The sequence below is a fragment of the Lampetra fluviatilis genome, chromosome 44, assembly GCF_964198595.1.
Source record: "Lampetra fluviatilis chromosome 44, kcLamFluv1.1, whole genome shotgun sequence".
Taxonomy (NCBI): Eukaryota; Metazoa; Chordata; class Hyperoartia; order Petromyzontiformes; family Petromyzontidae; genus Lampetra; species Lampetra fluviatilis.
Genome location: NC_136318.1, coordinates 6,304,369 through 6,376,457, shown reverse-complemented (window position 1 = coordinate 6,376,457; position 72,089 = coordinate 6,304,369). Strand labels below are relative to the sequence as shown.

Below are 72,089 nucleotides of genomic sequence, written 5' to 3'. Positions count from 1 at the left end.
GCTGACAGTGACGGCTAGCGTGACTCTGTGGTTGAATGACATTCGTGGTGCGTCGCCCAATCGCCCTAATGAAGAAACCGCCCCTGCTCCAATGGCTTCCTGATATCGAAAGGAAGAGCGTTCCATACGGCTGCAGACGTGCATCTGAATGTGCGCCATGCGGTGACCGTCTTTGTTCGATGGCCAGCCAAAAGCTGCTGTTGCTGCTGCGAGGATGACCGGAATTCGCGTGATGGTTTACGCTCCAAAGAGGATCCTTACAAAGATAATTATCCTTGCTTGCTTAAAAAGTCCTGACAGTTCACCATCATTGGTTCAAGCAAACCTGATTAGACACTGAATGTCGATACCAGTCCAGAAACGCCTGACATTGAACCGCTTTCTGCTTAATAGCTGCACTCCCAGAAGGCCGTGCATTCGACAGGTTGTGTAAATGATACCTTTATATTGTTAACGCGAAGAGACAAATATGAGAAAGAGTGCCGTTCTTTACGTCGTCGTGACATCACGGCTGTCGCTCACCTGCCCAGGCATGGAGTCGCTGGGCTGTTACCGTGGCAACTACGACTCGGCGGCTGACCTGGCGACGATGGGGGGAGGGGGGCGGCACTTCGTGCCGTTCTTCTCGCCCGTCACCACGCTCGCCATGACACAGCGGTCTCTTTCGCCGGCGCCCGGCTCTCCGTACCAGCTGCACCCCCAGCATCCACATCATCATCATCAGCAGCAGCATCAGCAGCAGCCACTGCAGCAGCATCAGCAGCGACGACACATGCTGCAGCATCAGCAGTACTCGTTGCCAATGGACCGCCGCGAACCGCACCGCCAGTACGTCTCCTCGGAGCTGCACAGGTGGTACGTGGCGTGCCCGTCCCTCTTGCTCCTCTGCCACCACCGGCGGCGGTGGTAATTTTCTTGCGTTTTAATCATCGCTTATATTCCCCCATCGCCGCCGGTCCCGATTTCATCACGATTGTGCGATGACAGTGCGCTATGCAACGTGCGATCGGTGCCGTGAGGTCGAAGGCATCCATCGGCATCTCTCACCGCGGGCGCCGCAAAGCCCCCCTTGCGTGTTGGGAGTACGAATGGCCCGCGGGAACGAATGTCGCGGAGCTAGCTCTGAAAATCCCTTGGAGCGAGCCGGCGCACGCACGGAGTAGAGGGCAGCACTTTCCCCCCACCCACTCTGCCGTGCAAGTGCAATGCTCGTCGCGTGGCGATCAAACCGATATGTTTACATCTCGGAAGGCTGGAATTTCGATGCCGTGTTTTTGATTGGCCGGGCTGAAAATCGCCAAACCACTTGGAGAACTCGGCTTAATCGCGGGCGTCCGACTGGCTTTAATCGAACCCGCCGATCCCAGCGGTGCCAACCATCTTAGTGGCTCCAAACCCGCTGTAGACTCGCCCACCCCGCTGCGTCGTTTGACTCTGCACCCCCCCCCCCTCCTCTAGGTACGTCAAGAAGCGTGGCGTCGACTTCCCCGCGTTCAGCGACGGCGCTGAGCGCATGTTCGCGACGTCGAGCAACGATCAGCTGTACGTGGAACGCGTCGCCTGCTGCTCCTCCTCCTGCTCCTCGTCGTCGTCGCCCGCCCCCCCCGGTGCCGCCGCCCCCCCCCGGCTGCCCCTCCCCGCAGCCGCGGCAGCCCCGCATCACGTCGGCCCCGCCGTACGGCTCTCCCGGCCACTACGGCGCCACCTACGACACCGCGCCGCGGCACGGACGAACATCGGGCGGCTGGGCCGGACGCGCGCCGTGCCCCGTCTCTGCCGGTAAGTTCTGCGCCGTCGCGCCCACGCGCGCGCCAGCATCGCGCTGATGATTACAACAGTAATAAAAATGGTATTATCTGCAGGAACTGCGAATGATTTTCCCGCTATTTTTCGAAAAAAAATGCAGTGTTCACGAATGACACCGGGTTCAGCCAACAACGGCGAATTCTGAAAGAGCGTTTCTCCGTGTGGTCCGCCGCAGCAACCTTGCCGCTCATCCCCAAGCGAGGCCCCGCGCCCGGCTCCTCCATGGGGCCCTCCCACCACTCCCCGCCGGGCCACCACCCCGCGATGTACACGCACCGGCACTCCATCCCCAATACGCCGCGACGGTGAGCCCCGCGCCCCGCCCCCATCCCCCACCCCGACCCCATCCCCCACCCCCCACCCCACCCCCCACCCCGACCCCCACCCCCCACCCCGCCCCCATTCCCCACCCCCCACCCCGCCCCCATCCCCCACCCCCCACCCCGACCCCCACCCCGACCCCCACCAGCGACCTGTCAACTGTTTTTTTTTTAATGGACCTAGATATTGAATGCGTCTCCAAAGCAAGCGATGGCATCTGCCCCACCAAACTTGATGCCACGGTGGCGAGCTGTTACCTCCCTCGCCTGGTATGCAGGAGGTCGTGGGTTCGATCCTGACCCTGATGCCTGCATTATATTTGGAGTCTGTGTGTCTCACTCCCCTCCAGTTTTTCCCTCCACGTTTAGAATCAACGGGCATTTAGAGTATTTCGCTGCTATAAATTTACACATGAAGATAAGCCGCTTTGTTGAGCTGTCATTTGTGGCCAGGTCACTTCTGCAAAAAGAGCTACATAGCTCAGTGGGCCTTACCTGGTAAAAATAAAAAAAATTGTTTTAGTTTTACCTCCCTCCCCATCCCCCGCCCCACTCCCAAAGTTACTGGGGAGGGCGTCCAGACCACCCATCACGACGACTCAAACTGCACGGAAGTTGTCGGCCAGTGAATTGGGCCAGGGTGGTGTAGCGATTGGCACACTGATCTCCGAACCCTATTGGGGCTATACTGGGGGGAACGTTGCCTTGGTAAAGTTACAACAAAAAATCCCCAGCATGTTAACTTGAGTGCGAACGCCAAGCTCTGCCCGACAGACTGCGATACAATTTCGTATTTATTGCGGCGACGCAAGGCGCCGGTTTTGCTCGTTCGCCGCAAGTTGCCGTCGAGGTTGCTTTGTAGCAACCCGCTCGCGCTCCTTGCGTTTTGCCCCGCCGCGTCAGCAGCTTCTACACGGAGCCGGCGCAGCACCGACAGCGGAGGAACAGCGACGCGACCACCCTCGACGACGACGACGACCACCACCGTCACCACGGCGGCGGCGGCGACGGCGACGACGACAGGGACCTGCAGTGGATGGGCGACAGCGACCCGAAACCCGGCACCCTCGTTTGACAAGCCTGCACCCGGTGCTGGGCTGATGACGAGGTCCCACCACCTCGACCCCCAGCCGTACCCCTTCCGTATGACCTCCTCCCTCGCCCAGCGCCCAGCCAATAGAAACCCCCACCCGTCCCCCCCGAGTGTTTGGTGGCCAATTTGCAACGCGCGCGGTCAGAAGGAGAGGAATTATTTTCTTCTGCTTCTGGAGCGAGGAGGCCAAATTGGAGGTTTGAAGCGGTCGCACGAAGGGTCACGCCAAGGGGGTTCGTGGCCTCAAAAAACCAAACAACAAAGAACAACGCGCAGATGCGTAGAACTGATTCTTTTGGTGCCTTCCGCTTTGCCGGAGCGGCATTGGTGGGCGGGGCGGAGGGCGCGATGGCGGTGGATCGGTGGACTCGCGGGAGGAGCGGGGGGGTCGGGAGAGGGGTTCGCGATTTCCGTTCAGAGCAGTGCGGCTGGACAAGCTGCCAGGAGTTTGCGCGCCGTGGGACTACTTTGTCAACTCATCCGGTCCGATCGTCGCGATCAATTCCTCGACGCACATCGCTCGGATCGTTTGATGTGAATGTTGGCTCCGTGTATTTATTTATTTATTTGATCAACTGCTGGCTCACGCATTCCTTGTTTATCAAACGCTGCTCGTCCGTACACCGCCGACGTGTATCCGCGTGTAATTGGGGAATTAAAGCAACTGGCGTAATATCTGTGACACTAAAGAATAAAAAATAACCAACAACCACACGAGCTGAACACTGTCTCTAGACTTACGAACCTTGTCGCAGACCGTCAGCCAGAAGAAATTACTCTTGAGAGACCTGATGAGATTGTGCAGATCCCTGTGCCTATGAACGTCACTCTAAGAATGGTGAAATATCTCAATTGTGTAGCCTCTTGGTGTAAAAGGCAGCTATAAACATGGCCAAAGTGGCCGGGCGTCACGGCCAGTGCACGTAGATACAGACCTGGCCAACTTTTGTAGGTGCAGATGAGTATCCCTTGTAAAAAATTAATCCGTTGGGAGTGACGGAAAATCTATTAATACGACAGAAGAAAGCAATGTGTGATTCGATGCAAATGTTTCGTCGGATGATCACATTTCGCATTCTGCTGAGCGGCTGGGTTCAATACGCTCGGCTCCGGACTGGAAGATCGCAAAGTTCAAATCCCAAGTAAAACGGAATCGGAATATGTATTTATACTGGAGGAATCTGATCAGCTATAAAGCTCTTTTTCACAGATGTCCAATAGGGGCACGGGGTCAGAACGTTATTTCAACGCAATCTTTAATCCTCGTGGGACTAACACAATAAGTATACGTATTTTGGCACGTGAGCAGTAGTTTTCACGTGTCGGGAATAGCACCTGCCATGGGAACGTGGAATGTACACCACTGGCTGAGGGTCACCAATAAAAGTGATTGTGACCCTCATTCAAGCAGAAACACCTTTGACTTGTGTACGACAAACCTCCGCCAAGATCTGTCTTAATAATAGGGGTGTTTCCCCTTTTTTCTGGCAACAAAACTGAAACCTTTTTACAAGGATTCATGTCTGCATTAACCACAATACTTGCAGTCAAAATGCAAACAAAAACACACTATGATAATATATTGGTATTGTCCTTGAAACTGATTGGTCCACACCAAGTCGAGGCTCAAAAGAAAGCCGTCCCTTGGTGTGGACCAATCAGTTTCAAGGACAATGCATAAATTATCATAGTGTGTTTTTGTTTGCATTTTCACTGCAAGTATTGTGGATAATGCACACATGATTCCTTGTAAAAAGGTTTCAGTTTTGTTGCCAGAAAAAAGGGGAAAACCCCTATTATATTTTGGTACTGGCAAAGGAGGTCTAATGATGTAAGATCTTTTTCGATTTAAAGCTTTCGTGACTGCAGGGATTCATCTTCTTGGTTCTTTCGGTAAAGTCACGTGACTTTACCGAAATAACCAACAAGATGTAAGATCTGTTTTCCTCCACTCAGAATGTCACCAACGTCTGTTGTAGTTTTGACCTGTGACTGAGAGAGTAGCTGGGCTCTCCAGATTTGGTCGGGTGAAAAAAATCACATTACATTACTACGGCCCTGACCACTGTGTAGCATCAGGGCTCCGAGTGAAATGCAATGAGGGTGAGCATTTTTAAAGATAATTAAATTGAGTCCAACTGCTTGAATTCCACATCTAGACACGACCAAGTGCATGTAATGAGCCAAGCGGATGTAAGTCCATCACTGGTTTAATTGAATAGGCAAATTGCGCAATCGCAGGGCCATAGGTTGCGTTTAAGAATGAGTCTCCGAGTTGTATTAATTTGCCCCTTGATATGAACCAAGATGCTTGGAGAGTTGCATCAGCTTCGTATTTGTTTATGTAACTTTAATTTGCACTGTGCATTTATTTAGTATGATATGGAGTATTGGGAAAACAAAAAAGCCACTATAAACCTGTAACGTAAACATGTAGGAAATAACGATGGCGATCCCGCTATTTGGATTAATCTGAGGGTAAACGATCGAAAATCAGGCCAAGATACGAGATTTCAGATGATGCGAACGGATAAAAAAAAAAAATTCGCGGAAGTCGATGTCACTGCAGTGGCATCACGTCTGCTCTCTTGCCGTCAGATGTGGCTGGCTTCACGTGATGTCGCTCTAGTTCACACAAACATGCTCCATTGCGTCATGTAAAGTATTTTTAAAAAAAGATCAAATGCAAATCAGACATTGTCGTTTAAAAAAAAAAAAATCTGAAATCCTAATAATATATACAGATATTTTATCCAAAACTCATTCTGAATGAGCGATTTTTTTTTTTTATTCTAAATCCACGTGACAATCTGCCTTAGTACTCTTAGTTCTTTCGGTAAAGTCACGTAGGTAAAAAATGAAATTAAAATGAATAAAAATTTAAAATTTAAACAATAAAATCACGACGTTTGATACAGATATTTTGCTGTGACAGTTTCACCTGAAGACGGAAGCTTGTGTTGCCTCCGAAACGTCGTGATTTTTTTTTATTTAAATTTCATTTTTTACCTACGTGACTTTACCGAAAGAACTAAGAGTATGAATCCTTGCAGTCACGAAAGCTTCAAATCTAGAATTAATCTGCCTTAGTATTCGGTTACATTCATGTCACTGCCATGTATTGTTAAAATTTACAATAATCGCGCGTTTCATATAGGTCAACACTAAAGATCCATTGCTCTCTTTAGTTGATGCTTTTTAATTTTCGTTTATTTTAATGATTCCTTTTTATATAAAAAAAAACAAGTGCGTTGTATATTTTGTAAAATAGCAATGAGAACACATCTCCAGAGGACGTGTATTGATGAGACCATGATCCTGAAACACTGACCATTGTGATTTTGTTCACTTGCTCGACCGTTTTTGTTATTTATCTCACTTTGGTTGTACACAATGTGGGATTGTTAAACAAAAAAATTGATGTTATGTACAATATAATTGTAAAATCGGGTGCTAAGCCGACTAAACAAATTTACTAACATGTGAGCACACGACGAAAACATTAACACGTAGGCTTTCGCGACCAATATCCAAAATAAAGGGTTTTTTTGTTGGTGGCGGTTTTAACAACACATTTATAGTAACACGATCTTACTCAAACAACTGTTGTCATGAACGAGAACTTTGTCCAAGCAGGCTCAACTCGTGAACACCGTTCGCCTGCGGTAGACTTTACAACAGTGGGGCACTGGTGACTTTGCTGTGCCGATGAGTCCTACTAAGAATGAAACCGGTCCACAGCAGAGGTCGCAACCGGGTACCCGATACCCGTACCCTACCCGATATCCGGCTACCCGTACCCGGCCGGGTACGGGTACCCGTTTGCGAACCTGGTGCGGCCGGGTACGGGTAAGGAATCAAAACCCGTTTGCGACCTCTGGTCCACAGTTGTCAATCGATGCATCACCGCTGCTGCTGTCATTCGGCCCCATTTACTCAAATTGACTTTAACGGTGACCTAGGACCACACTGCACTTCAGGAAATGCTGATGCGGTTGGGATTTATTTATTTTTGGTCATATGCACCAATGGCTGCGTGCTTTTGTGGTTTTTTTTGACACCTGTTTGCGTCTCGTTTGAAGCGGATGTGAACGCAGCGATGCACACCGCTGTACCGCGGGGCACGGAAGAGCGACGGCGACTTGGCGGCTCTGTTCCCCGACCGTAACGTGCCGACGATGTAATGGAACCACTTGATGGGTAAAAAAAAAATCAACGCTTGCTGCCTGATAGGCGGCAATAGCCACGTTCTGTCACCCGGCCAAAGGAGAGCTCCGTCACATTTCCAAAGCACTCGCGTGACCTTTTGTGCGAAAGCTCTGCAGAGCTTGCCATTCGGAGCCCGTTTGTTTTGTGCATTGTTCGCAAATTTGAAATGGAAATAACTGCAACGTTCGTGAACGTTGCACAGGCTCGTGAGTGACCTGCTGGTGATGTGGTTCGAGTTGTGAAACTCCGGTTTAGAATTGTTGCAAGTTCAAATCCGGGTTGAGGGTAAACTGAGACTATGGTCTGTTCTTCTTCGTATGGCCGATGTTGATGTCAGCGCAAGAACTATAATTTTACATTGAGGTGGTTAGTTGAAGACGTAGTCGGTTTCCGCGAACAATATTATCCATAATACAGGCTTTTATTTTGGGATTAGATCGCGTACATATAAATGTCGTTACACCCATCACCACCCGACAGGCAATGAGTAAGACTTGTCATGGAAACACAACGTACTGATTCGTTACAAGTTCAGCACACCGGTGTGTTGGAGAGTAAACCCACAACATTTACAATTCGAGTACTACGACGTTTCGCCAGCAATTGAGGTGGTGCCCTCGAGATAAATAATGTTGGACAGGCTGTAGACATGTAAACAGTGCCCGCTGCTCCACTGTAGCTTGTAATAATAATGGCAGTTGTTTAGCGAAGTCTCACCGAGTCTCACAGCTGTTTTACATGAGGGTCCTGCTGCATTTGGATGTTCGGAGGATCACATCGATAAGCGTTCATCGTGTGGGAGGAAATGGGAAAACTTTGAGGAAACCCAACATATGTCTACAAGGGCATGGCACTCGGCACTGCCATCTCCTGGGCCGACAACACCTGGCAATTACCAACCAGTCGTAGAACCGCCTTGCTTCTAAGAGCCGAGAGCTGATGAGATCGGACACATTTGAGGCAGTTTGGTTACGTAAAAATAATTCACGTAGCACTTGACTAATAGAAAGCCCGCGCTGTGATGGGAACGTTGATTTGAAATAAGAGGTCACGTTTACCGAAGTTCCGTTCTCGCGGACGGTGGCAATGCGTTCAGGAACTCGATGCCAATGTCGAGGTCTGCGAGCCACTAGAGTGCTCCAGGAGAGAGAGAGTTTGTGTCATTTTTCTGTTGCCTCTCCGTTGAAGGAGTCCAGACCACAGTGGTTTACTACAAGGATTCATCCTCTTAGGTTTTTTCGGTAAAGTCACGTAGGTAAAAATAATAATTAATAATAATAAATGCAAATAACTACATTAAATCACGACGTTTCGGAGGCAACACAAGTCTCCGTGTTCAGGTGGGACCGTCACAGCCAAATTTACTGTATCCCTTTCATTTATTTTATTGTATTATTATTTTTACCTACGTGACTTTACCGACAAAACCTAAGAGTATGAATCCTTGCAGTCACGAAAGCTTCAAATCTAGAATTTACTACAAGGCCCACAGTTTTGGGTTGAAGCCAATTGGACCAGGTGTTCCGAGTGCACCAAATAAACGTTTTAAGGAGTATCAAGACCTACGGGTGACTTAGTGGCCAGAAACTTGAGGGAATAATAACATTGACGTCGCCAAACGTTGACGAATGAGGAGGCTAATAGAAAGTAGCGGAGACCATCTTGCGCTAAGGTTGCACCGCTTACATCCCACAAAGCTGAGGGTTTGTTAAATATCACTTGAGGCATGCAACAATGGTTATTTTAGAAATAAACTTCCAGCCAATTCAAAGTGCCGATTAATGACGCAACCATTTGGTAAATGTGCATCTGGCAACGGAATGAGCTCGGTTATTAATTTGAGTAATAATTCACCGGCCGTTTAATTGAAGTTATGTGTATAGGTAAAAATACATGTATCACAATTCGCAAGCTTTTGGCAATTTAGGGCCATGTACACTGTGTTCATTCATTGTTTTTTTTATTTTGAACGGCCTTGAACAATTATGAATGTGATTAAAAAAAAACAGTGGCGGTGGGTGTTTAATTGTAGAGAGAATTGTGCTGGACGCTTTGTGGTCAACAGAGGTGAGTGGTACAGCTATATCTTGCACTGCTGGTGATTCATAAACAGGGGGAAACCAGTACACAGGACCATACTGCATATAAAGGGGGCTTCTGATATTATTTTAATTGGCAACCAGATCAGGCAGATGCTTTTTTATATTTACGCATTTTAATGAGGCCTGCATCTCGCTTTGTAGATGCTTGCCATTAAGCGATGAGTCAAAAACCTTTTCTCATTAGCATACCGTGTATGATTGCTCTGCAAAACACAACACTGTACTTTTAATTGGGCAGCAGTAATTAAATATGGATGTCTGAGCCGTACGCTTGCGAGAATATAAAAGTGAGCATAAACAATGACGTCATAAACGATGATGTCGTCATAAACGATGACGACGATGATGATAATCCAGAGACTGGATATTTTCTTATTTATCCAGAAATCTCCACAACAGTACATAATGAGTTTTATATTTTAATGATGATGATGGCGGCTGCTGAAGTAGCCGTGCGAGTGAAAATATTCTCACGGTTAGTTAATGCCGAAAATGAAAAATTACAATATTATTTTCCATGCAATTATCCGAATTTTTTTTACAATTATCCAACCCCAATTGAAATCAATAATTCCCAATGTTTGAATATATTATGCGCCAATCATAAATACATTTAATGTGCTAAAAATATTTTTTATATTACAATATATAAATCGATATGTTAGAAATGCTAAATATTTTGGAATAGATGGAAAGAGGTTAACCCATCAGGGACAATACATCATGTTTTTGCAGTGTTATACGTTTATTGTGCATTTACATTTGAAGATTCATTTATATTCTATTTGCATTGTGTTTATTTGCAAATAAATACTTTTTTTTTATCTAAGTGGGTATTTGCCCTCGCATATAAATGCTGCAAAATAAATGTAAATTTACATTGATCCACAAATAATATTTTTCGTGACAAAATAACTCGATAATTATAAATACATCAAATTATGGCGACGACTGGTTAGGCCATTCAATTAATTTGGCTTTATTTGTTTTTATTAACATTATAAACACGTGGCACAATTTAAATAATTATTCTCAATAATAGTGGTCATTTTTGTGCACAATTTCATCCACTGGAAATTTAACACAGCCTTTTCTGATATAGTTGATGTAACGTGTATATTTTAAGAGTAAAATGAAATATTTTTCCGTCACGGGGAGTTATGGCATTGGATGATACATTTTCTTTAGTAATACCAGTTATGATAAAAAAAAATACTGAGCAATCTGTATATTAATTAAGTTTTATTTTTATTTGGGCACCGTCACAAGGCTCAAGTCATACACATTAACCCTGGACGGATAGGATCTGGGTGTTGGGCATTGCCACAGCACATGCATTTGAAACAAGGCACATCAATGTATAAAAAATTAACCCGTAAAAACAAAGTTTTTCAATATAAATCCTTTATATGCGTGGCGGCTAGAGTCCTCTCGCCCTCTGGCTTGAGATGGCTGCCACCTATGGGTCAGATGATTGCCTGCCACCATTAAGCAATTGGTAATTAAATATAAAAAATTCCTAAAAAGTGTAAAGTTATGGAAATTTTTTTCACGAAAATTAATTGTCACGCACAACGAGTCTGTGTGCAAAATGTCAGCTCGATTGGATCACGGGAAGTGGGTTAAAAAACGACCGAAATATTTGCACGGTCGTAAGCGCGCAAGCAAGCAAGCAAGTGAACTTAATATAAAGGATTTAAAAAGCACACGACCATTCCTGCATATTCAAACAAACCCATCATAATTTCCTGAAGAAGTGCATTGTGGTCTTGTCTGAGATCAAAAAATGTTTGAGCATATATGACTACCTGAAGTTTTCTCTTGAAGGTTCTAAAACTATTGTGTATGATGGCAATACGTTCAGGAGCTAAATTCCAATGTTGAGGTCTGCTCGCACAAGAGGGCTTCATTGAGAGAGTTTATGTAGTTTTGCTATTCCTCCGTTGCACGAGTGTAGACTACAGTACTTCGTTATATGGCCCCAGTCGCACTCTAGCTTGTCTTTCATTGTCCATGAATAAAGGAGACGTGTGAATTGGGCCTGTTGATATTCTGATGCGGATGATGATTACACCGTTAAGTCTTTTGAGTTCTTCCGGACCTGAGTGAGATTCTCGGATGGTGACAGCAGCAGCAGCAGCATCGCGATCTCAGTTAGGGATCAGGGTTTTGAGTCGGCGGCATCGTTGAGGTCTTGGGTTGACGGGGGAAAAACAAGCGCGTAAACTCCCTTGCAGCTTGCACGGTGTCTCTGTGGATATCTGGCGAACATGGAGCCAGGGGATTGGTGTCTGTGCCAGTTGTTCCGGTTCCGGGTGCGCATTGCGTTATTTAATCGTGCATATAGCAGGATTATTTGTATGAGTTTCCGGGCCAGGCTGGAGCTCAATACTCTTGCCACTGAGTAAGATCAGTGAGAGGGCGGCAGTTCGCAGCGCATCAGCCGAGTTTTGATGGTGATTGAAGTCAAGAGGAATCACAATGCACGTGTTCAGGAAAACCCCGAGTCTCATGGCAATGTGAAATTCCCACCATTGGGGTCAGGGCTGCCAATGGGGCGACACTTTTTGATTGGACACAAAGACTCTGAATTGTCAATTGACAAACGTCGTAGGGATCATGGGAACCCCATGGTGTAAATGCTTACCCCGAGCTCTCAATACTCTGATGGTGCATTGTCTTTGAGTTGTGCGCCGTTTGGCGTCATCTGGTCCAACCCATGTGAGACTAGGCTCTAAGGAAAGCTGTCTCGGGTGTGGACCAATCAACTTCAAGGACAGTGCATACATTTTCAGAGTTATGTTTTTTGTTTGCATTATGACTGCAAGTATTGTGGTCTGTGCAAACATGACTCCTTGTAAAAAGGTGTCAGTTTTGTTGCCAGATAGAAGGGTAAAAAAACAATTGTCGTAGGGATCGTCACATTTGAGCAATAAAACCGCGATTCAAAAGCACTCTGCACGCAGCTCACAACAGTATTATTACGCGTACAGCAGGGGGCATTGGGTTGGCTTTAAGAAAAATAAACGATGCGAAGCATATACACTCATGCCCTTAAACTGTGTTTAGGGGAATTAGGGGTGAGTGGGTTCGTCCTAATGCGATAAACAGGGATTGGGTGTTTATACTGGAACACGGTGTTACCGTGGAAGCTTTTTCTCCCCAACTTATCCCCTGATCCTTTAGATTAAAGCCGCTGTCAAAGTGTTTGTTACAAAAAAATAATAGAAAGCCACACAACCGAGTCCGCGATTGACGAGTCCTCTATGAATTTGCTCGGTTGTGTGGTTGTTTTTTTAGCAACAGTTCAACAACATAAAAAAAAATGTGTTCCATAGATTTTTGCATGTCATACGTTGCCACGTCTGGCACTCTCGATCGAAAAACAGGCGGGGGGGGGGGGATCGTTTCTTTAATCGATTCGGGTTGTTTGCGTGACTGAAAAAATTAACCCGTAAAAACAAAGTTTTTCACTATAAATCCTTTATATGCGTGTTCAATGGGCCACAACCCAGCCAACATTGGTCTTTGAAACGGGCGGCTAGAGTCCTCTCATCCTCTGGCTTGAGATGGCTGCCACCTATGGGTCAGATGATTGCCTGCCACCATTAAGCAATTGGTAATTAAATATAATTAATTTTTTCCTAAAAAGTGTAAAATTTTGGAAAAAAAATTTCACGAAAATAAATTGTCACGCACAACGAGTCTGTGTGCAAAATGTCAGCTCGATTGGATCACTGGAAGTGGGTTAAAAAACGACCGAAAGATTTGCACGGTCGTAAGCGTGCAAGCAAGCAAGTGAACTTAATATAAAGGATTTAAAAATAACTTGCGTCCATTATCAACAGGTCCGTTAAACTTTTGCGTTGAGTTCAATGTGAGGCTTTTTTGTATTAAAATATAAAAAGATAATAAATAAAGCTACAATATACCCGTAATTGATTTACTGGGAATATAGTACTGTATTTCAAACTGTGTACATAATGTAAAATGTCTTTCTTGTACACTTGCAAGCATGTATAAATAGTCCATGAAGGCTCTTTTAAAGCCTGTGTACAGAAATGCATGATCTGCATTCCGCAAATTAATTTATTTCTTTGGTTATTGGAGGGGTCTTAAAACAATAGGGACGATTATTGATGCGGCTATTTTTGTAAGTCATAAATGCATTTTTTTGTGGTTTTAGTAATGATAAAGCTCATTTCATAAGAATTGTTACGAATCGCTGCATCAGGTGACTTATAAATAGCGCCTATTTTCTTTGTCAGTATCATGGATAACAACAATAAACGCAATCGTTTGATCCGCTGTGTTCTGCCTCCCGTTTCTTCTAAAGTGTTTGTCTCCATTGTTCTGTGCTCGGGGAAATCATCCAGACGGGAGGAAATAAATAAGCGGACAATGACGCGTCTCGGTGAAATATCCGTCTCTAAGTAAAAAAAAAAGTAATATTTAAAAATACTTTTTTTTAAACAGGCTTTAATGAAATGTACCGTACGAGTAATGGCAGAACTCCACGACTCCAGGAAGTGGCCCCGAAGCTTGAATAACGTAAGGGGCTCCGTGGTGATTTACAGCCAATGTCAGTTGAGCGTGGACAATTAGACCCAAGTCGAAACATAACATATAAAAATAATGTTAAAAAATATTTTATTTTTTATGATGGAATATAGTATTGTCATCAGTATGACATAAGTAGACCAAGTTTGCAGTCGATACCACATTGGGAAGTGGGTTAAAATTGAGTTACACGATTTGAGGATACGACAACAACAACAGAGTGAGTTAATTAGAAAGCGTGTAAAAAGATCGTTTAACACATTTTTTTTATGATAGAATATGGTATTGTCATCATTATGACATGAGTATACAGTACCAAGTTTACAGTGGATACCACATTGGGAAGTGGGTTAAAATTGAGTTACAAGATTTGAGGATACGACAACGACAACAACAACAGAGTGAGTTAAATAAAAGCGTGTAATAAAATGAGACTAACAAATCTTACACAACCCGTCATCCGGCACAGCCTTCTTCTTTGAGTGCATAATTGTAATTCTAGATTTGAAGCTTTCGTGACTGCAAGGATTCATATTCTTAGGTTTTTTCGGTAAAGTCACGTAGGTAAAAAATTAAAGTAAAATAAAATAAAAATCACGACGTTTCGGAGGCAACACAAGTCCCCGTCATCAGGTGGGACCGTCACAGCCAGATTTGCTGCATCAAGTGAGGCTGTGACGGTCCCACCTGATGACGGGGACTTGTGTTGCCTCCGAAACGTCGTGATTTTTATTTTATTTTAATTTTTTACCTACGTGACTTTACCGAAAAAACCTAAGAATATGCATAATTGTAGCAGCATTGTTTCAAGACGAGAAAACGGCGACTGCTCGTATGTCCACGTGTGTTTGACTTCTTTAGCACCGTACGTAGCCAACCGTGCCAATCGGAGGTGCGTGGGGAAGGACAACAAAACTAAACACAAACACGCAGTTCTAAATAAATTAGTTTTTAATCTACATGATTTGAGAGCGCGCCGCTCTCCCAGTGGATTCTTTTGACGTCAGCAGCCAGGCTTGCTTTTAAGACTTTTAAGGGTCGGAGACAGGGTTGGGGTGGTGGGTGGAGGGTTGGGGTGGTGGGTGGAGGGTTGGGGTGGTGGGTGGAGGGTTGGGGTGGTGGGTGGAGGGTTGGGGTGGTGGGTGGAGGGTTGGGGTGGTGGGTGGAGGGTTGGGGTGGTGGGTGGAGGGTTGGGGTGGTGGGTGGACGGTTGGGGTGGTGGGTGGAGGGTTGGGGTGGTGGGTGGAGGGGTGAGTTAACATTCTGGGGTTTGTATCTTAACATAACCGTGGTCATGTATGGAGGTTTTGTGATCGTGCTTTTCAGACGATTATTTTTCCGATTTGTTACATGTAAATCGTGCATTTTATTCGTGCCATCGACAAGATTATCTTTGCAAAAAGGGCATCTCCATTTAAAACCTGATTGGATAGGATTGGGAGGCTGTTTTGTGGACATGTTCTAGCGGTGTGAAAAGCTCTCAGTAAAGCATCACAATCTTATATATATGTAGTGATAGCTCGTTGGCAGTGATGCACAAATAACAAACACATTCGTCAATAGCCACGCAGAAAATAAAATTACATAACAGGTGAGGGTTTGGGCGGTGGCACTTCTTAGCCACTTCTTCATGAACCGAAGTCTTTCTCATCTTCGAGACAGAATTGTGAACGAATGTGTCGAGTTTTTTGTCAATTGGCATGTGGTGAAAATGCTAAATAAATTCAGAGCAAGTGAGTCCGGTGTCTCTGGGATGTTGTTTCGAAGCTTGGGGTCACATTCCAATCTCAAACCAAGTTCTCATTTATACGAACATTGACAGCTCGCTGCTTTTTGTCATCAACACCGCCTTGCAACGGAGAAAAAAAACATTTGTTTTGTGCAACATGTTCAGTAATGGCCTATTTATCACAGCAAGGGAGGACAGCCACGTGTAACTGAACTAAAGTTGGAGACTGCAATTTCAAATTGTGCACGGTTTCTTGAAGAAAAACTGAACACTGAAGGAAGTCTTCTTGGTTTTTTCGGTAAAGTCACGTAGTAGGGAAATAATAAAGAAAGACGCTGTCTTTCCGACAGACCTGTTCTTCACCTGAGGACGGCTGTTTGTGTTGTGGCCGAAACGTCGTGAGAATTGTATTTTATTATTGTTTTATTTTATTATTTCCCTTCTACGTGACTTTACCGAAAGAACCAAGAAGATGAATCCCTGCAGTCACGAAAGCTTTAAATCGAAACTGAAGGAAGTTTCCAGTTTTGAATATTCAATGTCCCCCCCCCTTCTCCACCACTGTCTGTCTGCTCGCTTATGCTCTGGGGATGTGGGGAGGGTGCATAGGGGTAGAGAGGCCCTGGATCTGGGAGCACAGGAGAGCTGAGTGGGTGTATTGAGGGCTGGAAAGACATTCGGGGTAAAAATGGCTCCATGAGATCGGGTCCTCCCCTGCCTCGTATCCGATTTCCAAGGATATCAAACTAAAACTTTTTCATTTCACTAGGTAAGGCCCACTAAGCTATATCGCCCTTTTTCAAGAGAGACCTGGCCACAAATGATAGCTCACCGAAGTGGCTTATCTTGTGGAAATTAATAGCAGCCAAATACTCTAAACGCGTGTTGATTCTAAATGTAGAGGGGGAAAAAACGAGGTCCCAGACAAAAATCCTCGCCACCACGAGAAAAACACGCAAACTCCAAATATACAGGCGCCAGGGTCTGGAATGAACCCAGGTGCCCTTTTTTCCTGCTCCCCTCCCATCTCCCTCCTGCCACCCAACCTCCCCTCCCATCTCCTCTCTCTTCTCCTCTCTCCTCCCATCTCCCTCCCCTTCTATCTCCTCTCCCCTCCAATCTCCCCCCCCTCCCATCTCCCTCCTGCCACCCAACCTCCCCTCCCATCTCCTCTCTCTTCTCCTCTCTCCTCCCATCTCCCTCCCCTTCTATCTCCTCTCCCCTCCAATCTCCCCCCTCCCATCTCCCCCCTCCCATCCTACCTCTCTTTTTTATGGTCAGAGGAAACAAGAAGATGCTCGGTGTAGTCGGCACTTTGCTTCGTTCATCATTTCGTTTTTTTATGCTTTTCTTTATGTACCCCCCCCTCTCTGCCTCCCTCTCTCTCTCTCTACCCCCCTCTCTCTCTACCCCCTCTCTCCCTACTCCATGTCTATGTTCCCCCTATGTGTTCTATGTAATATTTGTAATATTACTAAAAAAAAAATTATACCTCTCCTCCCATCTCCCTCCCCTTCTATCTTCTCCCTCCTCCCATCTCCCCCCTCCCATCTCCCCCCTCCCATCCGACCTTTCCTCCCATCTCAACCTCCTTCCATCTCCTTCCCCCCACCCTATCAATACCCGCCATTCGCTAACAACAATAACCCCAATTGTTTGATCCGATGTGTTCTGTCTCCCATTTCTTCTGAGAGGTTATCTCCATTGTTCGATCCTGGGGGAAATTATCCAGACTTGAGGAAATAAATAAGCAGACAATAACGTCTCAGTCAAATATGCGGCTCCACATAAAACTAAAAGAATAACAACACATCTTACACAAGCCATCATCTGGCACAGCAGATTATACACTCCCAGAAGCATCTCTCCCTGCTCCCATTCTGCCTCCCCTCCCAGCTACTCAACCTCCCCCCAATCTCTTTCCTCCCACCCGACCAATACCAATAGCCGCCCTCCGATCTCCTCCCATCTCCCCTCCTCCTTCTCTCTCCTCCTCCCTCCTCCTCCTCCAATCCCCTCCTCCTCCTCTTCCTATCCCTTCCTACTCTTAAATTTTGACTTAAAACTTTCGTGACTGCAGGAATTCATATTCTTGGTTCTTTCGGTAAAGTCACGTAGGTAGAAAATAAAAATAAAAAACAAATAATAAAATAAAATTTAAAAATTACGACCCCTATCCCTTCCTCCTCCTATCCCCTCCTCCTAGCTCCTTCCTCCTCCTATCCCCTCCTCCTATCCCCTCCTCCTTCTCTCTCTCCTCCTCCCTCCTCCTACTATCTCCTCCTATCCCCTCCTCCTATCCCCGCCCATTCCCCCTCCACCTCTCATGAGATTGTTTTCTCTTCCTCCTCCTATCCCCTCCTCCTATCCCCTCCTATCCCCTCCTCCTATCCCCGCCAATTCCCCCTCCTATCCCCGCCTCCCCCTACCCCCCTATCCCCCTCCCTCCTATCCCCTCCTCCTCCCCCTACCCCCTACCCCCCTCCCTCCTCCCCCTATCCCCGCCCATTCCCCCCCTAGCCCCACCCCCCCTATCCCCCCTCTCCTCTCCCTCCTCTCCTATCCCCGCCCATACCCCCTCCAATCCCCCCCCTCCTCTCCCCGCCTCCCCCTAGCCCCGCCCCCCTCCTTTCCCCGCCTCCCCCTAGCCCCGCCCCCCTCCTCTCCCCGCCTCCCCCTAGCCCCTCCCTCCTATCCCCCCTCTACCTCCTCTCCTATCCCCGCCCATTCCCCCTCCAATCCCTCCCCCTCCTCTCCCCGGCTCCCCCTATCCCCGCCCCCCTATCCCCTCCCACCCCCTACTAGCCCCGCCCCCCCACCACCCACCCTCCCTCCTCTTCCCGCCTCCCCGGGTCCCGCGGGCTTCGCGGCGGGCGGCGAGACCAGGCCTCGCTCCCTGGGCGGCCGACGCAAGGCGAAAAAGAAAGGGCCCCATCGCCACCACTACCACCAACAACAACAACCACCGCCACCACAACAACAACAATCACAACAACAGCAGCAGCAGCAGCATCGTCGACATCTTCACGGCGCGCTCGCCATGGAAGTTACGGGAAGGAGACGGAAACGAAAGTCACCCAGTTCCAAACTTCGCAAAAGCAATGGTAAAATGTTACACAGACGACGGCGGCGGTGGGGATGGTTTAAGCCTTTAAGGGAACGTTAAACCACTAAGTAATTACACACACGGGGACTAACTTACCTCTTCGTACACCTTGAACCGAGTTGACGTTCGCTCGGCGATTTGTTGAATCGTCGCAAAGGGAAAGTTTGGTCGTGGATAGTTTGTTTTGATGGTGATGATAGTGATTGTGATGATTGTGGTGGTGATGATGAGACTAGTCGAGAAGCGGTAGTGGCGCTAGAGGATCACGACATCGCTAATCCCACAGGCCATCTCACCCTCGCAACCAATAGACGTTAACAACGTGTTGTTGCTAACGAGATAGATAGAGAGAGATAATTTAAAAAACCCAAACGAGACGTGTTTTATTCTATAACGCCAAATAAACAATGCGTTTGTGTGTTTGTATTGAATGTGTGGGTACAGTGCAAGATGTAGTGTACAGTGCGGACGACGGGCATTGCTTGTGTAAACGATTTGTGTTTGGGTGGCTGCGTGCAATGTTTGAGGGATGGTGGTTGTGGTGGTGGTGGTGTTGTTGTTACGACTAGTGTGTGAGATCCATTGTTGTTGTTGTTGTAAAGGTGAACTTTTATTCCCCGTGTGCTTGTTCTGCCTGCTGCAAACCCATCTTTAGTTTCTTGGGTGTACCTTGGTCAACCCAGATGGTTTAACCCGTATTCCTGTACAGGGAAATATATATATAACATTGTCTGCTTGTGTTTCTCCCTTGTGATGACGGGATTTTGTAGGATGAACGTTGCGATTTGTAAGGGCACGGGGTGACCAAGAAGGTCTGAATTGGTCTGTTATAAGGTAGACACTGCTAAGGGGTTGACAGGTATGAGTGTGTGTGTGGGGGGGGTTTTGGCTGTGCCCCATGCCTTTGTTGTTGATGATGGCTTTTGTGTGTGTGGAGTGTTTTTTTAACAGTGGTAATTGTGTATCTCCCCACCCCACCCCTGTAAGATATTCTCTTTCAACATCAACCATTTTACCACCATCGGAGTCGTCGCGTTTAAGAAGAACAAACTGTAATTCGGTGCCAATGTGTAAAAATCAGTAATCTCCCTGATCAAATGGAGCATCTGAGACGGTGGTAAATTTACGGTTTACAGCCCTAAGCCAAGTGGTGATATTTCCTCATTTCCTCTTGATATTAACTACTCTGAGTCAAACGTTGAACTTGAGCGTGGATAATAATCTGCGATGATTCCTGTCAAATGCACTCCATAGGTTAGTCGGCTCAGACTTGAATCACACAGCCTCCGTTTGTACAAGATTACTACTCCCAACTTTAATGCTTGCCATGTGGCCTATAGTGGGGCAGTACCGTGAGCAGGTTTCAGACCTATACCTGCATGTATACGCAAACATTTCATTGCTCTAACTTGATGTGCCTTTCTTTTCTCGGGCAATTGCCAATTTCTCCCACGTGCGAGGAATTGGGAGTCGGGCAGCTTTAAGCAGAAACTCTAATGAAACAGTCTATAAAGCCTCGATTGATGTGTTTTTTCTTTGGCTGGGTATACAAAGGCCTACGGTATATGTGACGCGTGCATTCTTGTTCGTTCCCCTCCCCGTTTCAGCGTTTGCCGAGGAGAACAGCGCTGCCAGCGACTTGGAGTACCCAATGCAGCAGGAGAAGCACGTGGCAGTGGATAGCGAGGCTTCGCGATGTCTTGCACTAGACGAGGCGATGGCCAATGGTTCTGGACGTGTTCACGGTGAGCCGCTTGTGTAATGTCTTAACAACACCCGAAAGGTGTGCTCCAGTGTGTTTGTTTCAGCCTTTACGGGTGTTCCCCCGTGTTGGTGGGTCTTCCCATAATTTACAGAAAGCGTTGGAAATTCAACGCTTGAGCCAACTCCAGGGAAATGTGCCTCTGAGGTGGCAAGTGTTGAATCGAGATGAGTGGCCACACCACTTTGTGGCGCAACGGTGGCTAGATGTCAACTACCTTGCCTGGTACACAGGAGGTTGTGGGTTAGATCCCAACCCTGATGCCTGCTGTATATTTGGAGTCAGCGTGTGTCTCTCTCCCCGTGATCGCGTGTATTTTTCTCTGGGTCCACTGGTTTATCCCTCCATATTTAGAAACATGCTTTTAAAGTATTTGGCTGCTATACATTTCCACGTGATGATAAGCTTCTTCGTTGAGCTGTCATTTGTGGCCAGCTCGCTTCTGAAAAAAAACAAAAAATAGTTTAAAGCTTCGTTTTTTTATATGCAAGTGTCCACTGTTCTGGGAACGTTTGCCATAGCTTCAGCAGCTGAGCGAATATATGTTGGCCATTATTATTGTATTAGGGAGTTAAAATCAATCCCTGAGTCTTAAAATTTCCAAACCTCAATAGTTATCTCCATAATGTGTTTGTGCTTGCCAAGTATTTCCAGTTTGAGTACGCCAAGTCTACCCTTGTTTGTGCTTCCACTTGTGCATTTTATTTTGTGTTATACAAGATGTAAGTCATGTCACACTTATGCGTTCTCCTTTAATACATCATTCTTCATAAGACCAACGCAGGCTCTTAGTAATTTCACTGTCTAAGGCTGACTTTTAAGGAAAGCTGACTTTTGTATATCATACAAACGTTACTGTGAGTGAGTAAGTGCTGTGCTTTTATCCTCCAATGAAAGGCTGCAAAAATACCTCAACTTGGTCTCATGGTGGTTTGCACGTGAGTGTATGTTGATCTTTCATAATGTAATCAGGCCTGATCTAGAACTGTCGCAAATGAGGCTGTTGTGTTCAGTCGAAACACAATCCAGTGTTGCCACATTCTGGTTTCACAGGCACTCCCTACCCATTCGTATAACATAAATGATTTTATGACAAAAATACCAAAACCCTTTTAACAGTTATAATCTCCTTAAATATAAAAGAGGCATGGAAAGAGTCTAGTTTTAATAAACGTGTTCTATTACTGTCAATTCAAGTTAATATATGCTGCAGATAGTATTAAAGAGAAACTAATTTGTATCGTATATTGTACTCGTGCTGACTGGTTTGGAGTACTATTGTATTCTGAATCATGAAATCTATGGTTAACATTGATTACAGCATACTTTAACAGCGTATTCCGTGTCTTTGTCAGTGTATTATGTGGCTTTGTCATTAAACACTGATTTCTTGTCTTGAATGAGGTACTGTAATAATGCACACTGTATAAGATTTACACATTCTCCATTAAGACTTTGTGAATGGTAACATATTATCATTTTAATACAGCCTATGCAACAACAAAAACAAAGTGGAAATAGAAAAATGTTTGTTTAGTTTTTCCTTCAGGTGACGGCACAGAGGAAGGCAGCATCAACAATGGAAACAGCCACCAACGCACCATTTCCAGTCAACCTTCTGCCCACCCTTCGAAGGCTGATGCCAGCCGACAACAGAGCAGGGCTGATCAAGACTTGACTGCCATGTCTGGAATTCCTGCTCAGCCGAATCCAAATGACATCAAAACAGAGCCCGAAGAGGACAATCAATCTGCCGTGCTTTGGGAAAACCCAGAAGACAACAATGGCCTTCATTTGTCCACAACAGATGATGTTGAATTTCATCAGTTGTCTATGCTAGAATCTTTGGCAGGCCACTGGAATGATGATGGCAGCAGGAACCAGCACCTAATACCACAGTCCTTCACCAACAGCTCCACCGGCATCGCATCCAGTCCCCGAGAGAACTCGGACAGAGGTGAGCACCACTGCAGTCAATGCATACGGTGGCTAGGAGATGTTAATTACCTCGCCTGGTATACAGGAGGTCGTGGGTTCGATCCTGACCACGACGCTATGTGTGTATTTGGATTTTGCGTGTTCTCCCCGTGGTTGCGTGGATTTTTCTCCGGGTTCTCCGGTTTTTACCTCCACATTTAGAAACATGCGTCTTAAGTATTTGTTGCTCTAAATTTGTACGCGATAAGCCACTTGGTTGAGTTGTAATTTTTCTCCAGGTCGCTTCTGAAAAGGAGCTGTATAGCTGTGGGCCTTATCTAGTTAGAAAAAAATTCTAGTTTGGTTTAAAACTTACAAATGAATAAATCAAAACGGGCGCTTTTAGTGTTTTGTCGAAAAAATTGCATGCTCCGTTTTCGCTATAATTCTGCCACAGCAAAAATTAAGCCAATATTCACGGGAGGAAAGAGACTAGATGAACGAAATTTCATGCATTGGCACTGTACCCTGAAAATTCACATTGTCAATTTCACTGCCACTTTTTCCCCACGTTGATGTAGAGGACAGTACCAAAGACATCACGAGGAACTCACCTAAAACAGAATGAGCCATGAAATCAGAACCTTCGTCAGCTATGTGAAACAAAAAATACGCAAGCAGGATATGTCACGTGACTCGGATAGCCTTTGCTTATTTACCGAGTCAAAACCGAACTTGGCACTGTGGTGGGCACTTACCACGGCCACTTTTTATCCGAGTATAAAAAGCGACGAGATGTGGCCCATGCACTTCTGTAGCAGATGCGCTTTGTTGACATGTTCTGTCGTGACGGCATAGCCAGTGATAAGCAACGTGATGTGTTGTACTTGTGATATTCAATATCGGTGAAACTGCCATGCACCTTTGAGTTTTTGACATTTCTGCCTTCAGACATTTTATATATCCTTTTTAATACATTGCCACAGTGAATACTCTGTTCGGGCTGCAGGAAATTATGACGCACACAGCCTAAATTTGGGGCTAGAAGAGAGTGCGTTGCCTGTTTTGTAGCAGGTAGCATTAAATACAGAACGCTTGGCCACAGTAGAGCAGATAGACAACAGACAGTAAACACCGCAGACAGATGCATATTACTTGTAGACATCTTTGTTCAAACGCCTTCAACAAAACTAATCGTCTCTTGAATATGAAAAATATGATAATATGACCACAAACAGCCATTTGCATACAAATGAAAACTGGATTTCCAACCAAGACGTGGTTTGAAAAACTAAAATCTCCAGGATGCGCAGCGTGGCTTGAAACACAGATAAATGGATTCTTCGTGAGGAAAGCACCCTTGTAGCAATGTTGGTGTGTAGATGCTGTGCATTGTAACGTTCCGAGGTCTGGTATGCAGGAGGTCGTGGTTTTCGATCCTGACCCTGACGCCTTTATATTTGGAGTTAGAATGTCTCCCCCGTGGTCACGTGGATTTTCTCTGGGTCCTCCAGGTTTTCCCTCTGCAATTAGAAACATACTTTTCGAGTATTTGACTGCTATACATTTTGACATGTAAGCCACTTCGTTGTGCTATCATTTGTGGCCAGGTCGCTTCTGAAAAAGATCTATGTTGCTCAAGTGGACCTTACCTGGAAATATATAAATAGTTTAGTTTACATACTTTTAAGTGCATGTGGTTTGTCTGCTTCTGCAGGACTTGTCATGTTTATTATCCCTGTCTCCACAGAGGCTGTGTGCGATACGCATGACCTCAGCATGCACCGGTGTAAATGTTCATGTGAGCCTCTCCTGCACTCCATTCTGCATGAACTGAAGAGCATCCGTGAACTCATGCAGTCACAGACAGGTGTGTGCTTCCTTGCTGGATTATGCTTGGTTCATAATACATCACCGTACATGTGCCTTAATGGCTAGACGGCGCAGTTTAGATTAAGCTCTCAAAACTCACGGGGCTTTAAAGGGGGGGAGGGGTCATCACCATTGTGGGGGACATTAATGGTGGTCATCGTTTTGGAAGACTGCTGCCTGACATAGAAATTCTGGAATTTTCACCACTGGCTTTGGACGGCAGCCAGCATAGATGCGCACAATCCCGTGTGTCATCTGAGCATTCAGGCAAACTTGTACTTATATTGTAGTATACCAGGTTTGTTTTGTTTTATTACAACGTGAGTTTCTCTATTGAGCGTAATTTATGTAACGGCATCACGCGACACTTGTGTGGTCCATAAACGCGGAGGTGCATATATATGTAGATGCGAGGGGGGGGGGAGACACTATCCACTACAGATAGAAGACATGGAGATGTTTTTCCACACTTGCTGTACTGCCTTCTCCTGGCAAGCCAGAGTATGGCACCTCGATGCCCACGGGAAGGGAGTTTCGCAACGTTTGTGCGGTCTACCAACCCTCGCCTTGAAGTGCTGGATTACAGCCCACGTGCCTAGCTACCACAACCCAATGTTATCCTATTTCTATAACTGAGACGGTGTTTGTGCAGCTCACAGATTTACAGATATTTGTGAATGGAGTCACAATTTACACAGAATGTTAAGTCACTGGTGCAATGATCTAGATGTTATTAATTCTCACAATGTATTCTTGGAAATGTCAGTGCTTTGCTTATATGGATATCTTTAGCATACAGTTTAAATTGTCAGTAGGTTTTATCATTGCAATGTTTAAAATACTTTGGTATACTTTATTTGTCTTAATATAACCCACACCCTTCTGCTATTTCATCATGATTCTAATATGAGAAGCCTTCAAGATTAATGGCAGGTTGAACATTGGCACAGTGATTAGCGCAGTGCAATATGAACCAGGTGACCTGAGTTTGATTCCAAACGACGGCTACCATCAGTGGTGAGTGATAGCTGAATCAAACCTGGGCCCTCCTTTTTACCACCATGCATTTAGCAACGTGGTGAAGTATGGGCCAAACAACCCCGCACGATCAAAGGCATGTCAAGGCCTTCTTCCAGCAGTTGACTGACAAATTGCCATCCAATTAATTCACATGAGTTATGGCGGTAATTATAAATCTATTTCAATGGATACATGAAACGTCTCGGTATTCAATTTTTACTGTTCCGTTCTAGTCATCAACATTGTGATTCTGTTGATCGTCAATCATTCCAGTGTAATATGACGCTGAGCTTACATTGCGCATCTCTGAACCCTGCGCTTCGTACCCACAGCTGCCCACCCAGACGTGTGCAACGCAGCCGTTCAAACAAACGCAACGGCGGACTCCACCTCCGGCAGGGTCGTGTCTGGTGGTCACCTCATCGTCATCTCCGGCGGGCCGGCCCCAAGGTTGGCGGCGACGTTGGCGCCCGGCCAGATGCCCACCCCGACCTCCTCCACGCAGCTGTGCTCCAGCAGCATGGGCCTGACCAACGGCTCGCCGGGCACGCCGCTGAAAGCGCCGCATGGCAGAATCGCAAGTGCCGTAGGTCACGCACCGCTTTCGGCCGGAAACGGCTCCCGGCCGACCGCCCTCCAGTGGCGACGGGGCGGCTTTCAAAGTGGGGAGTTGCCCCACCTGCCCAGGCCATGCACCACCATCACCACTGCCGCCACCTTCTCCGCGATCGATTCAGGCCGCCTCGGCGGCAAGGGCCTCCGGCACCAGCCGACGATCGACAAGGCCGGCTGCCTGGGATTGAACCTGAGTAGACACGGTCAGGTTCAAGTGCTCGGTGTCGATGCTGGCGCTGCCATCTTCCCGCAGGTGCATGCCGGCGGGCTCGATCGGGGCGGCGGTCGAATGGCACACGCGGAGCAGGCGCCCTTAGGGCAGGCGCTGCTGGGAGGCGGCGCTCCAGGGACTGCCTGCCGTCTCCCCGACACGCAGTGCCGACAAGCCTCCAGGATTAGGATTGAGAACGTGAAGACATTGGTGATGGCGGCGGCTGCGGGGCCGATGGCGGGACCGGCGGGGTTAATGGCACAGGGCGGCAGGAAGGCCGTTCCGGCCGGGAAGCACACAATCCTAAGCAGGGCCGAGCAAGGCACCAGCAGATCCGTCGATTCGATGGAGAGGCCCGGCCCAAATTCGGCAGGTCTGGCCACCTCTACTCCTATATCAACAGTCGGGATCCAAGGTGAGTTAATATGCAAACTAATTGAATGTCATTGACCGCAAGTGATTGAAATTGCTTAATTTGAAACATATCTGAAGGGCATGATGAATTGGCTGGGTGGCTAAGGCAGCCACTTGCTCATGTCCAGAGCACCCATGCCTACAGTGGCATGCACCTGTAATTAAGTGCATGAGAGGGGTGGGGTGGGTCGTTGGTGGGTCCCGTAGATATCGTCATGTATATGAAAGACTGGTTACAACGTGGTCTTACCACAGTAGAAAATACTGAGCCAGTACGACTGTCATAGGTTCAATTCTAGGCAGTCGCCAATGATTAAACCCGATTGTATGTATGTAGAACTTCTTTCGCAACCCTCGTAGTCAACCTTTCTCATCGGAGGTGCATAGCCAGCCGTGCTAATCGTAGATTCTCAATTGTAGTGAGCTGATGGTCTCGCTCAATCATCAGTGACCATAGATAAGCATGTTTTAGTTCCATTATAAACATCTCTGAAAACATTGTATATTCCGAGCTTCTAAACACTAGTCACATTTTATCCCATTAGTGGTCAATGTTTCGCATTAGTCGTCATCCGAGATGTGAGATTTGTTAAATGACACTAATAAAGAAAAACAACTTGTCTGGCGTTTCAGCAGACTGGCCGTTATCATGGTAGGGCAGCTGTTAAGGGGAAATATTATTTTCAAAATGTGCTAAACGCACCGAATTTCGTGGTAGTGTAGTTTACGACACATTGTGTCCTCACAGAATGGGAGGCGTTAAAACTTCCCAGGTTCGTAAAAGGGTGTATAGTGCGGCTGTTAAGGTCAGGAGAACACGTTAATTATTAAAATTGTGATGAAGGCAGTCGCATTTGGCATAAAGACAAATACTTTCCCTGTGGGAGCCATTGCAATGTTTTGCTTTTTTGAGCAGAAACCTTTCCAAGAAATATGGGACTGAACAAAGGTTAAATCATATGGGACCATGTTTCGCAAAATCAGTTTTTTTCCTGTTTACATAATAAACACGGTATTAAAAAGTAGGTTTTAACGTGTCTGACCTTTGGAAACAATCAATTTGACAGCTGAACCTAACTTGCTTAATTTGCCCCCCTAGTCCTATGATGTCATAAAAAATACTTATTTTTTTTATGTTAGAATATCATGGGCCATTGTTTAACCGTGATGATGGCATCATGTAACTCAGCTGACAAAAGTCAATGTTTCGCTTATCGGGCGACATTATTCAACATTAATTTTGACACTTGTTGCTATTATGACATTTTCAAACATTCGTAAGACGTGCGCTGGCTTTTAGAGCTACACTGCCGTTATCGGCGTATTCATTGACGAGTGATTGTTGTTGTTCAGTGGCGGCGGTAGATTGACAACGCTTCGCCTGCGCAGCAACAGCAGCGGCACCACTTTACCCCAACAGCATCGGAGCAAAAAACTAAAATCCCTCGTATAGCTTTAACAGACTGTTGCGCAAGTTGCTGTTAGCGAGTAGCACCTATGAAAGCCGGCACAGCACGCGAGGGGGTGGGTGGCCAGCACCACGCCCGGCCGCTTTTGTCCAACCAGTTGCAATGTTTACACATTGCACCAGGTACTCATTTGAGGCTGAGTTGACCTTCGAGAGGCCCAGGACCTATTCAGATAAGCGTCACTGCCGTTGCCTGTGAGCGGGAATCGAACTCGGGTCCGCCGCGTTCGTAGCACAGCTTGCTAATCGCTACACTACCGCTCCTCTACCTAGAGTGAGGGGCCAACTCACAGTTATCTCCATTGCTTATTTATAAAACCGAATCCACCACACAAACCATGGCAGCAGATGCGGATACCTGATGCACATGTGTCAAATTAAAAACTCTCCAATTGTGTGCCTCTGTGGTCGTCCAAAACAGACCGTACAGCTTATAATGACACGATAACGCGATCCACAAATACGAAGGTGACATCATGGCGATCCACTCTGCTGCTCCTAACGTGGTTGTCTGGCTTGACCACCTGGATGTGAAATTGTAGTTGTTGCTCTACATCTACATCGGCATCCATACAAAAGCTGATGTGCTCACCTCCCCCCCTACATGCGTGCATCTGCTTTGTCCGCGCACCCGTCTTTAACAGCGTACAGGTTTCAGGCTGGCCCGGGGCTGTACACACAACTGAATTCCAGCCTGAAGTTCAAACTGCTGCCACGCTTGGAACCAGCCCAGCCAGTCCGATTTCATAGTCTGGCTACCTCAATAAAACGCAGAATATATCTGGGTTTGACATCGTTGATGACATGGTATCTTTTTCCTGCTTTTGGAAGGAAGGTTTGGCAGTCATTGCTTGCAATAATTCTAAGTATCTAAGTGAGAATGTATAAGTGAGAATGTATAGCTATATCATTCTTAAAATGTACATTTTAGTGGTTTAATGCCTTTTTTTCTTTTTGAGGGTGCCATGGTGGCGAGATGTTAACTACCTCGTCTAGCATACAGGCGGTAAAGGGTTCGATCCCGACCCTGATGCCTGTATATTTGGAGTTTGCATGTTCTCCCCATGATCGTGTGGATTTGTCTCCGGGTCCTCCGGTTTTTCCTTCTTCCACATTTATAAATATGCTTTTAGGTTATTTGGCCGCTATACATTTCCAAGTGATAAGCCGCTTCGTTGAGATATCATTTGTGGCCAGGTTGCTTTTGAAAAAGACCTATACAGCCCAGTGGGGCTAACCTGGTATAATAAAAAAATATATTTTCGTTTTTAAGTTTTTTTGGTTATACTTTTTTGTTATGTAGCTTGGGTTTTTTTTAAATTTAGACAGTTGTGTATACCTTGCTGTTTACTTTATAAACATTCACAACTGAATACTTGGGATTTTTGTTTTATCTCCGCTTGAAGTACAAGCAATGACTGCCAACCTTCTTGGAAGCAATACACAAAGATGCGACGTCACGTCCGCGTAAATTGCGGGTTATTGGGATAGCCTGACTACGAAGTCGGGCCGCCTTTGCTGGCAATGGCCACCAACCTAGCAAGGACAAGTCAACTATGACTTCACGCCTGAGTAAATTTCCGTTATTATTCACATTAGCAGTCTTGTGGACATGCCACTTACACGGGCTGTATGAGATTCAACGATTAGCACAGTTGGCTACGTACGGTGTGAAAGAAGTTCATATGGATGCCCATTATTAATGAACAATCCTATCGCCCTGTTGGTTGCCGCAATGCAAGTTGGGTTTTTTCATGCCGACTCCACTGTTGGACATCTGTGTCTGGTTTTTGTCATCTGCTTTGTGGGAGCTCTGAGAAAATTAGGTATCCGTAAATATTCTTGTTCTTGCACAAGTCTACCGGACGAAGATGTGCCGTTTTTATTTTCAACTTGTACGATCATTTAGTTTGATGTGTAATATATTCTAATCGTTTTAGGCCAATTATTTGTGGTTTCCGTTTAGTGTTGAGAAAATGATGAGAGGAAATATAAAAATAACCGATGTGGAATATATTGGTAAAAATATTTGCGGAGTGAAATAAGCAAGTGCTTATTATATCAGTGTGTTGTACATTTTGTCAGCTACCCAGACTGCCGTGCAGATAAATTATTTCATAGCTAGAGGCTGAAAATAAATTAATGGTTTCAAAATTCTTTGATGCTGGAGAAAACTGATGATGACATTTTTTTAAAGAAAACATTCTTAATATTTTATGTATATTTTAATCAATGGTCTCTAGACGACCCAGAGTAGGAAGTCTGCAGAACATGTCATTTGCAATAGCCGTTCTTTATTTGCCATTAGAAAAAAATGACGCTCGCTCTCTGCTTATGAATCATACCTGATGTGTGTGTGTGTGCGCATTGCGGCATCTTGAATTTAAATGTGGGCTTCCAAACGATCGTGGGCGTTATTAATGCACCTCCAACATTCCTATACAACAAAATTACTGCACCGTTACGCAGCCGGGCAGATTAACTGACAAACTATACCACGCTTCAATGTCCAAGCCACAAAAGTTCATTATTAATTCCGTCGTCTTTGCGAATTATATCCCTCCTTAGCTTCACCTACACCTCTGATTAAATATTTTATCTAAAATAAATGGAAAAATGTTTTTCCTCTTAAGTTCACCTTTACGTGCCTCGCATGGCTTGGCTATTTAATGCTGGAATGTGTTTAGTTTTGGATTTTGGAAGGAAATTTTCAATCCCTGAAAGAGCAAATAGTTCCGCTTTTTTTTCGTTGCCATCATACTTGAATTTAAAGGGCACTTGGGTCTGGATTACGCTGAGCAAAGTGTAATTGCCTCGTTGTAATGACTACTTTGGAAAGTTCACGAGTATAGGTTTGCGCTGGAAATGTTTGGTTATTTTTCCATAGATGGCTCTGTGACAGCACGGGGGTTAAATCGCACATTAATTATGAAGCCAGCAACGTTGAGACCTATAGGCTTATTTTATGGTTCACCATTCAGACTCTTTAAGTGTTTTCACACTTCTTGCTTTTTGAGTGGAGGTAAAAAAAAAATTATTTACCCGTGTTTTGAATTCTAACAAAAATTTACTGAGAATTTTGTTTTAATATATTTGGCAAAGTGTTCAATTGGTTGGAGCCAGAAAAAACTTGTATTTGGAAAAGTTCCGTGTTCAAATGCCGGTCAGAGGTCGACTCGACCCCATGCCATAATGTATGCACTGTCCTTATCAGAGTTGTCTTTTTGTTTTTATTTTGACCGCAAGTGTTGTTGTCAATGCAAACATGATCCCTTGTATAAAGGTGTCAGGTTTGTTGCCAGATTAAAGAGTAAAAACCTATTACTATATCTTGCTACTGGCAAAGGGGGTCTCGTAATGTAAATTCTTACCCCGAGCTCTCAATACTCTGATGGTGCGTTGTCTTTGAGTTGTGCGCCTTTTGGCGTCATCTGGTCCAACACCGTGTGAGACTGGGCTCTAAGAAAAGCTATCTCGGGTGTGGACCAATCAATTTCAAGGACAGTGCATATCGTCATCAGAGTTGTCTCTTTTTGTTTGCATTTTGACCGCAAGTGTTGTGGTTAATGCAAACATGATCCCTTGTATGAAGGTGTCAGTTTTGTTGCCAGATAAAAGGGTAAAAACCTATTACTATTACCATTCATTAAGACGTTAGTCGCGAGAGTGGGCAATGGTGTTCTGAATTTTCCATTTGTGAAACATTACCTGTATATTACTCAATTGGAATTATACACAGCAACAATCGCCCCCCCCCCCCCACTGCCAAAAACTTGCAGGACAGTCCTGAAAAACGGTCATGAGACCCAGTGAGGCTTTCCAAGGTTAACGAGCTAAATAATTACGTAAAAACTACTATTTAAACTATTATTTTACTAGGTAAGGCCCACTAGCTATATAACTCTTTTTCAGCAGCGACTTGGTCACAAATGATAACTCAAAGACGTAGCTGATCATATGTAAATTTACTACTGGTAGGAACCACCTGGTTCCACCAGCCCACAGGGGATTATTGTGTCTGTCCGTCGTGCATCCACAAATGGGAGGGGTGGGGCTGGGTGGAGAGGGGAAGGTGGGGAGGGGCTGGGTGGGGAGGGTGGGGCTGGGTGGGAGGTGGGGCTGGGTGGGGAGGGGCTAGTCACCCCGTGGTGCCCTTATAAAACTCAACGTTTAACCTACTCACGCCGGCTTGTACCCACCCTCACAGTCGGCCATATTTGCGGAATACACCACGCCGCCGTTGACCCTGGCCATTGACCGAGCAACCCACCGTTCCTACCAGCTCCCTCCGCAGGAATGTGTTCTTAAATGCATGTTGTTTATAAATGTGGAGGGAAAAACCGTAGGACCCGGATGAAAAAGATCCACGCGACCAAAGTGAGAGAGAGTCACACAAACTCCAAATATACAGGCGTCAGGGTTGGGATCGAACCCATGACCTCCTGTATACCAGACGAGACAGTTAACATCTTGCTACCGGTGCGCCCTTGCCTTGCTTGAATGCGTGTCCCACTTTAGAAAGGAACAGCATTGCTTTGGAAAGTCCTGGTAACCCTGCGTTGGAAAACAGCCTGAAAGATGGTGGCCACTTCACCGAAAACTGCTTCTACTCCCTGGGCCACTCGCCGCAGAGTGACTCCACAGATGTACGTACACGCGGCTGCCTGCAGGTGGCTTTCACACCCGTCGACACTCATTGGAATTACTGATTGGAATTACAGAAGGAGAATAATACGTGGATTGCTGTCAAATAATATAATCTATGTATGTATGTTGAACTTCTTCTTGGTTCTTTCGGTAAAGTCACGTAGAATGGAAATATTTTTATTATTTCCATTCTACGTGACTTTACCGAAAGAACCAAGAAGATGAATCCCTGCAGTCACGAAAGCTTTAAATCGAAATATGTTAAACTTCTTTCGCACCGTATGAATGCCCATCACATAAAAATGTGACGAACACAAATAGATCTGCAGAATGTCAATAGTTAGAGGGGAAAAAAATCGTTCACCTTATTTAGCAAATGACCGTCCGATTAGCACGGTTGGCTACTTACGGTGCGAAAGAAGTTGAACATACATACTGTGCCTAGAGCCCCGTGTCTGCCGGCTACGACGCAACACTGTCACAGGAATGCATGCGTACAGCATACCCAAGCAATGGATAATTGCAGGGTTGATCAAACTCAACTATGGACTCTCCGTAGCCCCCTGGGTTGTCCACCTCAGCCGTTCACTGACCCAGCTGCCATTTTTTTTGCGCGCGCGTGTTTGCATCCGGTCGGCTGACCCGCAGCTCGCCGTACAGCTGGCCGACGGCTACAACGTCTTCATGGCGCGCTCGCAGCTCGAGGAGATCCTGATGCACTACACCCGCTCGGGCAGCCTGCTCTTCCGCAAGCTGGTGGCCGCCTTCTTCGACGACCACACGCTCGCCAACTCGCTACCCAACGGCAAGCGCAAGCGCGGCTTCAACGACCCCCGCAAGGGCCTGGAGCCCAACATCGTGGCCGCCATCCGAAGTGCGTACACCCCCGCGTACACATCCCCTTGACAGGGACATAGGGGCGGCAATGGGCATATTTCTCACCCCCCCCCCCCCCAATGTCTGCTGTCTCCTATATCCTCATCTAGTTTACGTTATAAAAAAAAAAATCTGCCTGAGCTAACTATAGGTGTTTTTTTTTTACGTTGATTTAGGTTTGTGCAATGTTGTTTATCGAATATTGATCTTTAAAAAGTATTCAAGAGCGCTGTTTCCATAGGCAATGCACATCAGGAGCGCTCCGATTGGCCGAAAATTGGCGGCCGTAATATCGTAAACATCGTTAATCGAAAATGTACCGTTAACAGAAACAATGGGACCCGATGGGAGGCAGATCGTTAATGGAAATATTGTTAATTTATGGCATCGTAAACCGTGGGACCACTGTATTTATTTTCAGATGTTCTGCCCCAACAGGAGAGAAACTCGCGATACAAATTATATAAAGATTTGAGATTGTCCCAAAACATTTTCCAACATCTCGGGTGTGATTGCTTCAAATGTTTCTGTTTTGTCCTGTTGAACGCCACAGTAATGCTCGCTTTAAAGGACACAAATAACAGTAATATAAATGGTCCAACCTTCATGGACACCCTGTATATCCCAATTGTCCGCTCTTGGTCATTCTAAAATGTGGACAAATATATTTACCATGCAGTGGCCAACAATGCTTGAGAATTGCTCAAAAGAGAATACTCTATACAGACATTGGTATTGCATTGTTTTGTTCCCACCGTTCCCTTTCTTAACGGAACACACAGGTGTTGATGGTAATGAGCAAACTCTACCGTGATATATCAGCCTGACAAAAATAACCACACCGAACTGCACACAGGGCACTTAAATATAGCAGCACTTGTGGACTGCCGGTCGCGATAAATACAGTCATTACCGACGACACCACAATGCTACAAAAAAAGTGCTTCTTATAAACACTCACGCCGTATATGAACCACACTTGATATTTGTCATCTTCAGCAGATGCTTTTTATATATATGTAGTGGGTTCAACTGAGTCGCAGACGTAGACTTGGAGGCAACACATTTATTCAACTCCAACACACGGGGTAATTTTCACCTTAACACAATAACAACCTATGGTGGTGACCACCAGGCTAGCTACACTAGTTACCACGTGACTGGTGTAGTTAGCCAGATGGTAATCACCAGGCTAGCTACACTAGTTACAACGTAACTACTACTACGGACCAGGACCAACAGCTTGGGGTCCAGATCCACGTGTTGGAGACTCGTTGAACGGAAAACGTAGACGAAGGTTTCTTCCAGGATGAACAACAACCCCGGTCCCTCTCGGGGACCCGGCTGATATTCTCTGCGGCGTGCCTGGCTCCGCCCTTGGCCACGACCACCTTCTAGAATCCTCAAGAAGGATCTGGGTCCCCATCACGTGACCACCCCTAGCCCCCACTTGGGCCCCTTTGTAGACTTAACTGGTCACGTGTCCTCCCGGGTCAACCAGAGTGCCATGGCCTCGAGTAACCTCCTCCTACGGCCTGCACTCACACCCTGTCCTGTAGGGGCTGGCACTGCACGCAAGGCGTGGTGCCATCTCGCGCTGTCAATCAGCGCTCACCGGGCCCCTCTAGGGGCGCTACTACACCCACACCTTTGTTTGTGTCCGCGATGTCGTTACACCGCACACCGTGCTTCTCTCGGGCCGGCACTGCACGTTGACATCCCGCGATGTCACTACATCTATATACTGCTGGATTGATGCTTCTTCACAACATCGCTATCCATCACGGTCCTGCGATGTCACAAATCCATCCCGGGTCCACTTGTATGGGCTGATCTCATTGCTCCGTGACCGTGGCGATCATCTTCTTGGGTGTGTCCCCCCCTGCTTCGGCTGCTACTCCGTCATTCCTGACCGTCATCCCTGCTAACGATGTGCCCCGCCCAAAGCCCTCTCTTGATAATTCACTATGATGTCTTGACACGTATGCTTTCGCGACCAATATTATTCATAATAAATGTTTTTGGTTTAGATCACGTTATTTATAAATGTGTCGTAACCCTCCACCACCCGACACGGCCAATCAGCAAATAAGTGTCACGTTGACAAAAGACAAATAATTCACTACTTTAGCCCACCGGTGTGTTGAAGAGTGAATCCACAACATTTACAAAAAACTATTTTTTTAGTACAACGTTTAGCTGGTAATTACATCCAGCATCATCGGGCAATTAGCCAGAATCCAGCATCATCGGGCGAATTGCCCGATGATGCTGGATGTAATTACCAGCGAAACGTCGTACTAAAGAATTCTGCCATCCCTTAGGTGACGTTTTGGGCAAAGCCCTTCACAGGAATGTAGAGGCCAGAGATGTGTGGCCTCTATGTTCTGGACAGAAAGGCCATTGCCCGAAACGTTGCCTATTGTCTACCTTTTTCTTTTAAGGTCACAGTGTTTTTGACAAATGTGAGTTTGCAGCAGCAGCATCATCACCACCAAATAAACTGTCCTTTTTTTGTGGAAAGTCCACATCAGTAGTCCTGTGTTGACTAGCTCCCACCCACCGTAAGTAAGAATGTGAAATTTCCTCTGGTTCAGTGCTGTCAACACAGATGAACGGCAACACATTGCTCGTTTGAGCAGGGAAAAACAATACGTTGATTTGATGTCTGTACGTATGTTGAACTTCTTTCGCGTCTTACGTAGCCAACGACACTCATCGTAAGCGTGAATCTTAACATTGCGTTGTAAGAGTGCATTTGCGTTGTAAGAGTGCATTTGAACATTGTGTTGCATTGCTGAGTTATGCAAAGTCACGATTGTGGTGCTTGTTTGCAGGCTTCACGGAGAGCTACTGCGAGAATAAAAAGATAATGAAGCTACCAGGACCGAAAGATTGGGTGCAACTCTTGCAGGACCAGATAAAGCTGGCTCGTCGCCGCATTCGCAGAGGTGGGTTCACATTGTAATGGGTTGGGAGTGAGGTGCAATCGTTATCTCTCTGTTCACAAACACACACATATATATCAAAGTTAATTTAGAACACGGGAAGTCTTCGCTCAACACGTTGTCACACTAGCGCTTTTTTGCTACATCGCGGTTCTTCTATTCGGCGACACTTTTCGCATGACACGGAACGCGTGCACCATTATAACGCAGTTGCCAAGTGGTCAATGACGAACTACTTTCTTGAGCTGCTCTGCCGAGCTGTCTGATGAAGTAAAGGACACTAATTACCCTCATCTCAGGTCTTTTTAAAGTGAAAATGTGATTTAGTAGCTTGGTAATTCATCGCCTAACGCATTTTTGCTAAACGCAGAACTTTTCAGGAACGCATCTACCGCGATAAACGAGGTATTTACTGGATACATATGAAATGTTATTTATTGTACCTTTTTTTCTGGATGCGTGCGACACATTTATCCTTTACTTCACAAGGCTTTATGCCACCTGATAGGAAGAAAGAACGTTTAGCAAAGGTAGGCTTTGTGTCATGACAATAGCCCATTGATCTGACCTTGTGAATGAATTATTGTTGGAGAAATAGGTTACTCTGTTTGTCTACAGTTATCATTGTCTCTAAATCGAATGAATAGCACTTGGAGACGAATTTTTTTTATTTTAAAGACAAACCAGTGTGTGTGTATCGTGGGGAGCGGCAGTGGCGTCACTAGGGGCGTGCGGGGGGTGTGGACTGCACCGGGTGACACCATCAGAGGGGGTGACCCCCAAAATGACTGCAGTTTTTCAGAAGAAATTAATTTTTTATAAAAAATATTCCCGCAGTTATAACAACAAAAATATTTTCGTAAGCCCAGCTTACATGTGTCGTGAGCGACTTCAGAGACACGTCGAGTAGAAGACTTATTTATTAAGAGCACACTGGGCGATACATTGTGTAACGCAGCTACACATAGGCGATCCTAACACGTAGCCCCATCTCCGATTTCGCTACACAAGCTGTTCGACCAGCAACGGCGACGGAGAGAGCCTTCCAGAAGATCAGGCACGTGGGTCCCCCTTATATCTGCCCCGGCGCGGCCAAGCTCCACCTCTGGCCACGCCCACTTTCCAGAACCTTCCAGCTGGTTACCGGAGCTTCTCGACTTACTCCGCCTTTCACCTTTTCCCCAGATACGCCCCCCTTATAATAAGGCAATTATGTAATGCAGCCATGACCGTAATTTCCACTCCCGGCCGACAGGTGTCCCCCTGTCATTACACATGTACTGTATCAACAAGGCTAAAACGCTATGCTAATTTTATTTTTGAAACTTCTAATGCGATCCGGTCATGGCTGTCATTATTACCCCAACTACAGTGACGCTTCGAATCACGTGGTTTCGTCTGCAAGCGCCACAAGCACGCGCTGGTGTTTTCGTTGCTGATGGTGTTTTTATAAGTCACTGATTTTGACAAATTTTCTGTTTGAGCTACAATGTAGCAGTAATTAGTATTTGTGAACCTATATCAATAACTTTTTTGAAGATTAAGTAATTCAAGGAAAAGGAGTAAAATGAAAAAAGGTTTCCACTCAGTTACTAATATTGTTTTAACTAATAATATTGTAATTCAATGTAGAAAGATTTTACAAAACAATTTTGTTAGTATTCATATAATCTAAGAAATATAACATTTGAGCAATTTACAACTATATTTATTACATATTATTCTATGATAAAAAATTTCTAATAAACTTAAATGTAGAACAATTATTGATTACTAGCGGGAAGTACCCGGCATTGCCCGGGGGGAAAATATATTTCAAAACTTCTCTTAAAAACATAACAAAAACATACACGAATGCTAAGCTATTGTGAAAGCCCGGCATGCCGTTTGTCCATCAACAAAATTATTATAGCCTTGTAGAAGTCCAAAAAGTTATAGAAAGTGGGGGGTAAATAATTGCTCTAAAAGGTTTCTGCAAATTGTTAACCCCCCCCCCCCCTCAAAAATATTTTGACTCCCGCATAGGCATATTTCCCTAAAAACCCTACATACAATAAAGTGAGTATCTACTGACTCTAATAGTATCTGACTCGACAGTATTATCTGGCTGTACAATAGTATCTACTGACTCTATAGTAGTATCTGCTGACTCTGTAGTTGTAGCTACTGACTACAGTAATATCTACTGAGCCCAGTAGTATCTACTGACTGTATAGTAGTAACTACTGACCATAGTAGTATCTACTGACCCTACAGTAGTATCTACCGACTCTATAATAGTAACTACTAACTCTATAGTAGTATCTGCTGACTCTATAGTAGTGTAATAAAAGACTTGACCACGATCTCTGGCTCAGTGTCCTTTATTCGGTCCATACTGCGTTCCCACACGGCTGTCTCTCTTATTCTCTCTGTGCTGGTTCCGATGTCACTCCAGTCCACATCAGCAGCCCCGCTGCTGTTCTTGTCGCTCTTGCAGCCCCACAGCAGCTCCGCTGCTGTACTCTCACACAGCTCCCTTGGCTGTTCCTGCTGCAGCTCTGACAGCCTCGTGCTGTCTCGCCTTCTCGTCGCTCCTGCGACTCTTGGCAGCCACCCCGCTGCCTCTCACACACAGCCTTACTGCCTATCTCTATCTGCAGCTTTACACCTCCCAGTAGCTCCCTACTGTTCCCAGGGTTGGCTCCCGCTTCTGACGGTGCCCCCTCGGCTCGTACGCCCGCGTGGCCCCACACCTTTCCATTCACACCCCGACTGACTTCTCCTTCCGGTTTACCCGCTTAAGGACCCCCTACCTTTCACCCACGTCACCTGGCTCCGCCTCCTCGTGACGTCACATCCGGAAGGTCGCTTTCGCCCGCATTACACCACCCTCCCCCATAGAAAAAACCCAGCCGACCTCGGCTGAACAACACCAAGCGTAATGCGGTGAACCGACCTTCCCCCTTAAAGGACACTAAGCATGCAATATAACAACAAGAACAACACACAAGTAACATCGACGAACGTACGAAAGCATGCGATAAATACGACGGCAAGAACAAGAACAATAACAACATACAATCAACGAAACGTAAGCGATTTGGAACGAGTGCGGGTCGCCGGCCCGTCCCGGACGGTCGGCGGCCCACTTGTAGAACGGGGACGCGATGGAACACGAGAAATGACAGGGGGTAATTCCCCTGCTGCGATTGGAAGTCCACCGACATCTCGTGTCCCTGACGAATCAGTCTTGGTCGTATTCCGCGAATGCGCCTGCAGCGGGGTCGGAAGGGTCGCCGGGCTTGAAGGTACCGCAGCCCTGGCAGGCGCCCTCCGAACAGGCCCACTCCTCCCCCGCGGTGTCACGGTCGGCCTGTCTGGAACAGGTACGACAGGCGCTCTAGCAAGATCAATGGACGCAGGCGGGGAAGAGTCAGAGTCAGCAGCAACAGACCCCGGCAAGGCAATATTGGGAGATGACGCATCACGTAGGGGAGCAACATATGGTTTCAACCGCGACGTATGAACAAACCAACGGCGAGAACCAAACTGAACGCGCGCCGACTGTGGATTGGGAACCTCAATGAGGCGCACAGGACCATGCCAAGGTTTGTGCAATTTAGGAGAGGTCCCCGGCCGCACCTGCGGGCAATGGAGCCAGGCCAGGTCTCCCACCTTCCAGGGGCACTCCCCCTCAGACCGCCGAGCATACCGCTCGTTCCGGGCCTGGGCTTTGGCCGTAGCCACGCGGGCGTTTTCCCGCGCCTCCGTAACCCGGCGAACCGTGTCCTGAATGTATTCAGGGAGTGGTTTACGAGGTCCCTTCACCCCAGTACCCAATTGCACATCCACCGGAGGCACGTTTTCCCGACCATACATAAGGTAAAACGGCGAATACCCTGTAGCCGCATGGGGCGTCATCCTGTACGCCGAAAGCACTCCGGGGATGTGCAGATCCCAATCCGATTGCTGTTCACTCACAGTATGGCAAAGCATGGCAGACAATGTCCTGTTCAGCCGCTCAACCATACCATCCGTCTGCGGATGGTATGGAGATGTCCGTATCTTCTTAGTCCCAAGGCCTGCGCACACTTCAGCCAATAATTTAGAAGAGAAATTTCGGCCCTGGTCCGTGAGGAGTCTCTCCGGCGCCCCCTTGTCCATAATGTACCCAAACAAAAAGGCGTCGGTGATGGCCGCGGCCGACTGATCGGGCAACGGCCAGGCCATCGGCCAACGGGAGAGATACTCAACCCCTACCAGCAAATATTTATTTCCCCTCGCCGATGGTGGGAAGGGTCCCAATATGTCCAGTGCCACCAATTCATTGACTCGAGACACCTGAATCGACTGGAGAGGCGGCACGTAAGGATGTTTAGGCGGCTTACGCCGGGCGCATTCAGGGCACGCGCGCACATGCCCTACGACATCTGTCGCCATGCCGTGCCAAAAATAATGACGTAACGTCAACAAGGTCTTCTGCACCCCTAAATGCAATAGTGTGTCACAATGGAGAGTTCTAATCAACTCAAATCGCAAGGACGTTGGTACCACCACACGCCAGCTTTCCTGGAACCTTTCTTGCCACATAAGCAGACCATCTCGGAGAGCGGTTCGCGGCCCCACAGCCGAACTCGGACTCCCATTGTCCCTCATAGACCGCTTCCGCATGGACAACAACGACTCGTCCATCATCTGTTCCCGAATCCAGACAGACCGCGGCAGATTCAAAACCCCATCAGTCGGTCCCGGTTCCATCGGAGTATCCGACTTCCCGACGGCCAACGTAAGCGGCTGAGGGGGGTTCAGAATCGGCGAACACCTATGCGTCCCCGACGCACATTTACAAGGGGCGCGCCCTGGTAATCTGGAAAGTGCGTCAGCGTTCGCATGGCGCACTCCCTTCCGATGTTGAATTTGGAAGGAAAATTCCTGCAGCGTGTCCAACCAACGTGCCCACTGTCCCGATGGCTGGTCCATTTTAAGTGCATATTGCAAGGCCGCATGATCCGTACGCACAATAAAAGAACGACCGTAAAGGTACAGTCGAAATTGCCGTAGGAAAAAAACAACCGCCAAAAGTTCTCTACGAGTGACACAGTAGCGTGTTTCCGCAGGCGACAAGACTCGGCTACCATACGCCACGACGCGCTCTACGCCCCCTTTAGACTGTGATAATACCGCCCCAATATCTGTGTCACTCGCGTCCGTATCAAGAATGAAAGGGCGATCAAAATCGGGATAATCCAATGTCGGGGCCGTAGCCAATAGATCACGCAGACTCCGAAAGGCCGCCTCTTCCGGCTCTCCCCAAACAAATTTCCGTCCTTTACCCGTAAGGAGATGCAAGGGCCTCGCAATCGTCGCAAACCCCGGCACAAATCTTCGGTAATACGAGGCAAATCCCAAAAACCGCCGAACATCCCCTACAGAGGCCGGAGTCGGCCAATCCCGGACACACGCCGTCTTTTCCGGATCCGTGGACACCCCCTCTGCACTCACAATGTGCCCCAAATAACGGACGGACCGTTGCAGTAGGTGGCATTTCTTTGGTTTGAATTTCAAATTGGCAGAGCGCATCCTCGTGAACACTGTCTCCAGCCGCGTTAAATGTTCCTCAAATGTGCGGCTGAACACAATAATATCGTCCAAATATATAAGACACGTCTCCCACTGCAACCCCGTCAAAACGAGCTCCATCAATCTTTGAAATGTAGCAGGGGCCGCATTCAATCCCATCTGGAGGCAGTTGAATTGAAATAACCCCTGCGGCGTACGGAATGCGGTTTTCTCCCGTGAGGACTCGTCAAGGGGAAGCTGCCAAAATCCCGAAGAGAGGTCCAGTGTGGAAAAGAACTTAGCCCCCGACAATGCGTCAAGGGAGTCGTCCATACGCGGCAGGGGGTACGCATCTGCCACCGATATCTTATTCAATTTCCGGAAATCGACACAAAATCGCAAGTTGCCATCCTTTTTCTTAACCAAGACCACAGGAGCGCCCCATGGGCTGTTAGATGGCGATATAATGTCCGCAGCCAACATGTCTTCCACCGCCCCCCGAACGTGTTCTCGCTCCGCTGGACTCATCCGATGCGAATTTAACCGAATAGGGGCAGCGTCGCCCGTCTCAATGTGATGGGAAAGCAACGATGTGCGTCCCAAATCCAAATCGTCGGAGCTGAACACATCCGAATACGTCAGCAACAATTTACGCAGCGCATCACGTTGCCCCACGGACAGGGAAGAATTTTCGTCACATAAGGTAGCGATCCAACGATTATCCGAACCCCTTGGCTCGGAAACACCAGCGACCACTCCCCGGCGATGCGGACAATCGTGCGTCGCAAACGCCGTAGTGGCATGTGCCACAACCGTACCGGCCGGAACACGGATGTTTTCCACCCCCGCATTAAGCACCTGTAAAACCGGTAATTGATCCGGCCGGACGATGGTCTGTGCCCCAACTAACGCCAATCCCGTTGTTATCGTGGCGGATGGTGACAACAAGACCCCTAATGCTCCTAGCCGATTGGGCAGGGGCTTCCGATACCGCAAGGGTATAAGCATCTGTGAACCAGGTGGGATGTCCACAGATGCGACGGACAGCGCCTGCACCTGTACGGCCGAAGCAGGTCGCCCCCAGGGCGACGGCAGAAACGAGATTCGACGGTCCCCCGGCAATTCAATACAATTCTCATTGATTTTAATCAAAATGGGCATCTTAGCCAAAAAATCCGTGCCTAGTAAGCAAGGAACCGCCAAAGATCTCGATATTAACACAACGCCCGAAACCGACACATCCCCTATAGATATCTTAGCATCCACCTGGCCCACGATACCCATACTACCCCCGTTTGCAGCGACGCAAGACCCATAAACCGGACGCACAGCCCCCGGCGGAATGCCCAACAGATGGAAAATGACATCCGATATAATAGTCGCAGACGCTCCCGAGTCGACCAAAATGCGCACGTCCACACCTTGTATGGACCCCGGTACAGTGGACGAACCCGTAGCGGCCGCGACAACTCTCCGTGCCAATTTGCGCCACTACGTAACTGAATGACAAGGCCCCGTCGATGGCCTTTCTTTAACAACAACAATAGGATCGCGCAACAAAGGTGGTGGGTGAGGTGTAAAGCCTTGCCGAGTGTCTGGTGCGTGCCGACATGCCTGTTTCGGAGGTTCCTTGGTCGGCTTGTCCGGTGTTGTGGGCTCCTGCTGCGGCGGACCCGGGAAGCGGGCCCAGCAATCTTTGGCGTAATGGCCCCTACGGCCGCAGCGGAAGCAATCGGCCTCGTTGCGCCGAAGCGCAGGTCTTGCATCCCGGCGGCCCCGTCCCGATGGCGTAGCGCGCGGCCCCGGCCTTCCGCGTCCCGACCATGGAGAGGAGGCAGCCGTCAGCTCCTGTGGACCCCGCTCATCCGGCACATAGATCGCCCTTGTGGGGTCCCACCCCATCGCGCCTCCTTCCTTGACGGGCCCACCCGTCCATGCCGCCACTTGCTTCCAGCGACGGAGATTAAACTGCGCATCCAGACACTTTGCTGCCGCCCGGGACGTGAGCTTCTCATGCCCACACACAGGCATGGGGATCCCCAGATCCCGAGACAGCTCCAGCATTTTTCCCAATATGAGAGGCTCGAGCAGGTCCTGTGGCGTGTCAGGATATGCTGCCATGGCCAGCTCCAACACCGCACCCCTGAACGCCACGGGCGATTCTTCGGGTGCTCGTTGTCGTTGAGCGAATCGCCGATGCGCGTCGTCAGGTGGCTCATAGGCGTCGGCCATTTCCTCAAAAACTCCACATAAAGTCTTCTTCTTATCGGCCGTTATGGAACGGAAAAATCGAACAGATTCGTCGTCCAGTAGAGTCGGCAACACTTCCAAGGCCTCCGCATCGGTCCATCTTGCTGAACGAACCGCCGCCAAAAATCGGCAGGCGAAAGCGCTCCAATCGCCCCCGATAGAGAATTCCTTAACTGTAGTAAGGTGGCGACTCCGACTCCTCTTTACGCCGTCTTCCAATGATGGTTGTTCTGGAGGCAAATTCAAAATGGCGTCGGCCCGCGGCGTGGCCAAGATGGCGGTTTGGCGCCGCGGAGCGCGCAAGATGGCGTCTTCTTGCCGCGTGGCCAATGGCGGCGGCAGGGCAGGCAACGTGGCGGCCCGTGGAGCACCTTCTCGTTCCATCGTCGTCCTTGGCGTAACGAGGTGACATAGATGCGCCAGGACGTCCTTGAGTGTCTCCAGTTGTTCTGCCACCTGTCGCCATCTTTGGTCAGCGTCCGATGTTGTTGACGGACCCGCCATCGCGCCGACATCTTCCACGCCCGTCCCCGTGCTCGCCTCAGCAGGGCTCTCCTCCACCACCCCAGCAGAATCCGTGGTCGGAGGGAATTCGTCGTCGTCGGACGAAGAAGCCGATGCTGGCGCCGGGGGAATTTTCTTCCTTACTTGCTTAGACATGCCGTTTCACTTCTGACCCCAGTGTAATAAAAGACTTGACCACGATCTCTGGCTCAGTGTCCTTTATTCGGTCCGTACTGCGTTCCCACACGGCTGTCTCTCTTATTCTCTCTGTGCTGGTTCCGATGTCACTCCAGTCCACATCAGCAGCCCCGCTGCTGTTCTTGTCGCTCTTGCAGCCCCACAGCAGCTCCGCTGCTGTACTCTCACACAGCTCCCTTGGCTGTTCCTGCTGCAGCTCTGACAGCCTCGTGCTGTCTCGCCTTCTCGTCGCTCCTGCGACTCTTGGCAGCCACCCCGCTGCCTCTCACACACAGCCTTACTGCCTATCTCTATCTGCAGCTTTACACCTCCCAGTAGCTCCCTACTGTTCCCAGGGTTGGCTCCCGCTTCTGACGGTGCCCCCTCGGCTCGTACGCCCGCGTGGCCCCACACCTTTCCATTCACACCCCGACTGACTTCTCCTTCCGGTTTACCCGCTTAAGGACCCCCTACCTTTCACCCACGTCACCTGGCTCCGCCTCCTCGTGACGTCACATCCGGAAGGTCGCTTTCGCCCGCATTACAGTAGTATCCACTGACTATAGTAGTAACTACTAACTCTAGTGGTATCTACTGACTGTAGTATTATCTACTGACCCTACAGTAGTATATACCGACTCTATAGTAGTAACTACTAACTCTATAGTAGTATCCACTGACTACAGTAGTATCTACTGACTCTACAGTAGTATCTACTGACTCAATAGTACTATCTGCCGACTCTATAGTAGTATCAACCAACTCTATTGTCGTAAATACAGCCTCTACAGTAGAATCTAATGACTATAGTAGTATCTCCTGAATCTATAGTATCTATTGACTCTATCGTAGTATCCACTAACTATAGTAGTAACTACTAACTATAGTATCAGCTGACTCTATAGCAGTATCTGCTTACGCTATAGCAGTATCTACTGACTCTACAGCAGCATCTACCGACTCTGCAGTAGTATCTCCCGACTCTACAGTTTTATCTACCTACTCTATAGTCGTATATACCGACTCTATAGTAGTATCTATCGACTATATAGCAGTTAACTACTAACTTAACAGAGTGCCGTGGTGAGGCCTAGTCCTGTGCAGAGCCCCCATGTTCACTTTAACCACATGAAACTATGTAAACGTAAATACATTTAGGCTTTCTTCTTCTTGGTTCTTTCGGTAAAGTCACGTAGAAGGGAAGTAATAAAATAATAAAAATAAAACATAATAAAACAATTCTCACGACGTTTCGGCCACAACGCAAGCAGCCGTCCTCAGGCGAAGAATGAGAACATTATCAAGCTAGGAGCTTATATAGGTGTAGCGAGGAGGAGCGCCTTAACAAAAGAATGTGCATATGAAGAGGAATTTAGCATACCAATGGACAATGCGTAGGGGGTGGGCGGAGGGGTTTCAAAGTCCCATTATGCCCATGCATTATGCAGGATCAACAGCACCACGGGGGGGCGCAAGGAACAGCGTTAATAAAGGACAGGAATGTTAGTGATATGTAGCTGCATTTACCAAACAACCACGTAGAAAACCGAAGTGAAAACTACATAAAAAAAAAAAATTGTCATTTAAAGGTGTCATTTAAATTTTGCTATTTGTTTATGTCACTACTATTGCCATTACATTCAGTGATATACGGGAATTACGAGTAACATTAGTACAACAAACATTACTAAAGATGCTGTATGGTCTGGTACGGGCGGAGGTCCATGGGGGGTGACACCACGAGTTACCGCACTGAGTGACACCAACCCTAGCGACGCTACTAGGGAGCGGTAGTGTAGCGGTCAGCGTGCTGCGCCGAGTTAGTGGACATAAAACCACTGGCTCAGGCCAACCAACGCGCATATGAGCACTCATTGGTGTGGCAAAGGTGCGATGCCCCCATCGACAAATACAAAGGAGACATCACGGCGATACCACTCCACTGCTCCTCCTGATGCGGTTGTCTGACTTGAATGTGAAACGGTAGTCGTTGCTCCCCGCATCTACATTGGCCGCCGTACGACAAGAAGAAGACCTGAGAGTGCTGGCGCGGGGACAGATTTGCTCCCCGTTGGTTTATTTGAATAATGAAACGATCGCCTTGTGTTTTTCAGTGCCTGCACACAACATGAGGCTGCAGGACGCGGCAGAGGCGTTTAAAGAAGATAAAGTGAAGTTGGAATGAAGGGAGTCATCGGCGCTTTAGACCACCCGGCACTGTGAACAAATGTAACACTCGCAGACAATTCACTTTGCAAAAAGGGGGACAGCTCTGCTTTCTTACTTTCTCGAAAAGTTCAGAGGTGGTGTTGTGTAATGTTTACAGTTTTTTTTATGAGTGTAAACACTGGATATGAGGTTTGATTTTTAATCAGAGTTCTTTGTAAATAAACACCAACACAAAAAACTAGCGGAGGGTTTTTTTTTTGGTAAGTGTTTATTTTTTTTCAAAGAACCCCCATCGCTTCCCCCGTCACACGATAAGCACTCATTTTATAGACGACATTGCTCAAATATCCAGCTGCAAAAAAAATCCTGGAAAATAGAGAGAATTCTGCACTCGTTGATGCTTTCCATTATAAATATATATTTGATTACTGGGTAATTAATATTTAATAAAAAGGTGAATTTTATTTTAAAAAATTGGTTGCACTGCAGACAAATGCCAACCCGAAGCCAGAATTTCGTGGCGTTTTTGCGTGCGCTCGGCTCTGCAAGAATTGCAGAATCGTTGAACTGGGTCCTGAAGTTGTAAATCGACATCAGTGTGTGCATATGATATCGTCATCTTTAGCCCTGTTCTATCCACTGCTGGATGAAAACCTCCCCCACATCACCTGCACCCCCCTCCCCCCAACTGCCACTCCCATCACCAGTCTTGTTCACAGCCATCAACCCATCTGGCAGTGTGACACGCCCAAGCCCAATTGTCCAAACGGTCACTTCGCTTTGTCCTCTCATCCATGTTGCTGTGGCCCTCTTTTGGTCTCGCAATGTAATTTCCAGATTTTCCATTTTTCTGTGTCATTGTCCACGTTCCTGTTCCCATATGTTGATAGCAGGGAACTGGGACTGATTGTAAAACCTCCCTCTTTAGGCACAAGGGATTGTTGCTCTCCGTTGTCACGTTGTGTTTCACTGGCATTTCCAGCCTGCCCTTGCTTGTATTTAATTATCGTGATACATTTTCGAGTTGTGGGTCCCATGCCGAACACCGCAATAGACTATGCAGATGCGAGACCTGGCGAGAGATAATGGTAGCAGATTGCCACCACGATTATTTGTACGAGACCTTTGGGTGTCTGGTCGTAAGATATATTAAGTCTGACCACCCGGTAGCTATTTATATCCCATAGCTACTGTTGTGGACTCCAAATATTGAAAATACCTGCTGAGGATGCCTCAAGGACCCTAACATAACACCCAAGTTCGGTGTCCTTGACGTGGCCGTTGGAGCATTTCTCCTCTAAAGCGAGTGTCATGCGCTGCTGCTGCTGTCGGGATTTTCAGAAATTGAAAATGTAACGGTTAAAAATAAATACAGCAGCTGTGAAAACGTACGTGTTAAACGAGACGGAAAGCTCTGATTATGTTTGTTTTTAATCGAGAACCTCTTGTGTATCCTGATGGAAACTGTGGATGTGCCAGAGTGATAAGCAATGCAGTCCACAGTGCTGCCCACGCTTTCGGGTTATTGTGGATGCGTTTGCTGGCGGTGGCACGAAGCTGCCTACGATAGCGGCGATGCTCTTTAGATGCTGGTAATGGTGTCGGTGCTGTTAACGATATAGGGGCGGTAGTGTCGCGGGTATTGTAGCGGTTAGTGCACTGCGCTACGAATCCGGTGACCCAAGTTCGATTCTCACTCACGGCCAAACCCAGTGGCGATTTTCTGAACCGGTCCTGGGCCTCTCCTAGGTCGACTCGACTTCAAATGAGTACCTGGTGCAGTTTGTAAACATCGCCACTCGGGAGATAAAGGCAGCCGGGCGTGGTACTTTCCACCCACCCCCTCGTGCGTTGTGCTGGCCTGCAAAGGTGCTCGCTAACAGCACTTGCCCCAAAAGTCTGTCGAGGCTATACGGGGGATCCTTGGCTTTGCTGTTATCGATAGTGCTAAATGATGGTGGTGCTGGTGCTCGCATCGAATGAAGCTGCTCAGTCGGCCCGTTTCGTGAATTGCTGACGATGTGTTGTGTACACGGCCGATTCTCCGGGGCCACCGTGTAATTGGCTCGCTCTTGTATGCCAAGACAAATCACGAGACGTTTAGCAACAAATGCAAGCCTCTTGCCAAAAGTGGCGCATTGTCTCCATCCCGCTCCCCAACTTCAATGTAAACATTTTAGGGGTTTTCTTTTAGGCTTGCAGAGAGTTGCCGTATTCTCCAGGCTATAAAGACGCTCCTTAAACTCATGTTTCACCCCCAATCGCGTGTGTCCGGTTCAAAATTTGGATACACACACCGACCGGACGCACACCCAACTTTGCTTTGGAATACCGGGGGGCGGGGTGCATCTTATATTATCCGGAAAATACATTCATTATTTTACTTGTTACGGGCAAGTGGTGAAGCAGTGTCGGAGAAATTTCGTCCAATGCTGGAGGCCGAGCACGTGCTATTATAGCAGTGGTGACACAGACGGTGGCACAGCACACAGTTGGCATCGCTGTTTGTAAATATTGCTCAGTTTAGTATCGGTCCATTTCCATTGCCATTGTCTTACAACATTGTCAATGTTATAAACGTCGCGGTGATCACGAGTCTTGAAGAGTTATTCATATCTACGGCCGCACGAAAGATTTTGGACGCAGCGGGGAACTGCCTGTTTGCGATCTCGCAACATCGCATCCCCATGTCAGTGTTCAACGGAGATGGTTTTAGAGGAGACACGGCTCTGTGATCCTCCCATAAAAACAACTGTAGTGCCATTCACTGTAAGCATTGTGTGTATATATATCCAATGCAGTGTGTAGCATATTCCGCTTCTGAGAATCGGAATACTTAAGTGTGAGAATACTTTACCTGAAAGGTATACTTCGTGCGTTCGCTGCGTTATTAACAGTACAGTATTTTTTAGACTCGAAGATGAAGCCAGCCCCCCCCCCCCCCCCTCTATTTTTGAACCTTTTACAGTCAATCGATGGCTGAATGCTGTTTCAAATGACGCGTGCACCTTGTGGGTTTAATCATTCTTGCTACAATTCACGCGACGGAGGCCCCGCGCGGCATAGCCAGTTCAGTTTTTCTCGCTCGTGTGATGCCATCGTCGTTGAAAATATGACGAGGTGTACTCTGCAAAGTGTGTATTTATTGTCAAAAGATGTTTTATCGCAGAATTGTTTTCAACGCTGAGTTAGAAATTCTTCAACATCTTGGCCATTGACAAAATTTGAGGCGCGGGCCTTTTTGAACGGGTCATAAAATGATGCGATGTACTTTTCTTTATTTTTTACGAGAAGTGCCCCGAAGTTGTCCAGTGCCCTATGAGGGTCAAAGTGAAGCATCCAATCTTTGTTTTCGAACGGAAGTGTGAATCGCAATGTCTTCTTTTGAGCAACATTCCCCCGAAACGCGCACACTTGGCGCATTCTACAGGAGTGAACTGCACGCAGACGCACTCAGAGGCGCGTGTGCGCATGAATTCGGTTTCATAGCAAGAAAAATAACTTCTGGAAATGGTCTCTTAAACTGGGAAATCATACATGGCTACTAACATCATTACGGTCCATATTTTGATTGGAAGGAGGCCATTATTAACGTGGATTGCAGAGGGTCGTGGTACTTTTAGGACAAATTAAATGTGCTTTATTAAGGCGACGATGTTTCGTAGGTAATTCAGTCAAGCTATTTATGTGCCGTGTTGAAATTTGGAGCACTTTCCTTCGGAGATATGTCAGGCCCTGTATTATTAATATAGAACAGTATAATATAAATGTAGACGCAATAGACTGCTGTGGCTGAGGGCCTGTTTACAAAGACCCTCCCCCGGCTGTTTGTCAGATGAAGAGTGACTTTATGTGCATCTTCGGGTGTGAATTGTGAAAGGATACGCATTGCATTGTTTTTGTAAACTTGCCAATTTCTATGAATACCTTGCACCTTCGCCATCAGCTTCAAAATGCAAGCATTTAAAATGTGTAGGGCCAAATGTTCAAGTATTGAAAACTGTGAACAGAAGTTTGGAGGTGTCTGGTTCCTGGGGAGGGAGACGACTTATAATTCTGCACTGCTGATAAACGTGTCCCTATTTAACAGCGCTCGGGAAACTTAACGTTACTGTTTTTGATTTTTGAAAGTAAACAATGTTGTGTGTGCACCTCCCATTAAGAGTTTTGCTTTCCTGAAATTTCTATAACTTGTATACTACCAGCTTATAAACTGAAATCTGCTTCTATGAAAAGTTTCAATGAAAATGCCCAACTCATTTGTATGTCCAAATATACTTTTGTTCACTTCCGAGTGTTGGCCATACGAGTGAATGGTTGTTTGTAGAAAAATTTAATTTGCTAATATATTACTTACTCGCTTTACTTACCCGGCTTCGCCCGGGACTTGGATTCACCACGCCCGGCCGCCTTTATCTCCCCAGTGGCGATGTTCACACACCACACCAGTTACTCGTTTGAGGCTGAGTCGACCTAGGAGAGGCCCAGGACCAGTTCATATAATCATCACCGGTGTTGGCCGTGAGCGGGAATCGAACTCGGGTCGCCGGGTTCGTATCGCAGCGCGCGGATCGCTACGCAGTTGAAGAGCACCTTAGACCTACAACACATTTGTATTTCACTTGGCCCGCGATCAGCAGGCACACTCCGTTACGCTTCCGCGCACGGGTCACATGACAGATGGACGTCACAGCTCACTTGACGTGCTAAATATATGCATTATTGGGCCCCCCCCCAAAAAAAAAATATACAAAAGTGTATTTTTTTTATTTTTTCATGATGTACAGTCTGGAAAGTACCCACATGCCAAATTTCAAGTTTGTTGCGTGTCGGGAAGTACGCTAAACATTTTGAACAGACACACACAATCACATTTCCATTTTATATGTATATAGATTAGGAAGAGGAAAATGTTTTTTCATTGCACTGTATTGCAAATATTCCAGGTTTGCGAATCCATGCATAACGTATGAGTGTTGCGGTTCCTTTAATTTTGAAGTCATCATTTACGTGTATTCAATCAAGAGTCCGATACGCAGTTTTGTTTTCATCATTTCGTTTTGAAGCCATGCTTTAAACTGATGGTTTAATTCGGTAATCTCAGACGGTCAACGTGACCTTGTTCGACAAGATAAGCAGTATTTGCTGCAAATGTCTAGAATTAATTCTAGATTTGAAGTTTTTGTGAGCAAGGATCCATACTCTTTGGTTATTTCGGTAAAGTCACGTACGTGAAAATAAAAAAAATAGAATAAAAATAAAGAATAAAATAGAAATAACTCAATTAAATCACGACATTTCGGAAGCAACACAAGCTTACATCAGGTGGGACAACCACAGCAAAACACTAAATTACTGTTGTGGTTAAAGAGAGCTGTAATTTAGTTTTTTGCTGTTGTCCCACCTGATGATGGAAGCTTGTGTTACTTTCGAAACGTGATTTAATTTAGTTATTTCTATTTTATTCTTTATTTTTATTTTCACCTACGTGACTTTACCGAAAGAACCAAAGAGTATGTCTAGAATTAAGGTGCCTGAAATACACTGTGCCATTATATACACGCACACATTCTAATCGGAAACGTGGTTATTTACGAATCCAAAATAGAAAAACATAAAAGTGCACATTTAAGCAATGGGAGACGCACATCCGATTAGCACCGTTGGCTTCGTACGGTGCGAAACAAGTACAACAAACATTAGAATTGCATTCGGAGACAAACGCGCGTGGGCTGGAGAACACACACAGGCTAATGTCATGCCTCAAACCGTTCTGAAAAGTTGGCTCTCCGGAACACTTCTCTGGAAGGATTGATGGCCGACTATAAAGAATAGTGACGGGGGCAGCCAATAAATGAAACATAACTGATGGTACATCCAGAGGGGATGAAATTGGCTCGTGTGCAGTTGCTCGATAGACAACTGCATCACAGAGAACGCGAGAAATGCTGGCGGCTTGGGGAGGCCCTTAAGCCAACGGTGAATTGATCACATGGCCGGTGATGAAAATACTCTTCAATGAAACCCGGCATTCATTGAACACGTGGAGTTTCTGCGACCAACGTGTATGATTCATAATTGTTGTTTTGAGTCGGATTGGGTGAGCACAATACAACCTGTGTTGTCACTCCCTCTTCCACCCGACGGCCGAAAATATAGTCACGTGAACACATTGTTTCAGCACACCGGTATGTTAGAGTAATCTAAACACTTCGTAGTTTCATTTTGTGTAGCGTCATTCAAGATAATTGCGAGCTGTACACTATTGTACATACGGGTAAAATCAAATATATGGCCAATTGGGTTAAACACATTCCTGCGGAGGGAGCTGGTAGAAACGTTGGGTTGCTCGGTCAAAGGCCAGGGTCAACGGCGGCGTGGTGTATTCCGCAAATATGCCCGACTGTGAGGGCGGGCACAAGCCGGCGTGAGTAGGTTAAACGTTGAGTTTTATAAGGGCACCACGGGGTGACCAGCCCCTCCCCACCCAGCCCCACCCCTCCCACCCCCCACCCAACCCCACCCCACCCTCCCCACCCAGCCCCTCCACACCCAGCCCCACCCCTCCCATTTTTGGATGCACAACGGACGGACACAATAATCCCCTGTAGGCTGATGGAACCAGGTGGTTCCTCCCAGTAAAACATGCCAGTGTGGTGAAGCAATAAAACATTGGCGTGTCTGTTCACACGTTAACTTCCAACTTATTGGCGTTGGGGGTGGGATCACGACGCACCTTGCAATTGGGCTTCAGCAGTTCGGCCCAAAAAACAATTGATGAATAAAAACGGCATCGGTCGAAAGAATGCATTTTTTGGGACGGTCGAATTCTCTCAACTCGTTTGAATTGGTGGTTCTAAACGACAAGATGGCCCCACAACGCCCCACGAAACGTCGTATGGCCTGCAATTCGCCCCCTACCTCTGAAAGCCAAGGACGGCTCATCCTGGATCGTGCTCGGGTGAGTCATGACTGGCCTGCACATAACAGGGGTGTCGCAGGATGCCCGAATTGCCAGCAGAGAGCAATATAAGAAAAAACGAAACCCATAGTCCTGTGTATACGTTCCCTTGCCTTCACCTTCCCGCATTGAACCAGCGTGGCAAAGACTGACCGAATGATCACTACGAGGACGTCATCCAGCAGTTGATTGACAGAAGAGCTGAACGTCCACGTTATAATTTGAATAAGGATGGATCATGGTACATTCCGGCACACTGATTCGTATGCTGCGCTAATAAACACTCGATTTCGATAGAATGCAGCTTATACTCGGTACACATTGGTATAATGCAATTTATACTCCGTACACATTGGTAGACTGAGGCTTATTCTTAGTACACTTTGGTCGTTGGCCCAAAGGTTTATCAAACGCATGCCAACAACGGTGGCATGGCGCAGCTTTTTGCATATTCATTGGATAGGTCACATGAGTCATCTCGTCATTAAACCCCCCCACCAACTCATTTCGTGCCCTTTGTCACGAGGGAGACCGCATGCGGAGGGGCTTCGCAATTCTCACGTGAATTAATTTAAAATAATTGTTATGCAACCCTTTTTTTTTGTGCGCTCCAGTAAATGTTACATAAATGTGGTGATACTGCGTTTGGCAGTGGTGCACAAGCATCTAACAAGAATACAGCTCAACACATCCGTCAATAACTGTGGCCTTAATACATATATAATACTGGTAGGAACCCACTGGTTCCACCAGCCCACAGGGGATTATTGTGTCCGTCCGTCGTGCAGGGAGGTGGCTGGGTGAGGAGGGGCTGGGTGGGGATGGGCTGGGTGGGGAGGGTGGGGAGGGGCTGATTACCCCTTGGTGCCCTTATAAAACTCAACGTTTAACCTACTCACGCCGGCTTGTGCCCACCCTCACAGTCGGGCATATTTGCGGAATACACCACGCCGCCGTTGATCCTGGCCATTGACCGAGCAACCCAACGTTCCTACCAGCACCCTCCGCAGGAATGTGTTAGGTGACGTTTCGAGCCCTTTTTCAGAGCAAACGTAAGTGCATTATTCCTCCATGCCTTCCAGGGGGTGGGTGGCCAGCACCACGCCCGGCCGCCTTTGTCTCCCTCAGTGGAAATGTTTACACACCGCACCAGGTACTCATTTGAGGCTGAATCGACCTAGGGGAGCCCCAGGACCCGGTTCAGATAATCGTCACTGGTGTTGGCCGTGAGCAGGAATCGAACTCGGGTCGCCAGATTCGTAGCGCAGCGTAGCGCTAACCGCTACACTGCCGCTCTCCATACAACAAAACACACAGCCACGTGTCAGACTCAATGTGTGACACGTGTCACATACTCAATGTGTGACAAAACACAGGTATTGTGCATAAGCAAAGCGTCTTCACGGCAACGAGAGCCCTCATTCTACTATGATGCGGGGGTTTTAACAGACGTTCACAGATTTGATAATTATTGCTAAAATTGTTATCGATGATCCAGTGTTGTGGAAGCCGGCCGATGGTTGTGCTTGTATTGAATCGAATGCTGCTGAAAGGATGCACTCACAGACGACGTTGCGGCCGATGGCGTGTTGCAGGAACAACGTTTATTTTTTTCTCCTTCTTGGTTCTTTCGGTAAAGTCACGTAGAAGGGAAGTAATAAAATAATAAAAATAAAACATAAACAATTTTCACGACGTTTCGGCCACAACGCAAGTAGCCGTCCTCAGATGAAAACCAGGTCTGTCGAGGCGACAACATTCAGACTCTGTCGCCTCGACAAACCTGGTTTTCACCTGAGGACGGCTACTTGCGTTGTGGCCGAAACGTCGTGAAAATTGTTTATGTTTTATTTTTATTATTTTATTGCTTCCCTTCTACGTGACTTTACCGAAAGAACCAAGAAGATGAATCCCTGCAGTCACGAAAGCTTTAAATCGAAACGTTTCTTTTTTTTGTATGCGGAGAGACGGATACATCAATGATACAAAGGTAATTTTTTTGTTTGTTGTTGGCACGAGCCGAGCTAATGTGCCCCATAGGTTGGAAGTGTCGGTTCCACACACGGTACTCTTTGTGGTTTCCAGGGGACAGACTTTGCAGCAGTAAGCACTGGTGGCCGTACTGCGCTGATGAATCCTAGATAAGAATGAAACGGAGTCCACAGTTGTGTATATCTGCATCACTGCTGTCACATTTATGTTGAAGGTGGCCACCTGAGACGACTGGGACCACAAATGCTGTTCTTCAGGAACTGCTGATGGGTTTTCATACCTGTCAACCTCTTATCAGTGCCCTACAATATTACAGACCAACTCAGACCCTATTGGTCACCCCATGCACCTTATACATCTCAACGTTCATCCTATAAAGTCCCATCACAAGGGAGAATCACAAACAAATTAATTTTTGCCCGCATTGAAACGGCTGTACGCCCTATGGACCTGAAAACTAAATTTCCCTACACAAGAATACGGAGTAAACGGTATAGGTTGACCGCTCTGCTATATCTATGAATCTCTATGGGTCTCTATGTATCTCTGTCGGTCTCTATGGACATCTATGGGTCTGTCGATAATAAATCATGTCAACCCCTAATCAGCGCCTAACTTATTACGGACTAATTCCGACCCTATTGGTCACCCCGTGCCCCTTATAAATCTCTACGTTCATCCTACAAAGTTCCATCACAAGGGAGAATCACAAATGAATAGACAATTTAATATTTTTTGCCCGTTTTGAAACTGCTGTGCACCGTATGGACCTGAAAACTCAATTTCCCTGCACAAGAATACGGCTAAACCGCATGAATTGACACGGTATGGGTTTTTGTTTTGCATGGGGCACGAACACGAAGGCTGGTGTTGCTTTTATACACGTTTGTTGTGCATAAGGGGCCGTCCATAAATGACGTCACGCACCTGGGGGGGGGGTCAGACATTTGTGACGATGTGTGACGAGGGCGGAGGCGTTTGAGAAATGTGACGTCACATCAAAATGCGCAACTTTAAATAAATATAGACAACACGTTCTACTTAATTAAATAGACTTGTTAATAAATGTTTCTCCTACAACACCAGAGTGCAGCGCCACATTAAATACGCACTACAATGACAATAGTTTAAAGCGATTTGAAGCATGTTTTATTTATTTGGGAAGGGGGGCAGAGCTTTGTGACGTCATATTTGAGGGGGGGTCTGACTTTTTGTTATGCCGTGTGACGAGGTGGGGGGGGGGGTCAAAAATCGTCCAAAATCGCGTGACGTCATTTATGGACGGCCCCTAAACGCCTGCTGGACATCGGCGAAAAATAAGTTTACAGTTCACCGTATTCCTCCATACTCTGGTTTTTTCGGTAAAGTCACGTCGGTATAAAATAAAAATCACGACGTTTCGGGCGCGACACAAGCGTCCATCATCAGGTGGGAAAAGCATGGTCTGCTGCTGAGGCAGACTGTTTAAGAAGAATAAGAAAATGCAATAATTTCTGATTTGCACGTTACGTTCCAAACGCAGCGTTGTTGCATTGGACTCGCCCAGCGCGGTGACGTCACGTCAAGGCCGGGGACTATCTCCTCTCCGCGGACGAACACACGGAGGGGGGGGGAGGGACTTTGCCTCTCGCGCGGTGATGCGGCCGCGCCGGCAGCTCGCCTCACTCAACTCACTCCGCGCCTTCGGTTCCCAGCACGCGAAAAAGGTTCGTGGTGAAATTCGATTAAAATGTTTTTAACATTTTTTTTTGTCGTTTAAAAACCTGTCCGTTTATAAGCGATGCGTGTTGGAATATGCGCCCGCCTCGCGTTGTGATTTGTTTTAATACGCTGCTCAAAAGAACTAACAAAAACTTTTTTTTTTACAGTGTGTTGAACGCGTTTGTATTTGCTAGAGCGGCTGGGCGCCGCGCGGCTTATGCGCGCTGCGAAATGTAAATGCGCGCGTCACCGCTGCTGTGATGTGGCCGTGGTTATTGAGGAGCGGTGGCGCAGCGGTTAGCGCGCTGCGCGACTCGGCCGGACACAAAGGTCACGAGTTCGATTCCCACTCGGGGCCACGCCAACGCTAGTGGCGATCATCAGAACCGCTACTCTAGGTTCGAATGGGCCTCAAATTCGTGCTTTGTGCGATGTGAAATCGTCAGCACTGAGGGAGACAAAGGCGGTCGGGCGTGGTGCTTGTCATCCGTACCGGCTGTAATAGGTGTTCGCTACCAGCACTTGCCCCAGCGGTCTGGTAAAGGCTATCAGGGGGACCTTTAGTCTTGTATGTGGCTTGTGAACCGCTGAGATAAGTTTATAAAAGTGTGGACGATTTGCCCCTTTTTAAGTTTAACATGCGATGCATGTGCTGCAGTGAAGAGCCATTGCCCGAAACGTCGCCTTAATACAAGGATAAAAGGGTCAAACAATCTCAAGGGGCTGTCCATAAATGACGTCACGCACCTAGGGGAGGGGGGGGGTCAGACATTTGTGACGATGTGTGACGAGGGGGGGGGTGAGAAATGTGACATCACATCAAAATGGGCAACTTTAAATAAATATAGAAATGTTATAACACTAATTGTTATAACTACACTCCTACAACATCAGAGTGCAGCGCCACATTAAACACGCACTACAATGACAATAGTTTAAAGCGATTTGAAGCATGTTTTATTTTCAAAATGGAAATGTTTTTTTGGGGGGGGCAGAGCTTTGTGACGTCATTTGAGGGGGGGGGGGTCTGATTTTTTGTGACGCCGTGTGACGAGGGGGTGGGGGGGTAAAAAATCGCGTGACGTCATTTATGGACGTCCCCCAAGTATTTCAATGTCATATTACTACGAATTAGGGAGGAACACCCAAACCCCCATCCCGTGGCAAGTTCACAAACATATCGAGTGGCGTCTGATGAAACCACGTGTCGAAACCGGCCCAGAGTTTTTGCTTTGTGTGGGCTGATGGATTGTGTTGAGAAATAAGTTTGTGTATTTTACTGAAATGTATTGCCACTGCTGTTCTCGAAAGCCCCAGTTCTTGACTGTGTTTGGCCTACTCTTCCATGCTGGGCAAGCAATCTTGAACGAGGATATAGACGATAATATGTTTTTATATTTTTCCCCTTTTAAAAGCAGTGCTCTCAATTAATGTTGGCTTTGCGTCTTCCCCCTTTAGACTCTCGTCTGAACGAATCTAATTTTTTGTTATTTGTCGTGACATTTTTGTTATTGGAATTACAGTGACTCCCTCTCGCTTGGGGATTGTGATTCATAAGATCCTCCGCTTAACACAAAATGCTAGAGGCTGCAACCATTACCTAAGTTAACCAAAAGGTAAACAAAGTACGGTCAGTTCTGCTATCACGCCGCGTGCTTTCACAACGCGAATTGGATATAACGCGATGAATGTGTTAGGGAACAATTTTGTTGTTGTTGTTGTTTATAACGCGGATGATGCGAATTGGACAATGCGACTGAGTGAACGGAGTTAGGAATGAGCGGTTTGTGCGTCTGCCTTTGGGGCCGTCCATAAATGACGTCACGCACCTGGGGGGGGGGGATAAATGTGACGTCACATCAAAATGTGCAACTTTAAATAAATATGTAGACAACACGTTCTACTTAATTGAATAGACTTTTTAATAAATGTTTCTCCTACAACATCAAAGTACAGTGCCACATTAAATACGCACTACAATGACAATAGTTTAAAGCAATTTGAAGCATGTTTTATTTTTTTTTGGGTGGGGGGGGCAGAGCTTTGTGACGTCATATTTGAGAGGGGGGGGGGGTCTGACTTTTTGTGACGCCGTGTGACGAAGGGAGGGGGGGTTAAAAATCGTCCAAAATCGCGTGACGTCATTTATGGACGGCCCCTTTGTTGTAGCATCATCACACAAGGCAGTGGGATGCTGCTGGATTCCTCTCGATGCCACTACCCCCGTGCCTCGGGTCTTTGCTCAGCCTGCGTACGCATCTCACGTGTGTGTTGTCATAAGTAACCAATCCTGTCTTCTAGTGGTTCACGTTTAACACGTTTATTTAACATTTCAGAAATATGGGAGGGGAAATTTTAATTAAAAAAAGATTGAATCATGAATAGCTGTTAAGCGAGTCACTGGCACACCCCTTAATCGTTTTCTCTCGCCACCCTCATCCACGGCAACGTATTTCTATTGCTTAGGCACACATTTTTTACTCATTTTCATGGGTTTCAATTAATGAATTATAAACCTAAAACACACTAATTACAAAAAAAGGCATTAAGATCAACGATAACAAATGATCATGAAAAATTTCTGTGTTTTTGAGAACTACCTTCCCATTGAATCAATGGTTGTTATCACCCTATTTTTTTATTATTACACGCTTTTATTTAACTCACTTTGTCTGTTGTATCCTCAAAAAAGAAATCTTGTAACAATTTTTACACACTTCCCAATGTGCTATCGACCGCAAACTTCGTATAGCCATGTCATACTGATGACAACACGATATTCTATCATTAAAAATCCAAAACATATATTTTAAAACTTTTTACACGCTTTTATTTAACTTACCCTGTGTGTTGTCATATCCAAAAATCTTGTAACTCAATTTCAACCGTATTCCCAATGTATCGACTGCAAACTTGGTGTAGGTGTGTCATACTGATGACAACGCGATATTCTATCATTACAAATTAAAAATTTATTTATAAACAATATTTTTTACGGCTCTAATTATCGACGCTTAACTAACGTTGCCTGTAAATCACCACGTGGTCCCTTACGTCACGGCAAGCCTCGGGGAGCCACGCCCAGGGGCGGGGGATGTGGAAGGAGGGGAGGGGCGATGGGGGAAGGGGGCAGGGGGAGGGGCAGCTCGGACAGTACATTTCATTAAAGCGTGTTTTAATAAAAAGTATTTTTAAATATTTTATTCCCATAACGTGACATTCTTCAGGAATGCAACTACCGGGTTGTAGGAGAGCATGACTCTATCTGTCTCTCCACACTAAATAATTATTACAAAAACCTATCGCAGAATATCAGCAGCGCCGATTCGGTTCAGGTTTCCCTCGCTCGATGCGGGTCCGCTTTGTGCGGTTTCGCGTGTATGCTGCTTACCTCTTTCTATCTTCTTGGTTCTTTCGGTAAAGTCACGTAGAAGGGAAGTAATAAAATAATAAAAATAAAACATAATAAAACATGTTATGTTTTATTTTTATTATTTTATTACTTCCCTTCTACGTGACTTTACCGAAAGAACCAAGAAGATGAATCCCTGCAGTCACGAAAGCTTTAAATCGAAATTTACCTCTTTCTACTCAAGATTCCGTTGTGTGTGTGTATTGTGCGCTACTCGGCAGACAGGCAGCTGCCCTGTGTGGCTTCGCTTTGTGCGCCCATTTTTTGGAACGCATCTACTACTACTACTGCTGCCGCATTAACGCGATGGAAATCTGCACAAGCAAAAAACTCTGGATCGGTTTCGACACACGTGTCATCGGCCGAGTCGGACTCGCTTGAATCAATGCTCTTGAATTGCCAGATGTTCGAGGCAAGGACCCTCAAACATCGTGATATATGGGTCTCAAGTTAACCTACTGGGTACTGTCTTTAAAAAAACAACCCCAGCAGTAATGCTGTGGCTAAAGTATCGTTCCCAGTTCCATGGGATCTGCAGCGCAACAACAACCGTTAAGTGATGAGGTCACCCGCCTCATTAGCGTGTGATACGTGTGCGCTGCAGGTCAGTTTTACCGCTCTGACGCTTGCGTATATGCAATTGAATGGACGTGTTGATGATGATGATGAAGTGAACCGCCTCTACTAGACATCTATGAAAAAGAGTTTAATAGCTCATCTGATTCCTCCAGCCTAAATATTCAGATTCTAATACGCGTTTGTATATTATCCTCCGTAAATATTAAATATTTTAATAGGGTACCAATTTTGGCAGGTTGCAAATGCTCGCTACGCATGTGGTTACATACATTTTAAATTTCGATTTAAAGCTTTCGTGACTGCAGGGATTCACCTTCTTGGTTCTTTCGGTAAAGTCACGTAGAAGGGAAATAATAAAATAAAAAATGTATAACATAATAAAAAATAATTCTCACGACGTTTCGGCCACAACGCAAGCAGCCATCCTCAGGTGAAGAACAGGGCTGTCGGAAAGACAGCGTCCGAATGAACACCACCACGCTTGAACAGGGCTGTCTTTCCGAAAGCCCTGTTCTTCACCTGAGGACGGCTGCTTGCGTTGTGTATTTTATTATGTTTTATTTTTATTATTTTATTATTTCCCTTCTACGTGACTTTACCGAAAGAACCAAGAAGACAGTGGACTATGTTTAAAAAAAAGTTGTTGATGCTGCCACATCTCGGTGGGTGCCAATGCTTCCGCCCCTTCTGCCAGATTCCTGCAGCTGCTGCACTGTTGACACGCGGCGACCTCCCAAGATCTGTCCTGACCTTATCCCCACTACCTGCTTGTGTAGGTCTTCTCTTCCCTTTCGACTCGTGGAGACACTTAATCACGTGGCAGCACATTTCGATTTTTGCCTTTATCGAGGATGGCCTTGGTCAAGATCAGTGATGTAGCGGTGGTATGAAATCCTTTGCCAATTATTTTGCAGGGAAATTTAAACACAATGTATTTTTTAATATCTTGCGAATGAGGTCACAGAGTGTTTTCTTGTTCCCTTTGCAACCATACTGCACTCATTCATCAATACATTTCCCACAGTCCAGCATGTTGTGCAGATGCAACATCAAACGGTCAACTCGATGCAAACCAACTCGCGTGTGGCGAGCGCATTGACCGCGGGGCTGTTTGTTAATCTACTGAATTTAGTTTGTTGCCCTTGACCCCACACCTCCGATTAGCGCGGTTGGCTACGAAGAATGCAGAAGAAGTTCAACATACGAACATCATCACCTATAGCAGTGTGATACACATTAGGGTGGGTAGAATAATACATAGTGTTATATTAAAATGGATAAGGCAGCAACTGCAGCAGCAGCAACTGCAGCAGCAGCAGCAGTAACTGCAGCAGCAGCAGAAACTGCAGCAGCAGCAGAAACTGCAGCAGCAGCAGCAACTGCAGCAGCAGCAGCAACTGCAGCAGCAGCAACTGCAGCAGCAGCAGAAACTGCAGCAGCAGCAACTGCAGCAGCAGCAGCAACTGCAGCAGCAGCAGCAGCAACTGCAGCAGCAGCAGCAACTGCAGCAGCAGCAGCAACTGCAGCAGCAGCAGAAACTGCAGCAGCAGCAGAAACTGCAGCAGCAGCAGCAACTGCAGCAGCAGCAGCAACTGCAGCAGCAGCAGCAACTGCAGCAGCAGCAACTGCAGCAGCAGCAGCAACTGCAACTTTCTTTGATGCTGTTAATCCTGCATAATGCACATGCATATGTAGTACTAATCACATTCCTGCATTTCCCATAAATATGCTAAATTCCTATTGATATGCAAATTCCTTTGTCAAGGCGCCCAGCTTATATATATGCTCCAAGCTCGTGTGCTGTTTCATTCAGACTCTGTCGCCTCGACGGACCTGGTTTTCACCTGAGGACGGCTGCTTGCGTTGTGGCCGAAACGTCGTGAGAATAATTTTATTATGTTTTAATTTTATTATTTTATTACTTCCCTTCTACGTGACTTTACCGAAAGAACCAAGAAGATCATCACCTCCATTTGCTGTCTTTCCCCTGAAGCTCCGATTAACACGGTTGCCTACGTGCGGCGCGAAAGAAGTTCAACATACATACATACGTACAACTAAACTTCGATCCTGGCAGCGTGCCGGGGATGTTGCGGTAGGACTACACCCTTTTCGTAACTTACAGAACGTAACCACCACCATCCCTTCCCACCCCCGCCCCCCCACCACCGTTCGTAGATGGCTGCTATCCGCAAGAAGCTGGTGATCGTGGGTGACGGCGCGTGCGGAAAGACGTGTCTGCTCATCGTGTTCAGCAAGGACCAGTTCCCCGAGGTGTATGTGCCCACCGTGTTCGAGAATTACGTGGCCGACATCGAAGTGGACGGCAAGCAGGTGAGGCGCAGTCTCTCTCTCTGTCCGCCCACGTTGTCGGGGCTTTCAGAGTTATGAGTTATAAGTAAAAACTATAAACTGTTTTTATTTGGCCAGGTAAGGCCCACTGAGCCGTGTAGCTTTGTTTCAGAAGCGACCTGGCCAACACACATGATAGCTCAATGAAGTGGCTTATTGCTTGGAAATTTAGAACGGCACGATAACCTCAGAGCATGTTTATAAATGTGGAGGGAAAAACTGGAGGACCCGGGGGTCAATCAACGCTGCCACCACAGGGAGAGAGAACATGCAAACCCCAAATATACAGGTGTCAGTCGGGATCGAACCCATGACCCCCCCCCCCCCCCCACTAGGCCACTTTGGCATGCGATCATTTCCAAACCAGGTTCCTGGGTTCTCTCAGCCAGTCGCATGCCAGTTTTTCGGGAAATGTTTTGTTTTGCAGGGCGATCCGTTTGTAGATACCCCACTAAAATAACCAGGATGGTACAGTGATCCCTCGTTTATCGCGGTTAATGGGGACCGGAACCCCTCGTGATAGGTCAAAATCCGCGAAGTAGGATTGGCCCCCTAGGAATTTCCGTATATGTGTGTGTGGGTACCAGAATGTTTAAAATATGTATATTTATACTTTATATATATATTTTACTTAAATCTATTTAATTATAAAACCTTAATATTATACATTCACTCTCTCTCTCTTATACGATACGTATTATGGTGTTCTACACTCACCAATGACAATAGTATCTTGAGACTTGACTCCAGTAATGACGACGACGACGATGACAATGACGATGACAATGACGATGACAGACCTGTGCAGTTCGATGAATGTGATGATGAATGATGATGATGATGGTGTTACTGCACAGGTATAATGAGGCCTTTAAATCAGTTCGAAAAATCCGCCATGCACTGAGGCCGCGAAACTTGAACCGCGAAGTGGCGAGGGATTACTGTATTTACAATTGGGAATAAAAGTTAAATAATCGGGAGGTATTTACAAAACTCTGTTCTGCGTCTCAACATACAAGTACAAATTTTAGTCCATCGACCTTTTGGTTTTCCATTACCCAACATTTTTATTACAATTGTTTACCCAGGTTGTCAATACTCTCCTTCAGGAGGGTTCTACTAAGTTTTCACAGTCGGGGGCAACGGTTGCTTGATGCGTTTCCCAATTTAATGTGGCAAATTTTTGACTGACACCAGCACACAATGGCCTCTTCTTCTTCGAATGACGTCACGGAATGTTTAACACTGGCGTGTTTACGGGTAACCCACCCGCAGTATTTACCGGCGTGGCCTGCCTGGTCTGAGCCGCGATCCTCTGCAATGGGCGGCAAACACGCTTGCCGCTGGGCCATGTGACTTATGGTTGTTAGACTTAAAGCTATTTTATTATCGTGCACTTTGCAGTAGTTGGTGCTCCGTAGCCCTAGTGATTTGCAAGGCAAGGTTTCGTTGGCGTGTAAAGTTAACGTTAACATTCTTAGGTTTTTTCGGTAAAGTCACCATTATATATACGGGGTGGTATTTCTTGTGATCTCTCATTTACTTGATACAGCTGTCGTGGCTGTGACGGTTCCACCTGAAGACGGAGGCTTGTGTTGCTTCCGAAACGTCGTGATTTTTTATTTTGTTTTATTTTACTTTTATTAATTTTCATTTTTTTCCTACGTGACTTTACCGAAAAAACCTAAGAATATGAATCCTTGCAGTCACGAAAGCTTCAAATCTAGAGTTAACGTTAACGTCATGGATTACGGAGCAGACATTTGCCGCAGCAGATTGGAAGGGATGCATCGGACACATCCGTCCTGTTATACTACAAATGTCTTGGCGTGACCAATATCTCGTGCAATTATGAAATGTATCTGCTTGAAAAAAGAAATGTTGACAGTTCACCTCTGCGGTGTCTGTTACCCTTATCCCTTCATAATTACAGGGAATTATCTAATCATTGTGAGCAAGGTGCATATTGTAAATTACTGTGCAGGGTTCAGATGGCTGAATGACTCCATTTGGCAGTAAATTGCCTATTATGCGATTTCACCTTCCAACAGCAGTGAAGCGCACCACTGAGTGAGCCACTCGTTGCTCGCGCTCTTTCGAGCGACGGGGGATGTGGAGAATACAAGTCAATCACTGGGAGGTGCGCAACTGCTGCCCTACCGCTTCCTGTCCGTGGTCAAATTGAACAGCAGCTGTCAACCATTATTAAGGCTATTTGGTTCTTTCGGTAAAGTCACGTATAAAGAGAAAATAATAAATTAAATACTAGCATACGACGTGTCGAAGAACGTAATCAACCAGGTAGGGTGTTGACTGTTATGTTATCCGACTCTCTGTTGTATTACATTACATTTCTAAGTATACTAGATTTGTGTTTCTATTTCATTTATACCTGATGATGATTGCTTGTGTTGCAATCGAAACGTCGTATGCTAGTATTTAATTTATTATTTTCTCTTTATACGTGACTTTACCGAAAGAACCAAAGAGTAATTCCTGCAGTCACGAAAGCTCCAAATTAAGTATTATTAAGGCTATTCGGGACCATTCTAATGCCCCCACCTCTAGATCAATGACCGTATTATCATGTACGTTGAACTTATTCCTGGTTCTTTCGGTAAAGTCACGTAGAAGGGAAATAATAAAATAATATAAATATAAACAATCAAAATTCTCAACACAAGCAATCATCATCAGGTGTGAAATCCACAGAAAGAAAAAACCAAGAATATGAATCCCTGCAGTCACGAAAGCTTTAAATCAAAATTTATTTTGAACTTCTATGGCACCGTACGTGGCCAACCGTGCTAATCGGAGGTGTTGCATGTTGTGATATTAGAGAGTGATACCCGCCCAGGCTATTCAAATAAAGAAAAGGTTGATTTTTCTTACACTTGGTAAGGTTGTGTGTACTAAAAAAAACCTCCCTTTCCAGTTGGCAGTAAACAATGGGACAACATTGCACTCGATGTGCGTTGGCAGCTTTGTAGAATTTTGTATTGAATACCTTCAGTATAGCTTGAATGCTTGAGGTTAAACTTAATAAAGCGCGAGTATGTGTGCAGAATGCAACGTCCTATGGCAGATTTAACAATCTTAAGTCGTTTGATGACAGTGATCCGCGTCTAAAAATGCGGCGTCACGCCTCAACAGACTATGAAATGCACGCGTGCGCACACGCGCAGTTTCCAACAGAAAGGGCATTGATTGCAGAAACGCAGTGCTGATACTTTGCATGTGTGGATACCCACGTCAGACGGAAGGCAAAGGTGGGCGCGGATGACGGGCATGGAATTATTTAGGGGCTTCTCACAAAATTAAGGGAGCCGCCTGAATGTGACTTCCATCAGATAAGGACTGGAGTTGAATGTCGCGAGGTCTGCTCCTCCACGAGAGGGCTTCGGGAGAGAGTTAGTGTAGCTTTGCTATTCCATCTGTTGAAAGGAGCGCAGACTACAGTTGTCTTTGAGTTGTGCGCCTTTTGGCGGCATCTGGTCCAACACCTTGTGAGACTAGGCTCTAAGAAAAGCTGTCTCGGGTGTGGACCAATCAATTTCAAGGACAGTGCATACATCATCAGAGTTGTGTTTTTTGTTTGCATTCCGACCGCAGGTATTGTGGTCAATGCAAACATGACTCCTTGTAAAAAAAAGGTGTCAGTTTTGTTGCCAGATAAAAGGGTAAGAAACCAATTATCATATTTTGCTACTGGCAAAGGAGGTTCCAATGGTGTTACAGTGGTTTACTTGACAGTCCACAGTTTGAGTTACATAGCCACAAGTACACTGCGGCCGACGTCAAATAAACATCTCATACAGGGCCCTGCCATTGAACCTCCCGGCTTCAACCTTCCACGCCGCCGATGATCGACCATCAACCGAATCGGGACCGGGCGTAGCCGACGCGGCCACCTGATGCACAAACAGCGCATCAAAGATTTGGCGGCCTTCAAGGACAGCCACGAATCTTAAACCATCGACGGCATCGTAAACACTCCGCCACCGCCGCTGTCTTCACTCGGTTAAAGGAGGACTGGGACGAGATCCCCACTCTGCTTCTGAGCAGACAATTGAGTGGATGACAAATCTAAAATTACGTCTTTAACCTGCTGCTCTTAATCCATACGAAAGAAGACTGCCAGGGCTTGTCTTCGATCTTCCATTTGTGGAGATGTGCGCATCGGCCTTTCAATGTTTTGATGCGGTTGATGGTGGCACACAAGCGTCTACGAGAAGGAGTGTCAGAGACATGAGGTGTGATGTTTAGGTCTTCAATGAGACGTGTATTCTGTGTGTTAACACCAGCATTGAGGACAATGAATAAGCAGCCAGTTGTGGGTCCTGGCTCCATCGCCCTATTATAGTTCACTGAACCAGCTTTAAGGCATCTCGCTGGCCTGGTCAAGCTATATGTTACGAGCGTGGCATCTTTGTTTCTGTGTTCGTACAGTGTTATGCACATGGCTACCCTGTTTAGCTGTTCATCTGCTCCCAGTGTACAAGGGGAGGCTTTTTAGTTTTGTGGGACAGAATGACCATTGTATAGCAGCGGCAGACACACGCAACATAGACGACCTTTAACCCTTGGCACGGTGGTGTAGTCTTCCGGTGCCGTGGGATGTCTCTGACCTAATATACTGGAAAAACAAATCTAATGAATAACACGTTGGGGGTAGTCATTGCTAAATCCTACTCATTTCAGCAAATAACACTGCAATGAAGGTGCTACTGTAAAAAATAAAATTGACAAATTCAATAGACACGTTTCATGAATCATCAGTAGGTGTCTCTAATTTTACCACTTGGTGTAGCGCATGCCAGGAGGCAGCGGCGGCGCTCTCGAGGTAACGAGGGCTGGTGGAGCGCGAACGTTGGGAGACGTCCTCCCCGTGGGTTATTGAGGTTCCGTAACCCCGACTCGCCAGAAGGCAGTACAGAAAAATGTGAACTCCCATCTCCTCCATCTGTATGGGATCGTGTTGCCACCCCCCACACTTCTTCTCCAGGTACAATAGACTCTCACTTATCCACACTAATGATGGGGAGGATGGCTGCAGATCATTAAATATCGTGGGTAATCCAAAATAGAATTATTTTACGGATCTCTACGTCAAAAACCACTAATATAGGGAAAATTATGTTTAGGTTAAGAAAATGTAGTTTGTTAATGAACAAAAGAAACATTTGTAGGAAAGAATGTATTGATCTTGTTTTATTACAAAAGTCCATACAAAATAACACTCGCTTTAAAAGGTTTGAAAAATCCTCAAATGGATGCGCGTTCTCGGTGTTAACACTCCTACTCCCACGCAGAAGACTGTGCCAAGTGGATATCAGAGCCACACCCATCAACATCAAACTCCGCCCACTGTTGTAAAGATATGCAACAACTGTACTGTAGAGGCGATCTCACGTGGATTTCGGATTAACCGGAGCACATGTTTTTTTTCGGTTTAAGCACATGACTTGTAATAAACATTTTTAAAAATAACAATGTACAACTCAAAATTTTGATTGAAAGCTTTCGTGACTGCAGGGATTCGTATTCTTGGTTCTTTCGGTAAAGTCACGTAGAAGGGAAATAATAAAGTAATACAACCCATTATTTATTTATTTTTATTTTATTTCCCTTCTACGTGACTTTACCGAAAGAACCAAGAATATAATGTACAACTCTATTAAAAATGATTAATTTGAGCTTAAGGGAAAATCCACGAGTTATTAATTTGTCAAAATCTCAGGTGCGCGGTTAATCCGCAAATCGAATAAACGGCACGCGGATAATTATGAGTCGACTGTACTCTGGTTTTCTCCCACATCTGGCTTAGATACGGGCGCCACGGTGGTGAGACGTTAACTACCTCGCCTGGTTTACAGGTTGTGGGTTCGATCCCGACACTGACGCCTGCATATTTGGAGTTTGCATGTTCTCCTTGTGGTCGCGTGGATTTTTCTCCGGGTCCTCCGGTTTTCCCCTCCACATTTAGAATCAACGTGCGTTTAGAGTATTTGGCTGCTATACATTTCCACGCGATAAGCCGCTTCGTTGAGTTATCATTTGTGGCCAGGTAGCGTCTGAAAAAGAGCTACATAGCTCAGTGAGCCCTACCTGGTAAAATAAAAAGTTGTAGTTTAGTCGAATCAAAATGCTCATCCTTCATGAATGAACTACCCAGTCATAGCCTACGCAGATAACGGAACCGGTCTCATCCCTTCACTCGCTTTCCATTAGCCTTAATTTTTAAATAAACATTTATCACCCACCTCCGAAATAAAAGCGACGGTGCTGAATGGGCACGGAACGGACATGGAACGGACACGCGCGTGCATGAACGCGCCCATTTGACAATTCACCGTTGAATACAGACAAGCATTGAGCCTTTCATATTCCGAGGAATAGAGTGATGGGAGCAAGGAGAATATTTGACAGCGTTTGTCTGGGGCAGTCATTTGCTTTGAGGGCAGGATGCAATTCCCATCTCGTGGGGGAGGGCTGGAGGGTGAGGGGGTGCATGGGCAGGCGGGTGTTGAGTCGGTCCCCCCAGGGGGATGGGGAGTTGAGATCGGACTGGGTGGAGGGCTGGTTGGAGGGCTGGGTGGAGCTCTGGGTGGAGTTGCCACGACCAACTTTGGATAGACGCGGTCTCTGTGTTTTGGCAGCCGCTCTGAACGGCCACACAAGGGCTCTGCCCCCCCCGCGTCCCCCGCGTTTTAATTCAAAGGCCGTGTTCAGCTCTTGAATGGGTGCTCTTGTGTGGCGCTTACCATGCCTTGGCCCCTCTATTGTTTTGGTGTAGATCATTAGTAGAACTTGTAACTCTCGACAATCGAGTGTGCTTTTCTACACATTTTACAGCCATGTGTATTTATGTAATTTTACGGGAGACTTGTTTTTTTTACGCTAAAATGTTCTGAACAATGACATTATTCTTCTTGGTTCTTTCGGTTAAGTCACGTAGAAGGGAAATAATAAAATAATAAAACATAATATAATAAAATAATATCTTTTATTTTTATTGTTTTATTATTTCCCTTCTACGTGACTTTACCGAAAGAACCAAGAAGATAAATCCCTGCAGTCACGAAAGCTTTAAATCGAAATTTAATGACATTATTATTTGGCGATGCTGCTGCTGCTGTGTTAATAGCGGTGCACCAGAACAAATAACGAATAAACAAATAACGAATAAAACTCAATGCGTTCTTTCATAACACTGCGGCTTTAAAAAACAAGGCGACGTTTTGGGCACATGGCCCTTCACAGCACATACGAGAGGGCCAGCGTTGGTGACGAACGTGTTGAGTTTTTTGTTAATAAAGACAAACGTTGCCTTTTATTCCTGGGGTTAAGCTGCTGCTGTCGACAAATGTTATTGGCGAGCACCTATTGCTGCGGCGGTGAACACGAGTCGGATGAAGGAAGTCACCAATGAGGCCAGCTAATGCCTGCTTTTTGTAAAACGGGTAACTTTTCATCGGCGGTCCGAGTTTGAATCCTGGACGCGCGCTAAAGTTTATTGGCGAGTTATATCTGAGCCGGTTGTAGCCCCCACCTCGCTCTTCACCAACCCGCACGCTGACCAAGTGCGGTGAGATGAGGTCAAACCACCACCACCACAAACCAACGACACAGTGTGGGGAGGCATTCATCCAGCAGTGAATTAACAAAAGGCTGTGAACTGTTATTATTTTTCGATTTAAAGCTTTCGTGACTGCAGGGATTCATCTTCTTGGTTCTTTTGGTAAAGTCACGTAGAAGGGAAGTAATAAAATAATA

The 72,089-nt window shown here is 46.4% G+C and overlaps 3 protein-coding genes across 4 annotated transcripts in view; all 3 read left to right on the top strand.

Annotated features, from left to right (window-relative positions):
* LOC144947190 (uncharacterized) overlaps positions 1-4,744 on the top strand; it is a 6,688-nt gene extending 1,944 nt beyond the window's left edge. Inside the window, exons 2-5 of the mRNA XM_078876381.1 lie at positions 531-855; positions 1,459-1,779; positions 1,982-2,111; positions 3,033-4,744. Of these exons, the coding sequence (XP_078732507.1) occupies positions 533-855; positions 1,459-1,779; positions 1,982-2,111; positions 3,033-3,227 (969 nt within the window). The 5' untranslated portion in view covers positions 531-532 and the 3' untranslated portion in view covers positions 3,228-4,744. The remainder of the gene's footprint in view (positions 1-530; positions 856-1,458; positions 1,780-1,981; positions 2,112-3,032) is intronic.
* A 13,869-nt stretch (positions 4,745-18,613) lies between these two features.
* BEND7 (BEN domain containing 7) lies at positions 18,614-51,608 on the top strand. Its single transcript, XM_078876622.1, has 10 exons — positions 18,614-18,923; positions 20,533-20,670; positions 22,237-22,644; positions 24,355-24,474; positions 25,829-26,082; positions 26,365-26,737; positions 32,723-32,850; positions 33,500-33,725; positions 36,565-36,678; positions 47,262-51,608. Exons 1-10 carry the CDS (start codon positions 18,860-18,862, stop codon positions 47,330-47,332), a joined length of 1,896 nt encoding a protein of 631 aa, XP_078732748.1. The 5' UTR covers positions 18,614-18,859; the 3' UTR covers positions 47,333-51,608.
* A 6,313-nt stretch (positions 51,609-57,921) lies between these two features.
* Positions 57,922-72,089, top strand: part of LOC144947348 (rho-related GTP-binding protein RhoC-like) — a 21,885-nt gene continuing 7,717 nt past the window's right edge. The window contains exons 1-2 of one of the 2 annotated variants that reach the window (XM_078876620.1): positions 57,922-57,975; positions 64,140-64,295. In XM_078876620.1, coding sequence (XP_078732746.1) covers positions 64,140-64,295 — 156 coding nt within the window. In that variant the 5' untranslated portion in view covers positions 57,922-57,975. Of the gene's footprint in view, positions 57,976-62,666; positions 62,734-64,139; positions 64,296-72,089 lie in introns of those variants that run through there. The other variant, XM_078876621.1, reaches the window with a different exon arrangement.

Excerpts from the sequence above, each read along its gene's own strand:
- BEND7 (XM_078876622.1), top strand. The coding sequence starts at position 18,860 with ATGGAAGTTACGGGAAGGAGACGGAAACGAAAGTCACCCAGTTCCAAA. Across the intron at positions 18,924-20,532 it reads CAAACTTCGCAAAAGCAATG|CGTTTGCCGAGGAGAACAGC; the intron begins GTAAAATGTTAC and ends TCCCCGTTTCAG. Across the intron at positions 26,738-32,722 it reads ATCAACAGTCGGGATCCAAG|AAAGGAACAGCATTGCTTTG; the intron begins GTGAGTTAATAT and ends GTCCCACTTTAG.